This window comes from Peromyscus leucopus, chromosome 8b, assembly GCF_004664715.2.
Source record: "Peromyscus leucopus breed LL Stock chromosome 8b, UCI_PerLeu_2.1, whole genome shotgun sequence".
NCBI classification, from domain to species: domain Eukaryota; kingdom Metazoa; phylum Chordata; class Mammalia; order Rodentia; family Cricetidae; genus Peromyscus; species Peromyscus leucopus.
The window spans coordinates 19,981,987-20,054,075 of record NC_051086.1 but is presented as its reverse complement, the minus strand read 5'-3'; the positions used below and the strand labels follow the sequence as shown (position 1 = coordinate 20,054,075).

At 41.4% G+C, this 72,089-nt stretch overlaps 1 protein-coding gene across 1 annotated transcript; it reads right to left on the bottom strand.

The window, feature by feature from the left end:
• Nucleotides 1–29,295: 29,295 nt before the first annotated feature.
• Sox30 (SRY-box transcription factor 30) lies at nucleotides 29,296–70,936 on the bottom strand. Its single transcript, XM_028864321.1, is given in 18 exon segments — nucleotides 29,296–29,486; nucleotides 29,489–29,546; nucleotides 29,548–29,719; nucleotides 50,046–50,538; nucleotides 66,463–66,498; nucleotides 66,501–66,641; nucleotides 67,827–67,857; nucleotides 67,859–68,037; nucleotides 68,040–68,066; nucleotides 69,901–69,930; nucleotides 69,933–69,977; nucleotides 69,980–70,000; nucleotides 70,003–70,037; nucleotides 70,039–70,084; nucleotides 70,087–70,155; nucleotides 70,158–70,182; nucleotides 70,185–70,786; nucleotides 70,789–70,936. Coding segments are annotated over 18 exon segments (2,307 nt in total). The 3' UTR covers nucleotides 29,296–29,337.
• Nucleotides 70,937–72,089: the final 1,153 nt, after the last annotated feature.

The following is a 72,089-nucleotide window of genomic DNA, read 5'->3' as shown; positions in this document are numbered from 1 at the left end:
GGAAGGACTAAAGTTCCAATCCAGCCAGAGGAGATGTCACACAGTTTTGACCACCTGTCAGACAAACAGGAAAGACTGAGTTTTAGACAGTGACGGGTCAGCAGTGGCCTTGCTGCCCCTGGACAAGGGCTGCTGAGCTGTGCACACCTCTTGCCCTCCATTTAAACCTAAACCTCTCATCAGTGCGGACTTGTGGGTCCCCGGGCCTCTTTATTTGTTCCTTTTCCCAATGTGAAAACATTTTTTAAGAATTTCCTCTCTCCACTTCTCGCCGTTGCTTGTCTCTTTAAATGGTTGGTTGTTGACAGGTGGCAGAGCCTAATTTTTTAGAGCCGTCAGGGCCCATCTTGTACCCTAAACTCCCCCCCCCGCCCCCCGCCAGAAAAATTGTCTATGGGCAACAAATTTGCTTCAACCTTCTTTGAGGAAGTTCTGGTGCCGACTGCCGGGATTACAGGTGTGTAACCACTGGGCCACCACACCAGCCCGCAGCCCATTTGCTCTTCACGTCTGAAGAATAATTTTAGAACTTGAGAGTTTTCTCTCCACGCTTTAAATAGTACACTCGACTATTATGTAACTTGGCTGGTTTCTGAAGAGGAGTCACCTGCTGTTCTTTGCATTTCTCGAGATAAAGTGATTTTCCACCCTGCTCCCTACCTCCCCCACCCCACCCCACCCCACCCCCAAATCTGGCTTTTTTAAAGAGGTTTTTGTTTTTGTTTTTTTTTTTTTTTGCTGCGTGTGGTAGCACATGCTTTTAATCCCAACAGATGAATTTGTGAATTCAAAGCCAGCCTGGTTTACAGGACAGTCAGGGCTACACAGAGAAACCCTGGAAAACTAAAAACAACAACAACAAATTTAGTTTTCTTTGCCCGACTTAACAAAACTCGAATGTCATTAACATAGGTATAGTTTTTAGCTTGAATTGAAATGTTCTGTAACCCGAAAGCGACTTGCGGGCCTTTATTCCATGTGGTGGATCAGACCCAGGGCCTTGGGCATGCTGGCCAGGAGCTCTACCACCGAGCCCTGCAGACAGTCCCTGTGGTTTGGACTTTCGTTTCTGCGTTCATCATTCTTGGTATTTGCTGAACTTCCTGGATCTGTAGTTTAGTGTCTGACGTTATTTGGGGATATTCTCCATCATTGTGGCTTTAAATAGTTCCTTAGTCCCCTCCTTTCTTCCAACCTTCCTCAGTCATTTACTTATCCCTTTTATCTCTGTCCCACGGTTCTATCACCACCTGCCACTGGTCTCAGCCATTTGAGGATGACTTTGATCTTATCCTCCTGCCTCTGTTTCCTGAGTGCTAGGGTTACAGGTGTGAGGCACCACACCCAGTTTCCGTGGCGCATACTAGGCAATCACATCAACTGGGCCACGTCCCTTGCTCAATCTGGAACTTTCTGTTGTTAACATCGTGGGGCTCAGAGAATCTTTCCACAACTGCGTCTAGTCTGTTAACAAGCTCTTCCCTGTGGATGTTTTCTTATCTCTAGCATTTCTTCTTGATTCTTTGGATTTCTAGCTGTACATTTATATCATCTATCTGTTTCTGTATGTTATGTACTTTCCCCTTTAAATCCATTAACATGGTAATAGATTTTTGTAATTCTGATATGAAAAACCCAAGTCCCTATCCTATTTGATTTTTAGTCTCTTCAGACTGTTTTCTGTCTTAGTATATTTTATTTATTTGTTTATTTATTTATTTATTTGAGGTGGATCTCATGTAGTTCGTGCTGGCCTCAAACCTGATGATCTTGAACTCCTGATCTTCATCCCAGCTATGTGAGCATCGTATATGTGCAAAAACACATCTGGCCTTATCTTGTAGCTTATTGAAAGGGGGACATGGTGTGTTAAGTAGAGGGAACTGCAGTGACTAGACTCTTAGTCATACTTAGTCATATCACACTAAGATGCCAGGCAAAGGATGTCACACGAAGTCATATCACGCTAAGATGCCCTCTGTTGTTCCCGGTCTCCGTCTCATGGATGCCTGTGCCCTTGGGTTGTGAACCTTGTTAGTGCTTTCTTGCATGGTCCACCTGTAGGTAGGACAGGATGGCTGCAGGGGGCCGGGGCTGTGTATTTCCTGTCCCCTGTGTGGAAGGCTAGAGGGAACAGGAGCTGGCGTCTCCCTTTTTCAGGTCGGCTAGGCTTTGCTAACACCCTGGCAGGTTAGTCCCTGGTAATTTCTCCTGGAGACAGCCCTCATTACAAAATATTTGGGCCTGTTCCAAAATAGTTCTTTTTCTCTCCTCCTTCCAAGGTATGAGAGGATTTTCTCTGACATTCACTGTGGAGATGTAGGAGGGAAGGGTCACAGGTGGAGTGGGACTTCCTATGACCTGGGCCCTCATCCACTTTTCAGCTCTCAGAGGTGTCCCACAGAGCCTCAGAACTCATCAGTTAGAGTCCACATTCTCTAAGGCCAGCACTAGCTCTAGGAGGTTTCTGTTCCAGTACATTGGGACCCTGTGTATCAGATCTGCCTCTCTGTGGAGCCATGGTTTGTCACCTTGAGGTCACTGCCCTCCAGGACAGAAGAATTACTGAGTAAGCTGGCCACTTATTAGGCTGGGGTGGCCACTCTTAAACCTGCCAGCCTGGAAGCAGGAAGTCAAATATTGTTAGCAGATAGTGATGTACAATGGATGTGGGGAGCCGGCTTCCGGCAGCTGTTTCCCTCTCCAGCCAGCAGTTGCCCCCCCTCAGGCATTTCCCCCATCCTCCACCCCACCCCACCCCCGTCCTGGTAAAAAATCTTCAGATGACCTCAACCTTTTACATAGACATTTCTTTATGGTATTTTATTTGATCTTTCTGAAAAGCCATGCTGAGGTGGATATTAGGATCCCATTTCATTAAAGAGGGGCTTGGCTTTCCAAGAGAGTAATTCCCTAAAGTCTCATGACTGTGATACAATCCCAAGGAGGTCATAGGCAGAACTCTCTCTGGGGTTCCTGCACAGGCTGAGGTAGATTCAGGTCTCAGAGACAAAAACTTTTACACCTATGGCCACATCGAAGGGAACCTCTGAAGCCCTAAATTGTTCATTGGTCTATAACAAATTTATAGATCAAGGTTATTCTCCATATTGCAAGTGGAATTTTATATGTTAGTGTTACATGATCTGTGGACCAAAGTTAACTAATGCAATCTTTGAAAACAAAACATACTTTTGTGTGTGTGTGTGATGCCTCCTAGGCAGTATGAAGTTGAATATCTCCTTTGCAGACACTCATTGAAGTGGACAATGAACACAAGCTTCTTACTTTCTGTGAGAAGTGCGTGGCTACAGAAGTAGCCGCTGATGCTGTGGGTGAAGAGTGAAGGTCATGTGGTCCATTTCAGTGATGGGAATGACAAACAAGGTTTGCCCATGAAACAAGGTGTCTTGATCCATGCAGGGTGCACCAGCTGTTGAGTCAGGGGCATTCTTATTTTTGGGTTTTTTTTTTGTTTGTTTGTTTCAGGATAGGGTTTCTCTGTGTAGCCTTGGCTGTCCTTGAACTTAGAGATTCTTGTGTCTCTGCCTCCTGAGTACTAGGATTAAAGACATGTGCCAGCCCACCCCCAACCCCAACCCCAGGCTCAGAGGCGTTCTTGATATAGACCAGTGGTTCTCAGCCTTCCTAATGCTGTGACCTTTTAATACAGTCCCTCATGTTGTGGTGACCCCCAACTATAAAATTGTTTTTGTTGCTACTTCATAACTGTAATTTTGCTACTGTTATGAAGTAATGTAAATATTTTTGGAGATAGAGGTTTGCCAAAGGGGTCATGACCCATAGATTGAGAACTGCTGATATAGACTAAGGAGAACTGGAGAGAGGAAGCACAAGTCTGTTCAGCATGCAATGTGGTTGCCAATCCGGGTGTTCTCAATTTGGTTAGTGTGTGTGTGTGTGTGTGTGTGTGTGTGTGTGAGAGAGAGAGAGAGAGAGAGAGAGAGAGAGAGAGAGAGAGAGAGAGAGAGGTGGGGGGGGAATGTTCCTGGATTGACAGATACTACTGGGCTTTCGTGGTTAGGATCCAAAAGAGCTAGCAGGATCCAAAGGCTTCACAGTTTCTCTGAAGTAGATGATGTCCACCAACATGTTAGCAGAAAGCCCTTAAACAAGAAGGTTTTAAATCTCAGGACCAAAGCACCCAAGATTCAGCTTCTTGTGACCCCATGTGTCCTGCAACACAAACAACAATCAGCTACTGAGCTTAATAAACAAGGCACTAAGTAAACCAAGGAGGAGGTGCAGGGCATGGGGGTAGGCAGGAGAGAGAAATGGTTGGAATCACAAGGGTCTAGTGCTTCATTCAACAAGGGGTGTCCATAACTCCATTTCCTATACGCTGCTACCTCCATACCATCCTGCTCAGTTTGTTGTCATGGCTACGGAGTATGACATCTCTCCTCCAAACCAGAGATGAGATGATCATGTTATGATGAGACAAAGGATGCACTGCAACATCGCCCCCAAACCCTGTCCTTCCTGTCCAGAGTCTTGTCTGGCTCCAGGGACTACAGGGTTGCTTAACTTACCTTTATTACTGATTGTTGTGGTTTTGGGAGATGCTAGAGTATGTAGTGAGGAGGAGGTTAACTGAGATGGGGATTTATTAATAAAACTTCCATGAAGCTGTCCTCCATGATGAGGTGGGATTTGGGGGTGATGCAGCTGTTTGGGGGCCACCTACTCTTACCCATATTCTGGAAGGAAGCACAATAAACTCATTGGTCCTCACATTTGGACTTCAGGGGAATCTTATTTTGTTCTCTCATCAGTGTCCTATGTGGGGGAAGTGGACGTTAGTGCACATCTCTCTGGGAAAAGTTAATGTAACAGATGGTTGTTCTCAAACTTGAGCTTAAATCAGAATCACTTGGAAGGCTTTCTCATGCACTGTTAGACTTCTTCTGCTAGGAAGAGATGCTAACAATGCACTGTCAGGCGGTGCTGATGAGATTTCTTGGGGTGGGGGGGTGGATACTTGGAGAACCCCTTTTCTTTGATTGGATGCCACTGAGAGGGACTGAATGCATCCTTTTGCTTTATGCCCAATTTTTCGATCATTTATTAATCGTCACCAAGAGTTAGAAGTCAAAAAAAAAAAAAAAAGATGTGAATGCTGGGCAGTGGTGGGGCACGCCTTTAATCTCAGCACTCGGGAGGCAGAGGCAGGCAGATCTTTGTGAGTTCGAGGCCAGCCTGGTCTACAGAGCAAGATCCAGGAAAGGTGCAAAGCTACACAGAGAAATCCTGTCTCTAAAACAACAACAACAGCAAAGGAGTTAGAAGTCAGAGTTCTTTTTAAAAGCCTGACTTCAGCCTCTCTTAAAAATTAATAGATCCAGTAATGGTAGGCCTGAGCTCTCACTCATGATAACTGGTGGCCCAGTTCCAGCTTTTCCTTTTAGGTGTGACACTTGCTTCCCATTGTGTCACAGACACCATCACCCTCACCCCCTGTCACTCATTGCTTTTGTGGGCATTTGATTCTTATGTCTCTGCCAAAGATGATGGAGACATAATGTAAAACTCGGGGTAGAAATGTGAGCGTGGCTGGTTAATTCCCATTTCCATATCCTACATGATTAATTCAGTCTCCCAGAAGTATAACCTAGGCAGTTAGACAGGACCCCGTTCTCAGTGACACTTGGTTTTATACTTTTTTGTTATCATACTGTTTTCTAAACAAATATTTTTATTAATCCTTTGAGAATGTCATATATTCATACAATGTATTTTGATTACATTCACCCCATCTTCAATTTCTTGGTAGTTTTTATTCTTTCTTACATTCATCTATCTGGTTCTTTAAAATGCCATGTGAGTATGTAGGGGGAGTCCTGCACCTACATGCCTGTGCATGGAGATCAGGGCACAGCCTCAGGGAGTTGGCTCTTTTCTTCCACCACGTGGGCTCAGGGAGATTGGACACAGGTCCTTGGGCTCAGCAGCAAGAGCCCTTATCCCACACACACCCAACATGCCATCTCACTAGCTCCAGTTCCTAAAAATCCTTGAACAACAGGTCCTGCGTTTTTCACTTTGTTTCCAGACTCACACCCCGGACCTGGTCTCACAGGCACACCATCTGTGTCTGAAGGTGACCTTCTTACAAGCAAGATGGAGGGGGGTGTGCAATTCCAGGATCAGACTTAAGAAGTACTCTGAAACTGTCGTTTTCTGCAGACAGGATAATTATTTCATTTTATTACTATGTCCACCAAAGTCCAGAAAGAGGAAATTAACTTCCCCCGGGGTCATGGACAAATGCTGAGACGGAAGCCAAATTGGAAGTCCAAAGTGATGAGTCTGCAAGGCAGTCACTGCCGAGGCTTCCAGGGAGATGAGTCTGAAGTGCCCTGCATACCAAAGTGGAGACTCCTGATTGGAACTTAGCTCCACTAACTCTGGTTCATCTGGCTGCAGCGGAGGAAGCAGATAAAATGGGAAGACTGTGTGGGTGGGTTGGGGTAGGAAGTGATCTTTAAACAAATCTGGAGAACTGCTGAAGGGGACCTGTTTTAGGACAATGATGGGGGAAAGGGAAACATGATACATGAACTCTACCCATTTATCAGACTCGCATCTAATGCCCACATAAACTGCAAAGGGCAAAGTTGTGTGTGCAGGGAAAGCCCACCCGTGATGGCATTAAAAATGGCAGTTAAGGTTGGGGAAAGCACTGGATTTCAGAAGGCTCTGCTGGGAAAGAGCTCAGTTGTTGGTCCGTTTTCAGTTGCCTGGTTTTCAGTCTATGACTGCACACACCCAGAGAGAGAGAGAGAGAGAGCCGCGGCCATGCAGCTAGCTGGGCAGATACTGAGGATAAAAGCTGGAAAAGGAGTCAGCCCCACATGGCATTGCACCTATTCACGTCTTCTCCCACAATTTGGGTTCAGTGGATCCTTCTCCCCCACCCAGGTTTCTGCTCAAAGATAGTGAAGGAATCAAGGCCTGGAGTTGTATCCTACACTCAGTGTGCTTGCCTTGGTGATGGGAATGCTACCCAAAGCTGGATCGGTGAGGATCTTGTCTCCTGGGATGTTGGCAATCTTGAATGTGAGTGTATTTGTGTGTATTTGTATGTGGCTATTTGTGTGTGGATGTGTGTGTGTGTGTTAAATGTATGGATGTAGATATACACGTGTATGTATGTATGAATGCCAGGGGGAAAAGTTGAGTGTCCTGGCTGTGTTTACTCTCCACCTTCTTCCCTCAAAGCAGGGTTTCTTACTGAACCTGGAGTTAGGCTGGTAGCTAACAGGTCCCACAACATCCCGTCTCTGCCTTGGCCTTTACTCACATAGTGCTGTGGTTATAGGTGCCTATGCAACCACACCCAGATTTTTATGTGGGTTCTGGGGATTTGACAGCAGGTTCTCAGGTGCTGAAGCAAGCGTTCTCACCCACTGAGCCATGTCCCAACCTCAAATGTTAGGTTTTTAAGTTTGTGGCTAGCAGTGTTCTTTTTTTTCTTGCCTCCACATCAGAAGAGAATCTGTCTAAAACTAAGCCGAACAATAGCAAAAGACAGTCTGAGTTCCCATAATGTTTTTAAACCTGTGAATCTTGCCAAGACTGAAGTGGATCTACTCCTTAAACTTCTTTGCTATATAAGTCAAACATTTTCTTTTCTTGTTTACACTAGTCTGAGACAGGGATCTGCCACTGTGGTTGAAATGGGTCACTAATATAAAGGATTCCTTCATCCTCAACATGCTACTAGATGCTACAATTACAAGAGTGGACAAGAGACATGCTATTCCTGTCTTCATGGCAACCACTTCCCAATGAGATGGCAAATGTATTGAAAGGCATAAAATATTAAAGATCTTGATTCGGCAATCCTATTTCTAGGAATTTGTCAAAAGGAAAAAAATGACTCTTCAAAGATAGAGCTACAAGAATATTCATTATGGAATAACTTCTCTTCTTCAACTTTATAGTGAAGTATCAGAATGTGCATGGCATGCTGCCCCAGGCCAGTCTCTTTCCCAACCTGAACACACTTGCATGGGTACCCTGATCAGGAAAGAGATCATGACCTGCACTCCAGAGCTGCCCCGTCTCTCTCCTTGTTGTATAGCAGTTTCCTCTTACAATGTCATCCATCCTTTGGAGAAGCTCCTTAAAACAGAAGATAAACAACTCGAAATAGCTTCAGGAAGTTCCTGAAACCCACTAGATTCACTAGGCCCCTCCCTCCCAAGAGTAAACACTAAAGACTTCTGAGGGTCACCAAGCTGCAAAGACTCTCAGACAAGTCAAGCTGCCTGGAAGACGCAGAGCATCCCCATAAGCAGAAAGCAGTGGAGCTGCTTAGAGAAGCCTCTGGTCAACTAAGCTAGCTAGAAAGGACACTCTCCAATCTTTTGAGTTGCCTGCAAGCTCTGCAGTGTGCTTCAGGTTTCCAGCTTTTATGAGCTGTTACCCATGATGGGGCCGGCTTTGGTGCTGTGGCTGTCTTTAAGTCATCTCTGCTTCCATAAGTAATCCCTCACCCATATTCTTCTAAGTGTCCCAGTAAAACTCACTGGTTGACCAACTTGGACTTTGGTGGTATTTGTACTTCCCATGAGTGAGTAGACATGTGTTATGTCTCCCAGGTCTTATCATCCACCACTCCTACTCACAGGCCTCCCTCTAGCAAAGGGTAACTATTAGCCTTCTATTTACATGAGTAAATTTTGCCTCTTTTTACTGCATATACATGGGGTCACAGTGTCTGGATTTGGGCATTTGGGAAGAGGAGGGTACAGGGAACATCTTTTTGCTTAATTTTGTCTCCATAAGTATTCACTATATTGTTTTGAAAGTTCTAGGTCCATTCTGTATAGTATTGTATCATTAGAGTGTGTCACCACTTATTTACCTGTTCATAAACATTTGAGTAGTTTCCAGATCAGTGATATTGAAAGCAGTGTTGGGCAAGCATACTTCTGGCTAACCTATATCTACATTTGGGGGATGTAAACCTAGACATGGAATGACTGGGACATACAATACCCTCCTGTCAATGACATCATATTTTTGCAAAGCTGGGTGGTTTTTCTTGGGTAGTTTCTGTTTTTTGCTTTTTTAAAAAGTAGGAAATGAAAATGGTGGTGTTGAATCCGAAAATAAGAAGTAAAGACATGTTTGGGGCCCAACAAGAGCACAAATCTATTAGTAAGTGTGTGGTTCTTTAAAAATAAAGTAAAATATTATTTTTTCCATTTATGTACATTATTTTCCAAATAATTGCTAAGCTATTAGGATATAAATATTAACCAAGGTTTAGAGGGCCTGATTGCTTAATAAATGAGTATTCCTTTTGAATAGGGGTGCCATAAAAATTATTTGCATATTAAAGGGTAATAAAGTTTGGGAATCTGATAAATCACACAAACTCTTGGGTCACTCTCATGATTCCTGCCCTGGTGTTCATGTTCTTCTATGGTCCCCTTTCTCAAGTACAGCTGGGGTATCAGGCGGGATGTATGTGATCATATATATATATATATATATTATATACTACATATTTCATTTATCGTATTACACATATAATATATATGTGTATGTGACTATATATGTTATATATTATGTAAAAGCAACTCATACATAACATGTATTATATAATATATAACATAATATGTGATATATATATGCTGCCTTTCTTATGTCTATGACAAAATACCTAGCCAAAGTGACTTAGGGAAGACTTTTGACTCACACCCTGAGGGTTGGCTCCATCATGGCAGGCCAAGAGCGTTGACAAGAGCAGCTGCAGCATCAAGAACATGAATGAGGCAGCTGGTCCTCAGGAAATGAAGAGAGACAAAGGCTGGTGCTCATGTGTTAACCTTTGTATCCAGTCTGGGACCCCAGCTCATGGCCAGAAGCCATTCACATCCAGGAAAGGTCTTCCCACCTCAGTCCAACCTCAGACTATCCTAGACATGTGCCTCAGGGTAGTTCCAAATCCCATCCAGTTAACAATCAAGATCAGCCTCATGATGTATGTGATTGTGCTGCTGATGGCTGTAGCCCTGGATTACAAAGAGGTTCTCCATTCCTTACTGAGTCTGCAGAAGCCAGATGCTGCAGTGAGTCACTCCATGGTGCTGGGCCAGTGACTACAGAGGTGATGGTAGCCCCTGCCCAACAGAAAAAACTCAAAGTTTTGGCAGCCAGAAAGGAATGTAATTCTTTTGATAACCATAGGAGTTGGAAAGCTGACCCTATCCTAACTGAGTGTCAGGTGAAACTGCAGGCCAGGCCAGCAGTCAGTGAAGCTCAGGAGGCCAGAGGCAAAGGCTTAGTTCAGCCACACTCAAACTCTTACCTACAGGAACTGTCTGTTGTGGTAAGGGACACATAGATGCTAATATTTTGTACAACAACGTATTACTGATGTACTTGTCAAATGAAATTCTTATTGGTCCAGCATCCTTTAGTGCAAAGACAATTCTTCTATATTAATAAAAAGTAGAGCAGGGCATTGGTGGTGGCATACTCCGTTAATCACAGCACTCACCTGATCTACAGAGTCCCAGGACATGCAAGGCTACACAGAGGAACCCTGTCTCGAAAAACAAACAACAACAACAAAAAGTAGAAACTACTGACATTTCTAGCAGGGTTTTGATGAGGGAGGAAGATTATCCATGTGATAGAATAATAACTGACAAAAAAAAAACACATGGAAAATATCTAATAACATGGAGAAAATTTGATACTATGGCTAAGTGAAAAAATTATAGAATTATGTATCAAATGTATCATGTAAAGACAGTTTAAAATTCTTCTGGGGAGTGTAAGGGTACATGTTTAAAAACTTTTTCCAAATAAATTATCTTTGTGTTTTGTCAACAACCTAAAAGAGAACATACTCACTTCAAATACACACAAATTCTTATTTTAAAATCAAAAAACAGTCTGAGCTTTGAAGAACTTTACAGTGTGTGAGAAACAAGCTGTATAAATTATAGTGCCAGAAGCACGGAGGCCCATCTCCAGACCCAGGTCAGGCTACCTTACCAGGAAAGAGGGGCCGTTGGCTCACCACGCTCTTTGTTGAGTTGGATCAACTGTAATAGAATGGCAAGCCCTAGGCTATGACCATGAGCCCACTCCTGGAACTCTGCTCGTTCTCAGCACCACGTGGGTACACAGCTAAGAGGCAGGGGGCTCCTCCCAAAGAGAGGAGGAGGGTCTGCCCAGAAGTTGGAGACAGAGATGAGAATAGTGGTTGCTGGAGACCAAGAGATAAGCAGTTTTATGGGGGTGGGGATGGGGTGGGAGGGCAGTTTTCCTGGGGGGGGGGGAGATAACCCAGAGTTACAGGGGAAGTGGTATGGAGCAGAGTGCTCAATGGTGCTTCCAGGTAAGTAAAGTCAATTTGTGTGTGTGTGTGTGTGTGTGTGTGTGTGTGTGTATACATATACATATACATATACATATACATATACATATACATATACATACATACATACATATATATAAAGACAGGGTCTCACTGTATAGCTCTGGCTGGCCTGCAACTCACAGAAACCTCCTGCCTCTGCCTGCTGAGTGCTGGGATTAAAGGCATGTATCACCACCAGCTCATCAAGGAGAGGAGGTTTCTGTGTCAACATGGGTTTTCATTCTGAGAGTAATGAGGAATCCAAACAGGAATAAAGAGGACACCTGGTTACCTATGCTGCTTCAGAAAATGACGGTGCTTGACCAGGAGCATCACAGGACTAGTGACATTTGCTCTCTTGTTTCATGACACCTTAGGAACCGTAAAGAGAATGGATCTGGGGATCTAACCTTCACCTCCACTAAACCAGTAGTTTAAGTTTCAACTGTTCTTTATCATGCTGCTCAGTAGAGCTAGGAAGGCAGCTCAAGCAATTTTTCTGAATTGCTTTAAAGCCCGTGTCGCTCCCCTGGCCTCAACTACCAACCCTGTGAATGAGGCAGCCATGACCACGTGACTTCACTATCACCATGGCCTTTGCGTCTGGCACACTGCTTTTCCCATAATGGGCCCCAGATATGACTACCATTAGGGTTATAAAATGTATGTTTACTGAAAAAACAGATGGAGCTATCCAGCAAGGATTCAGATGGTTGCAATTTCTATTAGCAGCTAATTCTCACCCATATTTATGAGCCCTGCAAGTTGGACAGACAGACAAGCAGAAGTGGCAGCAGATGCTGGGGACAGAGGAAGAGAAGTTCAAGTTGTCATCTAATGGGACAGTAGGTGCTGCCTGATGCATGGCATTTCAATGAGTCATGCCACTTCCTGGGGGCCAGGGCCACTTTCCACAGCCCCACAGCCCTTTACAGGCTGAGTAATTTCAGTGCCCCATAGGGACCATGATTCAGAGACTAGAAATCAGAGGACTTTCCTGGATGCACCAAGAAAAAAATTCCAACTCAAGAGACTGAGCAAATGCATGAGATGAAGTAGTGCTTTCCCCTTAGTGGAGGCGGGGCTTTAAAGCTAGGAATAGTAGGGCGCACAGAGAGAAAAGCCGGCACTGCGATCATCCTGACATGGCCGAAGGAGGAGCCCCAGGAATCACTTTAGCACATCATTACCTTTTCAGTCCTGAAGCGTATTAATCAGCATCTAGCCCACGGCCCTTCCTCTGCATTCTCCATAACCAAAGATCTCTAAGTCAGAGTTTGGATCCCTTTGGTTGATTCGTATTTGAATTTGATTTGTATAGACGACATGGGTTGCTCCCATGGTACTGGCGTGAGGCTGGCATCTTCCTTTTTGGTTTTGTCTCCAGGTACCAGGAGAGCTGTTTGTTGTCCTGTGTTATAAAAAGTTTTGTTTGCCTTTCTGTTGGAATGTCCTACCTATACGAATGTGTGACTGTATGAGAGAGTGGCCACAGGTATGCATGTTTTATGCCTGAGCTTGTGTGTACATCGTGACTCCTGATGGAAGCTGTGCATGGACAGCCTTTGGGACCAGATGGCCAGCGGAAGGGACGTACGGGCCCTTTTGTTGAACTGGGACAGACTCAGAGTACCCTTCCATTGCTTCCTTGCTCTCTGACAAAGCACACAGCAGCGGGGGTAGGTGGTGGTGGGTGGGTGGGGTGGGTGGGTGGTACTGATGTGATGCACAAGTCGGGTGAGCAGCAGCCGGACCTAGCAGTTGGGTGCTGGTGTGGGTCATGAGCACTTCAGGGCTGGACACAACAGGCTTGAGGTCAGGCCCTGTGCAGGAGCCCCAGGAAGGAGACTTTGTGGTGCAGAGCTGGTGGGTGCTAACGGGGGTGGGGGTGGGGGTGGGGGTGGTGGGGGTGGGAGAGAGGGTGGGAAGGGCTTGAGAAACTCAGAGCATGCCTGAGCAGGGCAGGGGCTGATGGGGAACAGCCCCTCCAGAGTCACAGCTGAGGAGTGGCCTACAGGTCCAGGCGCCCAGCTGGGGCATGGAGTCACTTTCAGTCTGCTGCTCTCGTGGACTTGAGAATCTGGGGTTAATAGCAATCTTTTGTCCCCATGCTGTGTGCTGTCCCCTTCCTGTCCCATCACAATGGGTGGGGCTCCCACGACCTGCCCTAGGGGGTGCCCGCCAAACCTGAGGGAGGATTGGCTCCTAGGGCAGAGTGGAGCATCACTGTCTATGGTTGTTAAGCTATGGTGGCTGTGTCATGGCTATAACGCTGTAGTCAGGGCTGCTTTGATCATTCAGATTCCACAGATTATAAATATTTGTCATCATTTAGAAGGGTTAGTTATAAATTATTATCGGTTTAAAAAAAACTGCTGCTGGTTTCAGATGTTTCACGTTGGTACAATGTTGATGCAAAATTAGAATTATTCTTGTTATGGTATATGCATGTTTTTCTGTTCTTGTTTAAAATATTGTAGCTTTACAATATATTCTAGACTACTAAGGGAAATCACAAGAAAGACTTTGGGAAGAGTTTCTATGTTTAAAAAAGAAAGAGAGAAATTTGTCTGAAGTAAATGTCTGAATGGACTGAGGGTACATGGGAGGTTATAGAAGGTCAGAGAGGGTATGATGTGAACTATGTTTGTTATGGTTTCTTATATGGAAGGTTGTAGAAGGTCAGAGGTAATGTGAACTATGGTTGTTATGCTTTCTTATAACTGCAAATACTGAATTTAAAAGTTAATTCTGGTTGATTTTCATTTTGAAATTAGCTGATGATTTTTTTTTTAAAGATTTATTTATTTATTATGTATATAGTGTTCTGCCTACATGCATGCTTGCAGGCCAGAAGAGGGCACCAGATCTCATTACGGATGGTTGTGAGCCACCATGTGGTTGCTGGGAATTGAACTCAGGACCTCTGGAAGAGCAGTCAGTGCTCTTAACTGCTGAGCCATCTCTCCAGCCCTAGCTGATGGTTCTTTACTGCAAACTGTTTATGTTAAAATATAGAGATTATATATTGCTGTGGGATGTCTTTCTGTATGCTGTGAATATGCTCTGATTGGCTGATAAATAAAGTCGTTTGGCCTATGGCAAGTCAGGTTATACCTAGGAAGGAAACTGCAGAGAGAGACAGGAAGAAGAAAGTCAGAGGGGAGAGAGAGATGCCAGCACAGCCAGGAGAAGCAAGATGTGAAAATACCAGTTAGTCATAGTCACGTGGCAACTTACAGATAAATAGAAATGGATTAAGTTATAAGAGCTAGCTAGCAAGAAGCCTGAGCCATAGATCATACAGTTTGTAAGTAATATAAGTCTCTGAGTGATTATTTTAAAAGTGGCTGCAGGGCCAGGCAGACCGGAAAAAAACTTCCAGCTACATTTGGCGCTCACCTTTGGGCGTTGATCCACCTAGAACTAAAAAAAAAAAAAGCTTAAAGATTCTGAACACACAGAAACAGAGCCACACTAGGCTTCTTCCTAGTCTGGAAGTCTCATGCCAGTGGCAGCATAGAGACTCGTCTCCTGACAGCTGCCTGTGAGATGAACTGGCCGCCAGCCACCATAAGCTAAGCAGTATGGCAGATTCCCACCACAGTACACAGGGGTACTTGGGAAGGGGGGAATGTGGGGGGCCCAAAACAGCTTGACCACACAGCTGCCATGACAGGCTTAGAGGCCCAGGCACAGCTTCTGTGACAGGCTTACTGGCAGGCAACACCCAGATTCAGGAAAAGCCTTGAGCTGATCCCACCCAGGGAGGGCCTACATCTAAGGGGAAGTACCTGACATCCCAAACTTCCAACCTTTAGATAAGGTTAGATAAGATGGCGAGAAGTCCCTGAGTGTAGCACACATCTATTTCTATTTTACAGATATTCCCAAACTTCCAACCTTTAGATAAGGTTAGATAAGATGGCAAGAAGTCCCTGAGTGTAGCACACATCTATTTCTATTTTACAGATACTCATAGACAAATGTCAGCCAATCAGGGTCTGAACCCTGGAAATCCCCTCTACTATGACAAAACTCTACCCTGCCTGAGCTCAGAGCTCTCTGCTCTCACTGCCATGTCAGACAGACAGAGAGACCAAGCCCCGGAGCTGGAAAATAAAGGTTCTTTGCTTTTACATACGGGATTCAGTCTCTGTTGTGGTCTTTTAGGGGCCCCTGCAATCTGGACATAATAGTAAGCAAAGCCCTCATACATATTTAGAGAAACATAAACTGTAAGAGAGAAAACTGATGCTATCCTTCATCAAAATAAAAAGAATTTCTTCATTTTGCAAGATGTTATTAAACCCCATGACCGTGAGCCACAGTTGAATGAAATGTTTGCTATGGAAAAGCAGAGTCTGGCACCAAACACATGTAAGGGGTAACTGGAACTGGATGAAAAGGAGGCAGCTCAAAAAACAGTCAGAAGATTCAAACACTACAGGAAAAGGTGTTCAGCATGAATAGTTACCAGGGAAACGTCATTAGACTGCCATGACAAGCAATTCAGTGCCTAGGAATGTGCCCCAAAGATATGAATGCTTATGTCCCCCACCCCAATTTATGACTCAATGCACATAATAACTATATTTGCAGTAATAAAATGAAACTCCCTCTACCATGGCTGGACAGATGGTAGGCAGCTCACCACACCATAGCACAGGACTCAGCAGGAAGAATCAACTGTCCACATTTCCATCATTGGTGATGTCTTCCTTCACACTGAGTGAAAGGAGGCTAGAAACAAGGCATCACACACTGTGTGATCATCTGTGAGCTTTGGAAAAGGCACACCCAGCTGTACTGACAGAGAAAGATCCAGAAAAAGGAAATCGTGACATTAGGGGGAAAATGGATGGGGCTTGAAATCATATTACATAAAAACAGCCAGATTCAGAAGGCAAGCATTTATTATTTTCTTTTATATGTGAAATCTAGACTTTAAATTCTCTCTCTCTCTCTCTCTCTCTCTCTCTCTCTCTCTCTCTCTCTCTCTCTCTCTCTCTCTCTGTGTGTGTGTGTGTGTGTGTGTGTGTGTGTGTGTGTGTGTGTGTGTGTATACGTGCACACATGTGTGTGGGTCATGAAACTAGACAGGATCGTGAGAGAGAAGAAGCCTGGTTAGAAAAACAGGTACTTCCAGAACACACTTGATATGAAAGCAGGAGTTGGGGGACTATCTTAGGGTTTCTATTGCTGTGAAGAGATACCATGACCACAGCAACTCTTATAAGGAAAACATTTAATGGGGTGGCTTATATTTTCAGAGGTTTAGTCTATGATCATCATGGTGGGACATGGCAGCATGCAGGCAGACATGATTCTGGAGAAGTAGCTGTAAACAGAGGCTTTTCTCTATCCTGCCCTGTCCCAAAGCCACTTCCCAAATTCCTACTCGGAGGCTTCTATTAATTATAAATGCTTGGCAGATGGCTCAGGCTTATTACTAGCTAGCTCTTACATTTAAATTAACCTATTTCTATTGATCTATGTATTACCATGTGGTCTGTGGCTTACCAGTCATTTGGCATCTTGCTCCTTGGGCAGCTTGCAGTGTCTGCCCTGACTCCACCCTTCTTCTTCATCTCCATCTTTAGTTTATTTATTTATTTATTTATTTATTTATTTATTTATTTATTTATTTATTTTTGGTTTTTCGAGACAGGGGCTGAGCCAGGCAGATCTCTGTGAGTCCGAGTCCATCTTCAGTTTGATTGTACTGCCTAACCTTATTCTACTTCACCATTGGCCAAACAGCTTTATTATCAACCAATGAGATTAACACATATTCACAGTGTACAGAAGGACCATCCCACTGCAGCAACTGAGAGTCCTACATCTTGCAGGCAACAGGAAGTGAACTGAGATATTGGGAGCTATCTTGAGCATATATGAGACCTCAAAGCCCGCCTCCATAGTGACACACTTCCTCCAACAAGGCCACACCTCCTAATAGTGTCACTCCCTTTGGGGGCTATTTTCTTTCAAACTACCACAGGAACTAACTGGGGGAAGAAGTGACCCAGAGGGGTGGAATAGGGGAGGGGAGAAGGGAACAACTGAGAATAAAGTATAGTGACATGAATAAGATACCATGTTGAAATCTATTACTTTGTATGCCAACATAAAAAAATTAATAGGGTCAGAAAGCCTTCCACAATCCAAGAGAGCAGGCAACCCTCCTCCTCAATTTTTATCTCGCCACATACCCACAGAAGACCACACCTTCCTAACCCCACAGCTGGGTGACCTGGTCCGGACCTTTCTCCATCCCCCGCCCCTCTGTTTTAGTGTGTTATATCCATTCATCCTTTAATAAATAAGTCCTGGCCCCCAAAAAAATTCATAGAGAAAAAGTTAATAAACATAAAGACGCCCCTTGGAATGTGGTAATAGGATCTCCTGGCGCCACAGTGTAGGGGGAAGTGAAAGCAGACACGCCATGGAAGAAACTTGGAAGTTAGAAATGATAGGGCTAGGAACATATCAGTAAAATCACAAAACAGTGCCAAATTTGATCTCTTCAAGTTTGGCATTCCATGGGCCCTGTTAGAAACAGAGGGCTGGACTGGGTGTCTGGAGGAGGAGCCAGGATGGAGAGAGTAGCCTGGACCTAAGGTGGCTGATCTTCTGGAGCACAGCTAACCACGCCACCTCTCCCCTCCTCCTCACAGCCTCTCCTCCCCTCCTCCTCACATTCCCTCCCTTCCCTTAGGAATCTGTCCTCTCAGCCTAGTGACTATGGTGGGATGAGGGGTCAGGCCTGAGCCTTTCACACCCCACTTCAGGCAAGCCACAGGAAACAGCCTAGAATGACCACCCCAGCCTCCAGACATTCTCATAAGTACTGTTCTTTTAAAAATCTGGAAGGTTGGTTGAGGAGTTCAGAGCTATTCTTAGCATCAAATTCTATAAAAAGGAAATGCCAATGATAATCTTAGATGGTTGTATTTTTACAAGGGATAATTCAAGCTTCCCTCTGAGAGTTCCCAGTCTGCAGAAATCCTCCATAAAAAACACTACCTCAGGGCAGACCCCCTCCCCCCTTCACATTGCTGAGATTCTTTGGAGACTATTTGAGTTGGGGACTGACTGGAAGAACTCGATTGCATCCACTTTTACGGACGCCGCTTCCCAAGCTGCCCCTATATGTTCTGTCAGAGGAAAATAATCAATGAGTGAGCGTGCGTGCAGATATTCCTCTGTACCGGCCATACCGAGACAGCTTGGCAAAGGAATTTAGTAAGCAGCAAGCTCTTGTCACACCTACCCGTGCCCCAGCCCTGTGTGGCTCTGTTTGGAAGTCTCTCAGTTTCTCTGAGCTTCCGGTACAGAATGGACAGTTGTGGGTCCCGGGAGCTCCTGCCTGGTGTCAGCACTTAGCAGATTTCCAGCAGAGCTTAACTCATCATTGTTGTTGTATGTCCAATGCACAGGAATTAGGAAAACTGCGTTCTTGCCTTTGCTAACTTCATGTCCATTGTTACAGGTAGCATACAAACAGGATGAGAGAACAGAAACGGTGATGGCCTGTGTGAAAACATGCCTTCTGGGAACTGGAGAGCTGGCTCAGTGGCTAAAAGTGTATACTGCTCTTGCAGAGGACCCAAGTTTTGTTCCTAGAATCCATGGCAGGCAGCTCACAACCACCTGCGACTCCAGCGCCAGGTGACCCGACGCCCTCTTCTGGCCTTATTAAAGGACACTTGCATTCCTGTGCACATTCCACACAGATAGAAACACATATATGTAATTAAAAAATGAAACGAAATATTTTTGAAAAGAACATGCCTTTTGGTTTTCATGCAACACTAGTGCCCTGCTTTGAGCTTTGTTAGGGAGCAATTTGTTTAAAAAAAGATAGATATCAGATATAGATATACATTTTTTTTATTTATATAGATAAAAGACAAAAAAAGACCTTGTGTATGTGCATGCGTGCATTCGTGCGTGCGTGCGTGCGTGCGTGCGTGTGTGTGTGTGTGTGTGTGTGTGTTTGTGTGTGCTGTGACTTGAACTCATGCCTTTGACCATACTAAGTGTGCAGTCTCCTACAAGGGTTTTCAAAATGTCTTTTCCTTTTGACCTAGATTCCGTCTTGAAAATTTCTTAAGAAAACAAACTCGTGATGGAAGATTCAGCCTGGATGTTTTATTCAGAGTAGCAAAAAAAATTGGAAAGAATCTAAATGTCTACCAATAGTTGTAGATATTACAACTAATGTGTATCTCCACAAAGCAGATCACAAAACCATAGCTACCTTGTGGGTTCATTCTGAGTCTATGGCCTGAAGTATTGTTTTTATTAAGGATTTATGTAACCAGAAACTCTAAGAAGGAAGCCTGAATTTTTGCCATATAAAAACACAGACACTGAGATATTTATGTACACACATATAGAAAATGTCTATAGACTTTGGCTTAACAATGGTTTTATGGGTAACTTTTGAGAGAACTTTTTGGTTTCATTTATTTTTATTTCTGTAAAGACTATTCCTTTTATATGAAAAAACAGAGGCAAAAAAAGTGAGTATGTAGTGCCTTGGTTTGTCTTCACTTGGCATTTCTTTTCTAAGAACTCCACACCCTTCATTTAACATTCCTCCAATACACTGGACTGAGTGTATGACACAGAGCAAGTTCTTCCCATCTCGGACTCTGAGTTTTCCACCTATTAATGCATGTTAGGCTAGGTCAGAGATAGCAAATTACTCTCACCCTGTGAGCACTTCCACATTTCAGGAACTGTCGGGGTCACCTCTGCGAAAAGAAAGGATGTCTGCTAGAAGGTGGGAACTAGTACTGAGTAGGAACGTCTGCAGTGGACGTAAGACTGAGAAGCGTCACAGGAAAACTATGCAGTTCCCATAAGAAGAACAAAAAACTAAGTTTCCTTACATCTTTATGGGTCTGGGGCATTTTTTTAAGCAAAAGCATTAGCCTCTACTTTGAAAATCATTGGCCTCAGAGATGCCCAACTTCATACATTCAGTTTTGGCCAAGTTGTACTAGATCACCCAGTTTCTACTATATACCCCAGATTCCAAGACATAATTTAAAGTTTACTAATCGAGGACTAAGGATGACTCAAAGGTTAACAGCACTTGATGCTCTTGCAGAGGACCTGAGTTCAGTTCCCAGCACTCACATGACGGCTCTCAACCATCTGTAATTCCAGTTCCCCTTCAGACCTCTACAGGCACCAGACATTGTATATGATACTCAGACATACATGCAGGTAAAACACTCATGTACATAAAATAAAATAAATCTTTAAAAAAAAAAATTTTTTTTTTAAACCGAAGGAGAAAAATCACCACAGCACTGTGTCTGAGTTGTATTTACACCCATCGCCTCTCATGCCAAGACCAAGAAAAAAGCCCACAGCTGTTAATTCAGCTTCAACCTGAAACCGTTTGAAAGCTACAGCTGTTGGAGGCATAAACCTGATCTTGGCTTTGTCCTTGATCCGTGTGTCAAGTTTCATGGAATTCTCTAAAAAGCCACACTTCCGGGGGTTGGTTCAGAGAAGTGTGTGCTTCTAAGTATTGACTCCCCACCCCCACCCACCAAAGCAGACTATTGGGATTTCCAGCAGGACAGAGAGCCAACTTCCATCTTAAGTCAGTGGTCCCAGGTCTACATAAGGCTGACACTATTTCCAAAGTCGTATGTTCAATTCAATCAATACCCAACCTTACTCACTGGCAAGCAAACACGGATTCTTCGGCAAAAGTCAGCAATGGGCTCTAGAGGCTATTTGGAGGAAGGGACAGACTAGAGGGCTTGACTGCATCTCAAATTAACTATGCTAATCTGTCATAGCTTCCACAGAGAACAGCAGACTGTATCAGGGTCTGGGCAACAGCTGCGCCTTCCAAACCAAGACACTGTTCAGAAAGATGATCCAAATGTGGGTTGTGTGTTTCGGCTGGATTTAGTGGGGCTTTCCCACTTCAATGGCCCTTTGTGCTTTTAAAAGATGGGACACTGACCTCACGAGTGGCTAACGCATGATGTCTCGGAGGTCTCGATTTACATTTGGCTGGTGGCCAGGACTGAACTGTCAAAATGCCTAGATGACTGATGGACAGTGCTGGACTTGTTCAGACTTGTTTGTAGTGGAGTGGGTGAATTCTAGGACACTTGCTCTTGTCCAGGTTTGATAAACTAAACAAAGCTGGACCGTTGAAAAGGGCTGACTCCGGGGTTCCTCTCTGGATGCCAGGATTGAGGGTCTTTAATCAGTCATGTCTTTTATTGCCTTTATTTACATTCAGCATCCTTATCTACTTCAGGGTCTATTTGAGCATGGCCTACTCCTTGCAGGGAATGATTCTGCCCAAGACTGGAGATCAATCTTGTATCTGTATTCGTTGCTTCTACTCATATCGTAGTCATCTGCTTGGTCCTATTTTCTTAGGAAGACACTTTGCAGTTGAGATTCATTAGCACTCTGGACAATCACACTAGATGTGTTAGGCAATTGACCAGCTGCACCCAGCCAGTAAGTTGTGTCATTAGTGAGAGTGTTCAAGACCTCTGGGGAGGAGCTGGCAATGTTTACCCCTCTGCCTTCTCCTTCAAACCCGAGAGGAGTATTGGTCTCTGGGGAGGAGCTGAGGTTTTATGGATCCTGGAATAGTTCAGAAGTTTTAATTCCTACAAAGCTGCGGTAGAAACATCAGGCAGCTTGAGCCTATCAGTGGACTCGATGACCAGAAAGATGTCAAGAGAGGATAGCTAAGTGATACACCTGCCATGAGGAGTGCATTGACCCAAATAAGAAGTACAGCTGAATGCTTTCACAGATTTCATTAAGCAGAAGAGAAAACAAAATAAAACAACAAACAACAACACACACACACAACTCAACTTGAAGATTGATCTGAAATAATCCAATGAAAGGAAAAGGTGAGCTGGGCATGGTGGTGCACACCTTTAACACCAGCACTCAGGAGGCAGAGGCAGGCAGATCTCTGAGTTCAAGGCCAGCCTGATCTACAGTTCCAGGTCAGCCAGGGATAACACAGAGAAACCCTGTCTCTAAAAAAAGGAAGGAAGAGAAAAAAAATGAATGAATGAATACCAAATGCCTTGACAGCAATACAGTTTTCTAATCTTGCAAAGATTACAGGCCTCCATGTAGCCTCTCTACACTACAATAATAAATACGTTGACAAAGAAACTAAGAAAACCACCTGTTTACAACAGCTATAAAAGTACCTGGAAACAGAGGGAGAGGGTAAAAGCAGTGATGTGAGAAACTGAAGAAGGCAGGAAAAGGTAGAAGGACTACCTCCCACATTCATGGATTAGAGCTATTGTCAATGACCCAAGAGGGGCACACAGTACTAAAAATACAGCAATCTTCATGAGTCACCCAACACCAAGTAGTCACCACGCCCAACAATCCCATGGGGAGGTACAAGTCTCATACAGAGAATACCTTCATCTAGAGAAGTGAAGTATGTCACCTGCAGAGTGTCACACATCTCCAGAAGGGATGGAGCCAGGAGTCTTTCCCAGATGTGCCTGATTGATCCCAGAGCTGAAATTCTTCAACACAGTTTCACTGATGGTGAAAAGCCTTCACTGGGATGAAAAATGCCATCTAGCTCCTAGCATCACATGAAGGAATGTGTTTAGGTTCAAACTGTGTTTGTCTAGGCTAACTTACAAGCAAGAGAACCCGTGGACCAGAGAGATGGCTGAGTGGGTAAAGGTGCCTACTGTAGAGACTGAATTTGATCCTAGAACTCACCCCCCTCTCCCCCCCATGGAACGAGAGAACCAACTCCCGTGAGTTGTTCTCTGACCTCCACATGTGCACTGTGGCACATGCACGCCTACACATGCACACGCAACAGACAATATAAATAAATAAATGTAAAATGAGTAATAATTTAAAAAAAATAGAAAACCATCACAACAAAAATCCTTGAACTAGTTAGCTGGCTCAAGGACCAAGGCAGGTGTAAAGCTGAGCCCTTAGGGAATGGATGCAAAGGCTGTCATGAGTGTCTGTTTTCTGCTTCCGCTGTGCTGGCAACACTGCTCCACTACAGAGGGGGTTAACCAAAGCAGAGGGGTAGGGCCACCAGGTGTTCAGCACCCTTGACAACCATTCCCCGTGAGGAAAGCAGCATTGCCTCAAGGAAGTCCTTGTGTGGAGGCGCATGCCTACAGTCCCAGGCATGAGATTGAAGAGTTCAAGGACAGTCTGGGTAGCAAGACCTGCACCCTAGGAAGGAAAAAGTGGCCTTGAACTCCTGATCTTCCTGCTTCTTCCTCCCAAGTGCTGGGATCAAAGTGTGTGTGCCACACTGCCCGGCTGTATGGTCAACTAGAGGCTTAGCTCCACCCTCTGATCTCCAGGCAAGCTTTATTTGCCGGAGCACACGGACAAAATATACTACATAATTGCCAGTGTGCAAAGCATGCTGAGGATTTTGAACCTTCCTGTTCACCTTAGGTGTCAGAAACAAATCTCAGGTGAGCAATTGCCTTTAGCTTAAGTGTGGAAAGGCAACTGAACTGTTAAAAGTGATGTAGACGAGGAGGGAGAAGGGCAATTTTGCTGATGTTATCAGGTAGCTCTCTAGCACATTTGTGAACCTTTTCAGTGGACTTTACAATCAGCTGGGGAGCCTTGCAAAGACATAGCTTTTCAGGACCCAGCCTTTAATATTCAGACTTTGGAGAAGCAGGGTGTTATTCTTTTAAAGACACTTAGTAACACGAAATGTAGCCGTGGGGAGCACAGCTTACCAGCTGGCCAATGAAATTCATTGGCCTGTGAGGCTCAGAATGCATCGTTGTTCTGTTCATCCACATACATGTCTCTCTAGTCTGTAGAATAATGCATTATTCCTGCTTGATCACAAAAGTGCTTAGATGCTAGTGGGAGATGTACACCCAGGCCTCTCGGGAACATAAAGCAGGAACCTGGCTCAGGTTGTGAGGGCTTTTGCATGCTTTCTGGAGGGTAAAAGCCTACATTAGGAAGAATCTGGTTCATGTGACAGAGAAAACCAAATGATTGTGAATTGGTTTGGCTACATGTTTCTTTTGCTCTCATACAGTGTTAACAATCCAGCCGGGTATGGTGCTAACTTTGTCTTTCTACCATTTTCCGACAGAGGCCTATGCAGTCCACGATGATTGCTGAGATTCGCAGCATCACTACTATATTCCTGCTAGTAGTAGTAAGGTCACAGGGGCAAGAATGGCATGGTATCTCTCCTTTAAAGATATGTTTGGGAACAATCCCTTGGTATCTTAGAGTCCAGGACTTGGGTACTTGACCACACCCAGCTACAGGAGGTGAAATAAAGTATTTTTCAGAATGGCCACATACAATAGAATTTTAGGGTTCTAGTACCAAAGTGGAAAAGGGTTGTTGTCACTGGTGACAGCTGGGATATGTATAAACTGAGACCTGAGAATGAGCTGGGATTAGGCAGGACAAGGGCAATGTACCCTGGGTGCTCTTCCACATGGTCTGCCTTCATGCAATGATACAAACTGCACCTGGGGTGACTCCATCTGCCCCAGCCACTCAGTTCTCATGTCAACAGTAGCTTCTACTCAGCTCCAACTTCACACCCCAGCACAGAGAAAATCCTCTTTTGGGTTTGTTAGCATGACAGATAGCATGGGCATGTCACAATGAAATTAGGAAAATGTTATAAAATAAGAATAATCATAAGATAGACTGAAGCCTTCTTTCTCTCTTGTGAAGATGACTTTTAATATGGCTAGATCATTTTGAAAACAAACTTGATGCAGTGTCAATGGTAGGCACAAGAGTAAACTGCTAAATAAGCTTGTCAAAAATGCAGATTACCATGACAAAATGCATGTTTCCATGCTCAGATGGAGAGAGACCACTTCTACATAAGGAACAGCAGCACTTTTACCAGGCACTGGAGTCATTGTGTGCTCTCAGAGGTGCCAGAGACAGGGTCAGGGTTTATAGCTGAGTCCAAGAAGTGAGGTACAGATTCTGCCAGGTATCCACTCACACATGGACCTGGGGCTGGAACTCAGATCTTTAGGCTCTGAGGCAAGGGATCTGATCGCAGAGATGCTCAGTAGCCCCAAAAAAGTTTTATTCAGAAGCAAAAGAAGAATAAAGGTATATCATCCGCAGAAAGATGAATGAAATGGATGAATGGGAAAGCATCATATTAAGCAAATAAGGTAGATTTAGGGACAAATGTCACATTTTCCAATTATATGTGGAAACCTAGATTCACACACAACACACACACACAGAGGAGAGACAGAGAAGAGGAGGGAGGGAGAGGAGAGGGAGGGAGGGAGAGAGAGAGGAGGGAGGGAGGGAGGGAGGGAGGGAGGGAGGAGGGAAGGGAGGGGAGATGAGGAGAGAGAATGGAAAGGAGGGCTTTGGTAGAAGAGATTGGGAGAGGAGGTGGGGTAGAAAAGGGTAGAAGAGTGTGAGTATGCTCAAAGTACATGAAAATGTCCTTAAGAAACCCTTCACTATGTACAGTGAATTTACCCTGGTACATTTTTCTGAAACATGAACTATGCAGCTCTGACCTTTAGCTCTGGCAAGACTCTCCTGACAGCTGGTTGATAGTAAAAGCATGCTGTGTCTATGGGCACATTTGCCTCCATGAATTCTTTGATACAGTCATCATTCATTAAAAAGCCAGTTTAATGGCTAGCAGTGAATTACAACAATTACAAGTTTCAGTTCTTTAATCTTTTAAGACTGTTAGACACAATTTTAAAAAGTTTATTCAGAAACTGCTTTTGTTTAGCAAAGCACTTAAGGTAACCAATGTGGAAAACCACGTGTGAAGTTCACAACCCAAAAACCCCAGCTGTCATTTGCCAGCCATTTCCCAAAGTGTGCACTGGGTGACGTCAACAGGTACCGTTAAAACCAAAAAGGAGTCTCAAGCAAGCAGGGTAAGTGTGTTACCCTGAGATAGACTTTTGTGACATTATGACGATAATAAACATTGCTCACTTCAAAGTGGGGCCCAGCACCAGCTTCCAAAGGTGTCTGACCCAATTCAGTCAGAACATCTGGACCACTTGGGTTTGATCGGCACACTCAGAGAAACGCTGCTCTCTCCTTTCTAACTCGGTTTCTCAGGAAGGCACCCTTTCCATCTCGTGCAATAAAACTAGTTTTTAATTTGCAAATGCTTCCAGCAGTCATGTCTAGAGTATGGAACACTTTGACATTTGAAGCATACTGACATTATTACAATACACTCTGAAAAGGAGACAATTTGTGTAACAAATTCCATGCAGTCCAACTTAATATAGGAAAAAGAAGACAAGGAGACTGTTGGAGACCACTTGTGGCTTGGAGCATTGAGATTTTCCCCACTGATGAGACGCGGATGCCCTTGGGGTGGGGTGGGGTGGGGGTGAGGGGGGGGGGGTGGGGGGGGTGGGGGTAGGGGTGTTAGTCTGTAGATCTTCAGTCGGTGGTTTAAAAGCTGGTAAGTGAACAGGTATGGGTACTTTGTGGGCACACGACTATCTGATTTGTCTTCGCTAAGTAAGAAACAAGTAGGTTTCTGGTCCAACTTACACTGTGGGTCTACAAACAACTGAACTGGACTTCTGATGCCAGCATGAGGAAGAGGTGACTAAGAGAATGCCTAGTCCAGCTACGGAACAACTGTAGAAGGGGCTGGAGACATGGCTCCGGGTCAAGAGCACCTGCTGCTCCTCCAGAGGACCCAAGTTTGATGCCCAGCCCCCAGGTTGGACGACTCCCAATCTCTTCTAACTCCAGCTCTGTGAGATCCTACCCTCTTCTGGCCTCCACTGATATAGCACACAGATGGCACACACACAGACATACACACACTAAATAATACTTTTTTTTTTTTTTTAAAGAAAACCGTGGAAGAAGTCAGAGGTGAAAGGCAACCCTGGAAACAGGTAATTAGGAAATGGTGAGCTGTGACCTTCCCCTTTCTGCTGTTTCACACAGTGATTTCCTTAACTAATCTGTCTGTAGGGTAAGGCTATGACGAAAGCCTTTTAAATGAGATGGGATAAAAAAAAAAGGTCAAATTGTTGCATACATTTCTCCTAGACATTAACTGAATTAACAGACATTAAATATGTAATGTTCCTTTAGTTCACACATAAATATGACATGATATTTAATCATCCAATAAATTTCAGGATTTTATCTTTACATCAAAATTATCTGTGCTGAGCAATTAAAAGAGTATCAGACTTGGAGGCTTTGGGAAGGAACTCAGGACTCAGGGGGATGAGTTCTGATCCTCAGCATCCATGTACAAGCTTGGCACAGCGGTGCATATCTGTAAGCCAGAAGTGGGTGAGGTGGAAACAGGTGGAGCTATCACAACAGTGTGCTCTAGGCTCAGTGAGAGCATGATTAAAGAAGAACACCATGCATCCTCTGGCCTCCATGTCTGCATGCATGGGTGCACACACAAAAGAATATCAAACCTGAAAATAAAAATTACAGAAGAGCAATTTCCCAATAATTCAATTTTTTCCTTGTAGACAGATACCTTTTAAAATGATATTGACTCTGGTGGTCCTTACTCTATCCTTTATTCACAAATGGATGCTTGCCAAGCTGTGACATCACAAACATTGGTGTTCACTGTGAGTTAAGTTTACAAATTGTAAGTAAATCCCATTGCCTTCAAGCCAGGTGAACACAATATCCCCTTTGGGGAGGGTTTAAATCATATGTAGACTTTCAAAACATCATTAGAATACACACACATCATTGGCGGTACAATTTCAAATCATGCAAACGGTGATATTTACATTTATTATTAACCTGGCAGGAACTGGAATCACCTAGGAGACAAATTTCTTGGCATGTCTGAGGAAGTTTCTAGATCAGGTTAACTGACATGGGACAATGCACTCTAAATGTGGATGGCATCGTCCCATGGGCTGGGGTCTTTGATAAAGAGGAAACAAGCTCAGTACCAGCACAGATGGAATGCGACCAGCCACCTCATGTTCTGCCATGCTCCCCCATGATGGACCGTAACATCAAACCATGAGACAAAACAAACCCTTCCTTCCCTAAGTTGCTTTTCTCAGGTATTTTATCGCAGCAATGACACGCATAATTAACACACAGACGAACAGGACTCTGTGCCACTCTATCGGCTGCTAAGCAGAAAGACCTGCACGGAGCATAAAAGCTAACCACACCTGACCAGCACTTACAGTGCCCATGTCCCTCCTCTCAACAGAAAACATTTAACAAGAGTGTTTTCATCTGTTTATTCAGTTACACAACAACAATACAACAATGCATACCAAATGGGAAAGATAGTTAAAATGATGATAAAATGTTCAGTAACAGAAATGACTGTATCTGAAGGAACTGCCCAGGTGTCATTAAAATACATTTTCAACTTATAAATGGTTATTAGTGTAAATTAAATTTAGCAACTGAGCTCTAGTTCATTTCTACAATTTATCAAAATATTTTCAAAATGTTACATAAAAACTGACAACATCATAAATATATAAACAGCAAATTTTCAGAAAAAATAAAATAAATGTACCCTGAGATAAAATTCTAATCACACTTGCCATGCCAGATATATACTTCACATGTGTGTCCTCACACGCCACTGGGAGCTTTCTGTATTTCAAAATGTTCCAAGATAAAGTAATGCTATCACATGTTGGTGCAAATTTCAGCCATGAAAGTAACTACTCTAGATTTTAACATCCCTATGCTGAGGCATTGGGAATCCAGGGTCACTAATGAGAATTTAGGAAGACACGAATGGCATTTGGTTCTGACTCCTCAGATCATGGCTGAAAACTCTCAGCAAAGCATTCTAGGCTTTTTCTCACACAAACTGACCCAGAATATATTTTAAGAAATGTTTATTTTCTGTGCATATTTGTTTTAAATTATAAATTCCTGAGCACTTTTTCTTCTTCCTCCTCGTCGCTGTCAGTGACATTGACTTGCTGGACGCCAGAGGGAGCTGATGTTGGGGCTGTGAAGACATTCTCCAAGGCTCCAATGTCCAATGGAGGCATGGGATTCAAGTACTCTCCCCACTGTGGCCATGGCTGTTGTAGTAAGGAGGCCCGTCCATGCTCTCACAGCTTCGAGAAATCTTCACTGTGTGTGTGCTCATCTGGGTAGTCTCTGAAAGGATAGTCTCTATTTAAAGCTGAAAATATAGCCTCGTGCTTTTGGTACCTGTCTTCATAGTAACCAAGACATTCTGGCATTGAACTTGGAAAATTTCCATAGCCAAAAGGAGGCCGACTATAAGGGCATGTGCTGTGGGTAGAAAGACAAAAAATTAGATTAGATCTTGCCCACATATGCCTGACTATGATTAACTGAATGTTCTTTAAGGCTTGGAAAGCATTCCTCTGTCTTCCCACTGCCTCTCACCTCCCATCCAAAACTCAGAGCAAAGGCAGTTTGGATGGAAGCCATCCCAGCATTATCCCCTCTTTCTAGTTTCTAGCTTCTTACCTTTGATGAGCGTGATAGAGAAAATCCATCCTGGCCTCTAGCTACATAAAGTGCTGGAAATGTAAGTACATGTGTGACACTGAAAACGTCAGGTAACAACAGCAAAGTGGTCCCTGCTCTTCCTGGAATGGGCTGAAAGGAAGAGCTGCTAAATTTCAAAGCCCTGGAACAGAAGACTCCAGCTTTATTAATACAAATGACACACAGTAAAAAATAAACAGAATACTCTCAGTACTATAAAGATTTAGTACTGATACTACACTATGCTTCAAAGGGATTGCAAAACAAAACAAAACAAAATAAAAATAAGGGCAAGGTGTGGAATAAAAAAACTTTTGCAGTTTTACAACTGACTTTTTAAAGGCAAAGCTAATAATCCTGTCACTCAAAACCAGTTGCCAATTCTCTTTCAGTATTGATCCCCTCTCCGGAGAGGAACAGGGATTACACACAAACTGGGCTCATGAGCTCCATCTAGTGACAGTCAACAATAATGATCACATTCATGTGCAAACCTCATGGAATGCCAGGTGACTTAGTGGCAGCTTCTGAACTAGGAAGGAGAAAGGGAGAGGAGCAGGAAGGGGAGAAGAGAAGAAAAAGGGAAGGGAGATAGGAAGGAAAACCAACTCTCTCCTTTCAATTGTATGGCAGAAGTACTAGACCACTGCCTCAAACCTCTGAAGATGTTCCATTCCCAAACCCTGCAATAAGAGTTCTTGCTAACATTACATACCACACAATGTAAGTCAGTGTTTGCATTTTTCAGGCTTACAACCAGACTGCCACACTCTAGTTCAGTATTTAGAATTGAAAACACGTGCTCGGATATACCATCATTCTAGCTGCCATGGCTGTTCACACAGCTTTCCACCTTCAGGTTCCTCCACTGAACTCCATGGGTATGGCAGAGAGAATAGCCAATCTACTTCCCATATAAAGCTACTTCCCATTCATTGAATGTAGACATACTCAATCAGTAACTGTCTGTCACAAGATTCAATTTTAAGACTTGGTGGGACACTGAAATGGAGATTAGAATAATAATATTAGTCAACACACAGTTAAGACTAGTCTATGCTTTCCAGGTACTGGCTGAGGATTTCATACAGAGCAAATGGACCTTACAGACATTTACTTTTCATCTAAAAGAACAGAACATGTTCTCATCAGCACATAGGAACATTCTCTAGGTAGCTCATATATTAGTTAGGCCCTAAATCAAGTCTTGATAATTTCTTAAAAACTGAAATAATATCTCACATTTTCTCAGGTCACAACAGGATAAAACTGCAAGTCAACAGCAACAAGAAGAATGGAAAGCATAAAAAAAATAATGTACAATGAGCAACAAAAACCAATGGGTAACTGGAGAAATTAAAAGGAAAAAAATTCTGATAGTTAAGTGAAAACCACCTCGCAAAATCTGCGTAACATAACAAAAGCAGTTCTTAGAGAGAGATGTATACGCAATATCCCCACACATCAGAAAGAAAACAACCCCAAAGCAACGTTCAGCAGTGCACTCAAGGACTCAGCAAGCAACAACAGACCAGCGACCAGAAATTGGTAGAAAGAAAGAAATATGAAGATATAAATCAAAACTAAAGGAAAAACAAGATTGACAAACTTCTAGGTGGAAGAGAGAGAGAGAGAGAGAGAGAGAGAGAGAGAGAGAGAGAGAGAGATCTCAAACAAACAAAACCAAAGATGAAAAAGATAATGCAACAGACAGCACAGAAACACAAAGGCTCACTAAAATCTGTTAGGACAAATCCCACGGTGAAATAACTAGAAAGCCTAGAAGAAACGGGTAAGTCTATGAGCACACAGAAGCCACCCGAACTGAGTCAAGAGTAAACAGGAGTAGGCACGGTGGTTTGTTTGTAACTCCAGGACACAGGACGAAGAGGCAGGAGGATCCAGGTTTGAGGTCAACTAGGATTCTATATGGAGTTCAAGGGCAGCCTGGGCAGCACGGAGAAACACAATCAACAAATAAAAGGAGGGGAGAGGAAAGAAGGGATGGAGGAAGGAAGAGGAGGGAGAACCTAAATGGGACAGACTAGTACTGAGCAGTGAGACTGAAACCTTAAGTGTCTTGTTTAAAAGACCTTCCAGGACCTAAAGAGTTGACTAGTCAATTGTACTATTTACTTAAAGAAAAACTAATTCCAATTCTGTGGAAACTAGTCAAAAATTGAAATGGAAGGAACTCTGCAAACTCTTTGTATGTCCAGCTTTCCCCATTACCCTGGTATGAAAGCAAAGAAAACTATAGACTCACATTCTGCATAAACATAGTGGCAAAAATTCTCAATAAATTTACTGGAATATGGGAAAGATCACACTCCATGATAAAGTGGGATTCAAGGATGGTTCAACATACACATACCAATAAGCGTATAACACATCACCAGAATTCAGGACTGTAGTATATATCATATCCATGGACAAAGTATACAGTAAAATACAGTATTTTTTATGGCAAAACATTCTTACCAAGTCATATATAGAAGGAAATCCTTAAAATACAAAAGGCTAAGTGTACAAAACCCATAGCTAATATGACCCTGAGCAATGAAACTGCAAATGTTTCCTCTAAGATTGCAAAGCACAAAGGTACCTGTTTTCACCATTCTTACTTAATATAGTACTGGAAGGAAAGAGAAACTAGAATATCTAAATGGGAAAAGAAAAAGATACATTATCCCTATTTGCATATGACATGATTTTCTATAGAGAAAAATCTAAATTTCCCCATCAAAAAGCTGTTAGAGCGGATACATAATTCTAGTAAAGCTGCAGACTATGAATTAAGTATCAAAAATCAGGCTTTCTCTGTGCATCCACAGCTGACCTTGAGTTCAGTATATAACCATGGTTGGCTTCAAACTTTCATTCTCCCGCCTCATTCTGATGTGCTCTGGGATTTCAAACACAAGCCATACAATGAAATTGATGGAAAGAAAATGAGGAGTTCAATCCATTCACAAAAGCCACAAAATAAAATATTTAGAGTAAATTTAATCAAGGAAGTGAGAAATGTCTACAATGAAAACTATGATATATTGATGAAAGAGCCAGTTTAAGGCCAACCTAGGTGACATAAGACCCTATTCTTCACACAAACAAAATCCATATGTATACTATGTATACTATACTGCCACTGTAACCCAAACATCATGAAAGCAGACACACAGACAAGCCCCCAACAGAAGCAAAATCCAGAAGTTAATTCATGTCAATACTCTAACTGATTAGGTACAAATATACTAAGAATACACAAATGGTGGACAAAGAAAATACAGTCTTTTTAATAAACAGTGCCAGAAAAACATGGACATATACACAGACAGCAGAATAACACTACATTTGATTCTCTCACTGACAACAGATCAAAGGCCTATACGCAAAACATGGAACTATAAAGTCACTGCAAGGAAGCAAGGGGAAGGCTCCTGTATACTGGTGTGATGGAGGTGATGACTTAGTTTTAATGACAGGACCCAAAGGCACAGGCAATAAAAACAGACAAAAGGGATGATGAACTAAAAATTCTCACACAGTAAGGGAATGAGAGCATACTGAGTGGGAAAAATACAAATTATCCATCAATAATTCTGGATCAATATCCAGAATACATAGAGCACTGAACACCAAAAAGGGAAATAACAAATTATCATGTGATCCAGCAAGTCCCCTACTGGATATAATACATTCAAAGCTGAGGTCATTATACCAGAAGATATTTATATTCCCATGTTTATTATCACACTATTCACAAATATTGAATCTGTCCCAATGCCCTTCAGTGGATGAACAGATAACATGCTATAGTATCTTTACAGACTAGAATACTATTGAGTCATAAAAAGAATAGAATACTAAAAAAAACATTTGCAGCAACATGAGTAGAAATGGGAATCATTGTGCTAAGTGAAATAAGCCAGTCAGAAAGATAAACACAACACTATTATTCATTTGTGGAAACTAGTAAGAACAGACCGGAGACTGGAAAGGGCAGAGAATGTGGCACCAAAACAGAGTTAAGGAATACTGGTTCTGCTCCAGCACAGCAGGTAACTACTGGTTAAAACAACCTGTGCTGCATTTCAAAATGACCAGAAGAGTAGAATTTCCCACACATGAAATGATTAGTATTTAAAGAGATGGAAATGTTTTATTATCCTTTATTACACACTGTATAGATGCATCAAGTTCCATAAAGATGCACAAATATTACATCTCAAATACAAAGGAATGCTATTGCCAAGGCTCCTGATATCCTCCACCTAGGGCAGGGCCTACACTACACACTGGAATTTTTCATGTTCTTCTAGTGCAGCCAGCATGAAACCAGGAGCTGACTGTGTACTGCTTCAGCAGGAAGGGTGATGGAGACACAACCATGTCAACACCACATGGAACCCTTGGGCATTCTTCCCATCACTGGAGAGAAAATCAGTTTTATGTACTCCTTCATGTAATACACTACTACCTATGAGGTACCATTGCAAAAATAAATAAATAAATGAAATAAAAAGGAAAGAAAAGAAACAAAGAACTGGGTCTCACTGAATTTTAACATCTGTCATTTTATACCAAAAAAAATAAATAAATAAATAAGGAATAGAGAACATGTCAGTACCCTAGGATGTAAGAAGCCACATCCAGGATGTGGATAAGTTTTTGTTTCTTGGTCACTACACAGCCCTGGAGAAGGTAGAGAGCCACTGGCAAAAGCTTAGCAAACAGTCAAACCAATGTGTATATTAGCTAGTTCTTGACTTACACACACCTGATGTGAAAAGAAAGGTTTGAGACACTAAAGAAAAGCAAAGATGGATGAATTGTTGGTTAATAAGGCACATGAAATTTTCAGCTATGAGAGGCTAGGTGGTCATTTCATAAATCTGTAACTAGTAAGCATGTGTGTGTAGTGTATTCTATTCAACACGTTTAGAACCAGAGTGTCCTGATTTCAGGATGTTGTTGTTCATATTTATTTACTCTGGGGGGAGGGGCACCTGTACTACTGTGCATGTGAGGAAGTCAGAAGAAAACTTTTGGGAGTTGGTTCTCTCTTTCCATGTAGGTCCTGTGTATGGAACCCAAGTCATCAAGCTCGGCAGAAGAGCCTGTACACAACCCACTGAGCATCTCCCCATCCCTGAGTCTTGTTTTGCTTTCGAGCTTAAAGGATTTGCATAAGCTTTCTACATAAATATTTCTACTCTCCACAGTTGAAATCAGAAGTGCCCTGAAATCTGAAACTTTTTGAACACCAACAGTAATAAAATGGATTTTATTTGGATTTTGGATGAAGAGTATGAAAGTGTACTGTACTTCTGTACATGAAATATGAGATCTGTGATTTTCTTTAAAATACATCCTTGCTATCAAAGTAAGGGGAAACCAGAGAAACAAGAGCAGTAAAATGTCAACTTCCGAAGCTAGGTGCCAGCATGTGGGGTACATCATGCTACACTGTTACCTTTTCAGTGTGTGACATTTTCTGTAACAAAACTATAATACATTATTCACAAAAGATTCTCCATGGTGAAGGAGATAAATCATTCTCTCTCCTCACATTCTCTTAAGCTGGACCTCAGTACTCACTGTGCTGGTCATAGCAGCTCCCCAGGGGCTACTGTTGCTGTAAATGACTCTAGCCGAACCGAGGGTATGAGAACTCTGTTCTTTGAGAATGCTCAGGAGCTGGGGAAATGAAGCCTGCACATTCCTTCCCCTTCCATTGACTGCTCTGGCCTATAGAGCACAATCTTCATGTATTTTCTGCTCCAAAATATAGTGCATCTCAAGTCATGAAAACAAAGCCACTGGCTTTGAAAATGACTCAGAGGAGCAAGGCAACCACCCTCCCATCTTAGTTTTAAACCCAATCAGTGGGTTGAAGAGTGCCCCTCAATATTCATGTTCACCTGGAACCTTAAAATATGACTACTTGGAAACAGGGTCTTAACAGGTGTGACTGTATCAAGGTGACATTGTATTGGATTGAGCAGAACATGATTCCAATGACTTGTGTCCTTATAAAAACAAGGTGTATACAGGTATGAAATTTTCATGTGTCATAAAAAATGAGAAAGAATGCTGGGTGGTGGCGGCACACACCTTTGATCCCTGTACTTGGGAGGCAGAAGTAGGCGGACCTCTGTGAGTTCGAAGTCAGCCTGGTCTATAGAGCTAGTTCCAGAGCAGCCAGGGCTATGGAGAAAAATCCTGTCTCAAAAAACCAATCCCTTACCCTCCCCCCCCCAAAAAAAAAAATAAAGAGGAAGAAAGAAAAGAAAAAGAGAGGCAGGGTGGGGCTGAGGAGATGGTTCAGTGGCTAAACCACTTACCTACAAGCATGTGGGCAGTTCAAGCCCCTGGAATGCACATAAAGACCAGTGTAGCAGCACAAGGGAACCTAAAACAAGCTGAAGGTAGAGACCGGAGAATCTCTAAAAGCTTGTGGGCCAGTTGGCCCAGCCTAAGCAGTGGGAAGCAAAAAAAGAGACTTTGTCTCAAATAGGTAGAAGCCAAGATCTATAAAACCTGAGGTTGTCCTCTGACCTCCACATGTATGTACACACACTACACAGACACAGATACACACACACACACACACACACACACACACACACACACACACACACACGACACAGAGAGACATACACAGGCATGCAGAAAGAAGATGGTGATAGCAGGAGATGGTGGTAGCGATAAGCCAAGGGCAGCTGAGGACTGCCGGGAAGCTAGGAAGAAGGGTTCTTTGCCAGAATCTTCAGAAGACAGCAGGAAGCTAGGAAGGGTTCTTTGCCAGAATCTTCAGAAGACAGCACAGGCATGTCAGTAGTTTATTTTCAGACTTCTAGACTCCAGAACTACAAAAGGAATTGTCACTGCTGATTTAAGGTACTATGTGTCTGATGTATTGTTCTATCGGCCCTAGAAAACTAACCTATACCTAAAAGCGTATTTCAGCTCCCGACCTCAACAACTGTAAGACAGTAATTAGTTTATAGTGTTTAAGCCACTAAGTTTAGCATCATTTGTTACAATGGCAATGGTGAGTTATCTGTTTACTATCCAAACTTCAGCTGTCAACCTCACAGTTAACTATCTATAATCTAGCTGATTATCTACATTGTCTTTAAATTCCTTTCTTTAGACTCTTAAGAACTCTACTGACTACTTACATCTGTTTTTGCAGCTGTCTTCCCTAATGGCAAATTTCTAGCTTGCATATATTCGTAACTCTACTAATACCTAGGAAAGAAGTCACTACTCAGTGTTTATTTACTATTCTAAGGAATTGGAAGGTTTCAGAAAAGCCTGTATCACTTTCATTTCTACCAGTAATAAACGTTCGTTCTAACCTCTCCAACCCTCTCATTTCAAAGCACTACTTTAGCAAATCTAGCCAGGGGATTTGGAGTGCTTTTGGTGTGCTTTCCTGTAATGACCACTGAATCTTGCCATGTGCTTACTGCCCACATGTTCATGTTCTCTGAAGCAATCTAATTGAATTTGTGCCCACTTATAAACTGAGCTGCCTTTCATTGCATTGAGAGTGTTCTTTGTATATCTGATACAGACTATGCACACATGATCTGCATACTCACTCATTCTGTGGATTCTTGTCTCTTTTTTTTTTTTTGATACCTCTTGACGCAAAAGCTGTTTTAATTATGAAGAAGTCTAGTCTATTTTTGATGGTGGTTGTGTTTCTAATGTAGTCCATAAGCATCACCCAAACGAAGCCATAAAAGTTGACCCTTACAAGAAACCTTACAGTTTCTCCTAAGAGAATGTTTGTAGGGAGAGCTAACATGCAATTTCATTGTGCGTATGTGAATATTCAGTTGTTACTGAACCATTTTTTAAACAGACTCTTCTTTCCCTTCATTAAAGGGACTTGGCAACATCCCTGTTGACAATGAAGTAATCATAGATTGCTTTTTTGTAACTGAATTCTACCATAATACTACCATTGTCCATCTTCATGTTGGTGCCACATTATTTTCTAAGTTACTTAAAAACAAACAAACAAACGTTTTACCTTTTACAGAAACAGGATCTCAATCACACATCCCACAACAGAATGGCAGATGTGTTAAAACCACTGACCTATAGAGACCCATCATTACTACTGAGGGTGTTAACGAATGTGTAAAACACCCTCTGACCACAGTCTTTTACCCAACAGTAATTTCACCGCTCAGAACATTCATCCCTCCCTTCCCTGCCGATGTCTGGAAACTTCAGCTTATGACTTTGGAAATAGAATCCCTGTATTGGTAGTTGCATTAAGATTAGGTTAATGGAGTAAGACCTAATCTAGTGACTGGTGTCCTGGTAAGATAAGAACACTCAGAGACAACTACACACAGAAGGGAAACTGGCCACTTTTATCTTTTCCAAGAGACTATATATTGGAGGCACAGGGTCTGCTATTTTCAGAAGGGCCCCTCACTTAGTAATATATGCTCATGGTTCTTTATGTCTCATGGTTTACTAGTTCCTTTTTTTTCACCCTAGCAGTAAGTGATATTCCACTGGCTGGATATATCAATTCATCCATTCATCTACTGAAGGAGTTCTTGTTTCCTTTAAAGGTAACTATGAAAAAAGTGTCCATAAACATCTTTATGCCGATCTTTATATGGACAAAAATTCATTTGGGTAAATACCAAGCAACACAATTACTGATGTTTAGTTTTGTAAGAATCTGACAACCTGTCTTCCAACCAGCTGTGAATTATTTTCTCATTCTCTTGAAATTGCACTGAATTTATCTATTTATTGGTGTGTATGATGTATGTGTGTGCCATATATAATTGTGTGTGCACGTGTGTGAGTTTGGACATGTGCATGTCATTGCACACATGTGAAGGTCAGAAGACAACCTTAGTTTCCACCATGTTTGACACAGGGTCTCTTGTTCACTGCTGCACACCAGGCCAGCTGGTCCACGTGTTTCTGGGGATTTTTGTCCCTCTTGCTTTAGGTATGCTGCTATTATAGATGTGTGCCTGGCTTTCCATGGCACTTTGGCCACTGAGTTTTGTATAATCATTTAATACCATGAAACCATGTAGTTTATCAGGGACAGTATACATTTTGTGATTTTTTTTTAGTGTTGTTATTTATAATTGTGAGTTTTTCACCTTTATTTATTTATGTACACATAAATAATTTATTTATGTACACATATACAAGCGGGTGCCTATTGAGGCCAGAAAAGGGCATTGGACCCCCTAGAATTGGAGTTACAGATGGTTGTGAGCTGTCACATGCATGCTGGGAACCAAATCTGGGTCCTCTGGAAGACTAGTAAGTGTTCTTAACCACTAAGCAACCTCTCCAGCCCTTATTTTTATGTAGTGTGCACGTGTGTGTATGTGTGTGGGCACATGCATACATTGCCGCACATGTGGAGGTCAAAAGATGGTCTTTGGAAGTCCGTTGTGACTTCCACCTTGTGGGTCCCAGGGATCAGACTCAGGTCTTGCCAGCACGTGTTTTCACCCACTAAGCCATCTCATTGGCCCCTTTTGTTGTGGATTTAAAAATACTGTTTTTCACATAGGATGATGACATCAAGTGAGAACAGTTTTCATTTTGGAATTTTTTTGTTTTTCTTTCTTGCCTAATTGATCCAACTTGGATTTTCTGGTACAATATGTAACAGAAGTAGTAAAAAAGAAACATTCTATTTTTTATTCCTGACCTTGGGTGGGGGGCAGGATTTTCTACCTGTTAATTAATGAATATGATGTTATCCATGGGATTTTGATACATTTCTTTATAATATTGAGAAAGTCCTTCCTATTCCTAGTCTAAAAAATAACTTGAACTAAGGCATTTAATTTTCTCGCTAAGATACTGGGTTTTAGCAAATGTTTTTTTATATATCAGCAGATACTATCTTGTGGCTTTATTTCCAATCAATTTTCAGACTGTAAACCATACATTCGTTTCTGGGGCAAATCCAACTTGGTCCTGGTTTTCAATTCTTTTACTGTTGCTGCTGGATTTAGTTTGCTAGCATAATTTTGCACCTATATTCATACAAGGTATGCGATTTTGATGATTCACTCTGGCTTTGGTAACAGGGTAATGTTAGCACTACAAGTATTTCTAAATTTTTTTTTTGAGGGGGAAGAGTTTGAGAAAGGACTGATATGAATTCCTCTTTCAAAATTTCATAAAATTTACCAGTGATGTCACCTGGTCCATGGTTTTTTCTTTGTTGGGAGATTTTACATTGTTGATTCATCTCTTAAGGTCTGTTTACATTTTTTATGTCTTCTTGTAATTGTCAACTTGACAGTACCTAAAAACACTTGAGGGAGATGGGTCTCTGGGCATGGGCATATGTGATTATCTTGATTACATTAATCAAGGTAGGAAGACCTGGATACTGTGGGTGGCATCATTCCCTAGGGAGGATGTTGGATTGTACATAGGGAGAAAGGGGACTGAGCAGCAGCATGCATTAGTTGTTCTGTTTCCTAATTGGGGTAAATGTCCTCAGCTGTTTCAAATGTTTGCTGCTTTTGTTACTTGACATGGTGGACTGCATCCTTGAGCTGTGACCAAGAATAAGCCCATTCTTCCTTGCATTGCTGTTTCCAGACTATTTTATCACATAACAGGAAAAGAGGCTAAGATATTTGTTAAGCTTGTTACAGCACAAACATCTACAGCATTCGTATTAACTGCTTTTCTCACTGCTGTGACCAAATATTTGACAAGAAAGGGATTTGACAAGAAAGGAAGGAGGGTTTATTTTAGCCTTTAGCTTGAAAGGATACAGGATATCACAACAGGTAAAGCCTGGTAACAAGAGTGTGAGGTGACTGGCCATACTGTGCCTGTAGTTAGGAAGCAGACAGATGGTAGCAATAAGAAGCAGACTTTTTATGTATCTTACACACCTTAGCAGTTTTCGTGCTTTTCCAGTTTTCTCAATTTTTGTTTTTCTACTATTTAAGTCCTATCTACTTTAATCTATATTTTCTTTCTTCTGTTTTGACTTTTGTTTGTTCTTTTTCTAATTTCTCAAAGCATAAAGTCAAGTTGTTGACTTGATTGCTGTGGAACAATCCTTTTCTACACTATGAATATGTATTACTCTCATTGGTTAATAAAAAGCTGACAGGCCAGTAGCTGGGCGGGAAGTTAGGTGGGAAAGCCAAACTGAGAATGATGGGAACAAGGAGGGAGAAATCAGGAGAGATGCCATCAGCCACCAAAGAGCAACATGCCAGAGGATCACTGGTAAGCCATGGGCCATGTGGCAATACACAGATTAATAGAAATGGGTTAATGTAAATGTAAGAGCTAGCTGGCAATAAGCCTGAGCCATCAGCCAAGCAATTATTTTAAGTCTCTGAATGATTATTTGGGAAGCAGCTGATGGGTATTCAGGAAATGGTGGGTGGGAGAGAAACTTCTATCTACATGTGGTGCCCAAAATGGGGCGCATGTGTACACTGTAAAGATTTTGAATTAGTTTAATAAAACACTGATTGGCCAGTAGCCAGGCAAAAAGTGTAGGCAGCGTGACCAGATTAGAATTCTGGGAAGAGGAAGGGCAGAGTCTGGAGTCGCCAGCCAGCTACAGAGGAAGCAAGCAAGATGAGAATGCTGCACTAAGAAAAGGAACCAAGGATTGTGGCTACACATAGACAGAATTATGGGTTAATTTAAGCGTAAGAGCTAGTTAGTTATAAGCCTGAGCAACAGGCCAAACAGTTTATAATTAACATAAGCCTCTGTATGTTTATTTGGAACTGAATAGCAGAGGGACTGGGCAGGATAGAAACATCCATCTACAATTGGCGCTGACCATCAGGCACTGATCCACATAGACCTGGTAAAGCTTAAGAAGGATTCTCAATGCACAGAAATGGAGCAGCACTGGGCTTCCTGGTCTCACAGTCTCATGCCAGCAGAAGTGCAGAGACACGTCTCCTGACAGCTGCCTGTGAGATGGAGCTGGCCGCCAGTCGCCATGAGCTCAGTGGCATGGTGGACTCCTGCAGTCTCTCCCACAGGCTGTGGTACAGAGAGGCTTCTCCCAGCCCCTGCTGCTGCCTGTGGGCACAGCCACGAGCTTAAGAACACAGCTCCATGCTATTTAATACTGCTTCCCAGAATTGGGGAGGTAACTGTGACTCATTGGTACCTTTGGCCATATTGAAAGGCTGAGTGGGTGAAGCCAGCAGCCAGGGCTTTAGTCCTTAAAAAGGAAATAAAGTAATAAAAAATAAAACAAGCCACATAAAGATGGAAAATATACAGAGAATCTGGATACTGTCTATTATTATGTTGTCTTTGGGATTTTTAACTACAGAGAGACATTTGATTGAAGGGACTACTAAGTTAAACTAACATACATATTTTAAAGATATCTTGACTTTGAAATTTGGGTCTAAGGATATGTTGCTTTGGAAAAGAGGTTCTGCTTTTGTTTTCACAGAAGATGAGAACCTCTGGATTGCTTCCAAGTTAATATGGTTTGATCAAGTAAGACCCCCTGAAAAACTCCAATGGGAACAGATAACTGAGATGATTCAACATTTCAGAGCACCTCTGTTGCAGTTTCCTCTGAGTTCTGCATCCAGAAAGGCTTCAAGGCTGCTGGCTGAGATGATCCAGCCTCACAGAGTACTCCAATCAGGACGTGAGCATAATCCTAAATTTTCTCTGGGTCCCCATAAGATTACCAGAACCCCTAATCAGCAGGAAGTAGCCTAGAAAACTCTGCCTACACTCCCAAAAATGGATTATGGATGTTGTCTTTGTTTAGAATGTTGGTTACAAATTGTTATGGATACTGGTCAAGGAAAAAGCTAAACAAAGAAGATCAGATTCAAGGGGTTTATTTTGAAAAGAAAAAAAGGGGAAATGCTGTGGGATAATGCTCTTGTACACTATAAAGATTTGTCACTCCTATTACTTTAATAAAACACTGACTGACCAGTAGCCAGGTAGAAAGTATTGGCAGGGTGACCAGACTAGGAGAAGGTGGAGAAGATTATTTGGAAAGTGGCTGATGGGTATTAGAGAACTAGCGGGTGGGAGAGAAATTTCCATCTGTAGTCGATTTCATTTAGCACACACTGACCTTGAACTTCCTATGTAGATGAGGATGACCTTGAACCTGTGATCCTCCTGCTTCAACCTCCTAAGTGTCAGCATCACAGACATGTGGCAGTGCTGTGGATTGAATCTAGGGCCTTGTGCACATCAGGCAAATATCGTACTAACTTAGCTATAACTTCAGCCCTGAGGATCTTTATTTTTAAATACAGGCCATTACAGATATGAACTAAAAGCTGAACAGTGCTTTCAATAGCATATGCAACAGGCTTTGGGATGTTGTGTTTTCATTTTCATTGATTCCCCCCAAATATTATATTCCTTATCATGTCTTCGATATATTAATTTCTACTTTTTTATTTTTCTTTTATCACTACTTTATAATTACATTCCATTGTAGTCATAGAAGAAATTTTATATGATTTCATTCTTTTAAAGCTGAGGTTTTATTGTAATATAAAACACGATCTTACCTAGAAAGTCGTACAGTACTTGAGAAGAGTGTGTATTCTACTGTTAAAAGGAGTCTGTGTATGTGTATTTATTAGTTTTACAGTGTTTTTAGTTTCTTTATCTCTTCATTGATCCCATCATTGATTTTGCTCACTATTATTATAGCTACCTAGCCTCTAGGAGGGTGATCATTATTTAGAAGGTTTGGAAAGGATGAAAACAGGACCTGCACCTGTAAAGTTTTTAGTGCTGTAGTTATTTCCAACAAATATAAATACTGGAAGTTAGAAAACTCAATAAATCAAATGAAAAAGTAGAAACAATACTAACAGAATCCAACAAGCAGAAGAAAGAATATTAAGAATGAAGGACAGGTAGAGGAAATGGTACAAATATCTGCAAAGACAATAATAAATGAGTATGACCACAAAATCATGAGAATCAAGAGACCAACCAAACCCAAGATCAAAGGATAGGGGGAGTTGATGTAAAAACTAAAACAGAGGATCTATTCAATGAAATTGTAGCAGAAAATTCCCCAAATCTCGAGGAATGGACATACAACTACAAGAAACATTTACAACCTTAAATACACACGAACAAAGAACGAACCTCTCTATGACACATGACAGTCAAGATGTCAAAAACACGAAGAGAGCTTTAAGAGAAAACTGTCAGCTCACCTACAAAGTCAAACACATCAGCATAATATCAGATCTCTTGCAAGTAACACTAAAAACTAGATAAGCACAGAATGATGTATTTCAACCCCTGAAAATAAATGCAATCAAAACCGTTCTATCCAAGGGCTGAAGAGATAGCTCATTGGTTAAGATCACCACCCACTCTTCCAGAGGACTAGGGTTCAGTTCCCAGCACCAACATGGCAGCCCACAATGCTTGGCAACTCCAGTCCCAGGGCATGTGATGCCCTCTTGTGACTTCTGTGAATACTGCACACATCTGGTACACAATCAAGTCAAACACCTATACACATAACAGTAACAGATACTTTATTTTCTTTTAAAAAGATTGCTATATTCATGCGATATTCAGCAAAGTTATGGCGTAAAAATATGGTATACAGGAAAATCAGAATGTTTCAAGACAAGCACACACTAGGGCAGTTCATGACCATCACATCAGTATTGCAGGAAATACAGGAATACTGTACTCAGAAGAAAGATAGCCACAATGACAACACAGGAAAGAACAATTTTTATGAGGACTAGATAAACAAAGGAAAGCTAATGTATCCATGTCTTTAAGCATAATTTTCTTTAGTTATTAAAAACATTGGTAATAGTGTTGTGGTCTTTGTCAAACTCAATTCTGGAATAAAGTTTCTACTGATTTTATTTTCATCCATTTGCTAATTCATTCATTCATTTTGAGGTAGCTCAGGCAGGTTTAATATTTGCTATGAAACCCAGGCTGGCCTTGAACTTAAGATCCTCCTGCTTCAGCCTCCTGAATACAAGGATTACAGGCATGCGCCACCACACTCAGCTTTGTTTTACCTTTGAATGGATTGCAATTTTCTGTTTTTGAGTTATTTTGTTGAAAACTATATGTTTGGGTAATACATTGTTACAGCTCAATAGTGATTCTCCCTTTTTCTTTTCTAGGTTTCTGCCTCTCATAGACCATTGTTCTTCATTACCTGAGGTCCAGTATCTTGCAATACATATATTTTGTACAATTTTACTGTTTTACCTAAAAGTAAATCCAGTCCTTATTACTATATTCAGTTGAAATACAAGCCCTTTTTAATGATTTAAAATACATATTTTTAGTTTATTCCTAATTTTCAATTATCTCAAATTCTTAGGATGTTAATCCTATTTGTAAGTTCTACGAACTCTTATTCTTCTGTGGTGTGTGTGTGTGTGTCTGTCTGTCTGTCTGTATCTGTGTGTGTATGCACAGGTACACATTAGAGGGCACAAAGCATTTGTGCATGAGTACATGTAGAGGTGAAATATCAACCTTGATTGTCATTCCGCAGCAGCCATCCACCTTAATTATTGAGGCATGGTCCCTCATTGTGACCTGGGATTTACCAATTAGGCTAGGCTGGCTGGTCAGCGAGCCCCAGGCATCCACTTATCTCTGCCTCCCCAGAGCTAGGATTACAAGAGTGTAACCCCCAGCCCCGCCCCCACCCCCAACACACACACATGCTGAGGATTTCATTTACGTCTTCATGCTTTACTGACTGAACCATCTCCCCAGCACCAAACTCAGATTCTTCTTTTTGAATATTTTATGTATATATGAGACTGAATGTATACATGTCTCTGCATCACATGCCTGCAGTACCCAGGCAGCCTAGAAGGTGGGTCTAGAAGGTGGCAGATCCCTTGGAACTGAAGTTAGAGATGGCTGTCCATCACTGTGGGTACTGAGAATTGAACCTGGGTCCTCTGCAAGAGCAGCCTGTGCTCTTAACCTCTGAGCCATCTCTCCAGGCCCAAACTCACATTCTTTTTTAATTAATTAATTAATTAATTTTCCTGTTATCAGCTTGATACAGTATAAATTCTTACCCTAATGGTGAAATGTTTCATTGAGGCTTGCCCAGTAATTGAGTAAAACCAAAACTTAATATAAGCCACAGTCATCCTAGGGTCCCACATGCTATATATATAGCCTCCGTGGTTCTATGGGTTGTGGTCTGATTGTTCTTTGCTTTATATCTAGAATCCACTTATGAGTGAGTACATACCATGTTTGTCCTTCTGGGTTTGGGTTACCTCACTCAGTATGATCTTTTCTAGCTCCATCCATTTGCCTGCAAATTTCATGCTGTCATTGTTTTTCTCTGCTGAGTAGTACTCCACTGTATATATGTACCACATTTTCTTAATCCATTCTTCAGTTGACGGGCATCTAGGTTGTTTCCAGGTTCTGGCTATTACAAATAGTGCTGCTATAAACATAGTTAAGCATGTATCTTTGTGGTATGATTGAGCATTCCTTGGGTATATACCCAAGAGTGGTATGGCTGGGTCTTGAGGTAGATCGATTCCTAATTTTCTGAGAAACCTCCATACTAATTTCCACAATGGTTGTACAAGTTTGCACTCCCACCACCAGTGGAGGAGTGTTCCCCTTGCTCTGCATCCTCTCCAACACTGACTGTCATTAGTGTTTTTGATCATGGCCATTCTGACAGGTGTAAGGTGGTAGGGTTGTTTTGATTGCATTTCTCTGATGATTAAGGATGTTGAGTATTTCTTTAAATGTCTTTCAGCCATTTGTGATTCTTCTTTTGTGACTTCTCTGTTTAGCTCTAATGACTCCTTTCCTCATGCTATAACCACATCTCTGCCTCCTTGGAAGTTCCAGCTGGCTTGGGTAGTGGAAGTGTTCCTCTAAAACAGTTGCCCAGGTAACATCCAACCAATTACAAAGGAATTTATCAACTTTAAAATGTCTTCAACAAGTGGATGGCGTGATTTTAGATTCTAAATTAGTGTGCAATGAATGCACTTTAGAAATCACACAGAACTCCAGGCAAAACCATATTTCTCATTATACTTCATCTGAGCTGGTTATGTAAGTTTTTCTATTTTCTTTACTATGGTTGAAAAAGCCTTCTGCAATTCTGGTTTATGGAGATAATTTAGTTTGAGATCATGCATAAACCCAAGACTGGATGTCTCCTCAAGCAGGCATTTAAAACTGACTTTACAGCCACTGAGACTATTTCTGAGTCTGAAAACCAACTCCAGGACAACTGTAAATAGTTTTCATCTTGTTGGCCATTCCAAAATAAGGCCTTATTCTCTTATTCTCTTTTCTGATGAGTTTACTTACATCTTAAATTATTCATATTTAAATTCAATGTTTCGGGGCTGAAGAGATGGCTCAGCAGTTAAGAGTACTGGCTGCTCTTCCAGAGGCTCTGAGTTCAATTCCCAGTAACCACATGGTGGCTTACAACCATCTCTAATAGGATCTGATGCCCTGTTCTGGTATAAAGTCATAAATGCAGACAGAGCACTCATACACATAAAATAAAACAATAAATATTTTTTAAAAAATTCAATGCTTCTAGGTAGCTACAGCAGAAGGTATTCTATAGTAACTAATCCATCAATATGTGGGAACTATAAATGTCCCTCATAAAAGTTCAGACAAAAGAATGCATGCCATGATTTCAATCAAACTTTTTTCTTCTCTTTTTTTGTTTGTTTTTCGAGATAGGGTTTCTCTGTGTAGCCCTGGCTGTCCTGGAACTCCCTTTTGTAGACCAGGCTGACCTTGAACTCAAAGAGATCCACCTGCCTCTGCCTCTGCCTCTGGAGTGTTGGGATTAAAGGTGTGTGCCACCACCACTGGGCCTCAATCACATTCTTAAATAAGTCGACAACCAAATACTTGTTCAGAAGACTTTTAATCTGTTTTTTTTTTTTTTGTGTGTGTGTGTGTGTCTAAAATTTACAACTAGATTGCCATGTTTCTATAAATCAGGAATTCTGTAGACTGCCTTCTCTATTATATTTACACATTTGAGTATGTTTTCTCTTTATTTGAGCGTACTAAGTCTCCATTTGTCTTTCATATCATCTTAATATTTTTCATTGCAACATTCAATGTTTATTGAATGTATAAATTGAAGATTTTATACATCTCTCTTGAGTATGAAAATAAAAATATGCTACAGTGGGCTGAAGAAATGGCTCAGCATCAGGCAGCTCACAACCACCTGTATTTCCAGTTCTGAGGGATCCAACACTCTCTCCTGGTCTCCACACACATGTGGCAAACACATATATATATACATAAATAAAAATAAATCTTTAAAAAACATGCTACAAGGAGGGGAAAAGGAAGGATGAGAGAGAAGAGAACTAACTGGAAGAATGAATGTTACCTGAGAAAAAGAGTGTCACAAAAACAAAATGAAATGGCTAATACTCAAAGGCAGGAAGACAATATCTCAGAGAAGCATGAGACATCTGAGTGTCTTTGTTTTATAAAATGACTCCATTAAAATGCCTAACCAATTTAATTTTTGTTAAAATATGTAAAATATAATAAACACACAAAATATGTGTATCTTGACTTTAAATACCCATTACAATCACTGTATTGAAGCAATTAGGGAAAAAAATCCTTATAAAATTCCATTATCAATTTATAGACAAGGAAATCAGTTAATTTTGCTATTTACCCATACTAGATTTTTCTATTTAAGAAAGCATAACTAGATAACTCATTTCCTGGGAAAACCTATCATCAGATATATATGGACAAAAGTCAGAGAACAATTACAAAGTATTTTAAGAATGAAATTATAAATCTCACTTTCCTTTTTGAAAAAAAGTGCATTATCTTCATATTTACACTTGATATACTGTTTTGGCTTTCTTAAATCCAATCAAATTCAAGCTTATTAAGTACAATATTATTATTTACCTACTTCATTTACTATTGCTAATTAGAGGTATAGTTCTGCATTTTAAGTGTTTGTTTTCAAAAGCCTTCTTATAAAATGGTATCAGAGAATTTGTACGTTAAAGTCCCATCCTATAAACTTGTCATGGTAAGAAAACCTAACTTCCTTTAGTTGATCTACATAACAGTAGAAGATTGGTATCAAACATTTGAATATTCCAATCACAACATTAACTGTGTGTGTATACTTAACAGCAACACAGAAGTAGAAGATATTTGCAAAGCGAAGTTTCAATTTGCTTCCCCAAGACATTTCCCTATGAAAATCAATTTCATTACTGGTAATTTACACGGGAAATTCCCTGGTTTGGTAAAATGGGCACAGAGAGGAAGTGTAACTTTTAAAAGTCATTCTACCTCTCTTGGCTTGTCAACCTTCCCTTTTCCACCTTTATTACTCAAAATGTGGTCCATAAGCAAACAGAACTGCCATTACCTGGGAGCTTTTAGAAATGTAGCCTCGCAAGCATGCTACAACTATTCTTGTACCCGAGACCTAACAGTCAGGGTCTGCATTTTAACAAGACACTACACAATTTGCGTCCGTGAAACACAGCTCCAGTAAAGGGATCATGTGGCTACTCCGAACTGTTTCCTATGAAACCCCACTTGACAATACTGAAACCATATTCTCACATGGAGAGCTGGCTGGAGCGGAGAAACAGCGGCCCCTGTAGATGGCGATGCATTCTCTCTGGCTCTAGCTCCCCGGGTCCACGTGCCCCCTTCATCTCTTTATGTAGACTGCTTGGTTTTTTAGCCTCCATGCTGAATGGAAGCCTGATTGGGGATGCCACGTTTTCAGAGGAAAAGAAATGCCCAGGCCAGGCGGTGGCGCATGATTTTAATCCCAGCACTCGGAAGGCAGAGGCAGGTGGATCTCTCGAGTTCATGGCCAGCCTGGTCTACAAAGCAAGTTCCAGGATAGTCAGCTACTCTCTGAGCTACACAGAGAGAAACTCTGTCTTGAAAAACCAAGGGGGATGGGGGGGGGGGGGCGGGAAAAATAAAGAAATGCGTCCCCAAATTCCCCTAACTTCATTAGAAGTATTTGTAGGTAAGAGGTAGAAAACGGTTTGTTTACCTTGACGGGAAGTAATGAGGTCCAGGAAGGAAGTAAGGGTGATGAAAGGAGAATCGTGGTGGCGTCCCAAACAGTGTAGCTGGATGGCCAAGGGGCGGGGGCTGATAGACGTGTGAGTGTGGAATGGGAGTAGCTGGGGGAATTGGAGTGCTTCGGGGACAACTGGAAACGCCGGCATATTCCTTGGGAGGCTGGATAGGCGAGGTTGCAAATCTGGCATGGGCAGTACTTGCACCAGCTGGAATCCTGCTGGTGCTCTCCAGGGAGACTGGAGTGGGTCTCTTCACAGAGCGACTGGTTCCGGAAGGAAGCCTATGAACGTCAGTTTGGGAAGGCCCAGTAAAGCGCTGAGGTGGGAGTGATGGGCGGGGCGTCAGACTTGGAGGCGGAACGGCCACCGGGCCAGTGCTGGAGACGCTGGGCTGGAAAAGTGTGATGGGGCTTGGGCGCTGGACTGCAGGTGTGGGCAGCTGGATAGCAGGTGGGGCTTCACCTTCAGAAATAAAAATAGCATAAGTTAACCATTGCCAAGGTCACCACTGGGATCCACCACACTGCGAACTGGTACTTTGAAGGAGTTCACTACCCACCTCTACCTCGTAGTGGTCTCATAGCAAATCACTCTCCCCTTTATTTACAGTATTCTGACAATACTGAAGTCACTGTAATTTCTTGTGAATTTACATTTTCCTCTTTCCCAGCTAGCCTCTGAGTGTCATAAGCAGAGAGACCTGTTGAGTTCACTACTGTATCCCCAAACTCGGCTTCTGCGTAGCACAAGGTAGGGAGAGTCCTCAACTTAGGTAGGTAAATAAATGAATAACATTACTATTGATAACTTAGAAGAATGTATACATGAAAATGTTGATATAACATAAAACTACTGGCAAGGGACAAGATACATAGATAGTAGGAAAATCTACATGTTCAATTCATAGTATTTGGGTTTTGATCAGCCTGAAATGTATTTATTTTATTTTCATATAAATAGAAGTTTCATAGCACTGTGGGTCATGTTTCTTTCATTTTGCATACTTTTATACATTAAAAATTATGATACTTTTTAGCTGAAAAAATTAAGAAATTGTTTCACTTTACTGCACTCAAAGTGACTATAGCTGGAAATCTCCAAAAAGAATATGATTTATCATGGGTTAGCCATTTGTGACAGACCTGAAAAAAAAATACTGGCAGGACATGATTTGCTAAGGACTGAATTCTTAAAGGTAAGTAAAACAGTCACGTGACTTATCCTTCCACTCCCCAAAAAGACAGTACTGCTGCTTGAGATGCTGTTATCCGGGCTGGAGAGATGGCTCAGCTGTTAAAGGCTAGGCTCACAACCAAAAAATATAAGAGATGCTGTTATCCAAACACCACACTTAGACTAAACTGAACTAAGCTTCCATGTCAAAATACAAATAGAAGCCTTTGGAATAATCATATCCAGCGTAGTCCGATGCAGCTAGATATCTGTTAACAAAATCACAGTCCACGTAGAGACACTGCAGTCAGAAATGGCTCTCAGAGGCCCAAAACACAGATCTTTCAACTTTATCCAGGTAAGACCTCCCTCTGTTTCCTTCTCTCAGTAGTGGAAGGTAATGCCCTTCTAAACCTCCTAGTAGGAATGAAGAGTCTCTCCTGCCCCCCATCCATTTCAAGATGGTTCTTGACCCAGTGAAGTACAGGAGGAGGATATAAATGAAGCTGCCAAGATCTTGTTAGCCCAGACTGGCCTCAGGCTCCTGAGTGCTGGGATCACAGACATGTATCATCATGCCAAGTTTTTTATTCCTGTTTGTTTTACCAGTATCTAGCCAAGAACCTGATTTAAAAATAGTTAGAGGCATTAGAGAGATGGCTCAGTGATTAAGAGCACTTGCTTTGCAATCATGAGGACCAGAGTTCAGATATCAACATTCTCATAATAATCTGGGGGTCCCACAAGCACCTCTAACTCTAGTTTCAAAGATTCAACAGCTTCTTCTGGCCTCTGTACACAGGCATGCAAAGGCACACATTCATACATACATGTAAGTGCACATACACTCATGCAGATATATGCACTCCCACACAAATCCTTAAAGAAAGAGTTAATATTGGATTGAAGGAAAAACAATTAATCCTAAGCTGATAGTACTTCTACACTGATCTGCTCTAAGGAGACTTAAAGCACCTTATAACAATCACATGGCCAGGAAAACTTGTAAAATCTCTCAAATTTTTATTTCTTGAATTATTACCATACTCAAGAAATTAACCTGACAATCTACTTCTGTTGAGTTCTTTTTCCTATACCAAGTGTACACATTTAGTTATCAGGAAAAAATGTTACAAGAACTCTACAGAACTGCTGATCAAGTTTCAGTCATTGAAAGGGGGATATATCTTTTCCAATGCTTTCTCCCTAAGACAGTTCTAAGAAGAAATGGAAACGAGGCCTGTAGAAGAAAAAAGCCTTCATCCATTAACTGTCTTTTGAAAGAGCTATATTTACCACCAGAAACATCCAGATGTGAGTAAAACATAAACTTGCTGTTAAAATAGCCAGAACTGTCCAATCATTACATGAAGTGGAAAGCAGCTTAGATACATAAAGACAAAAGAGTAAAAATCCAAAACCCAAAAACAAATTCAAATATAAGAATCAAGCAGTACAACTGTAAACAATTCCTGCATGTCTCCTATCACCCAGTCCCAAAGAGGAAGAATCCGCTGAAGGTGCTGAGTGACTGGAAGTTGTCACCAGGCTTCCTCTGTTGCATGATTGGAATGAACAATGAGGCATCAAGGCATGGCAGAGACTGAGGACAGACTATTTTTTTATACAAAAAAAGTAGCTTTATAGAGTTCATAAGGAGGAGCAGTATGTAGCTTGAGATAAAGAGAAGAGGGGGAGACTGAGAACTGGAAAGGCTATTTAGGACATTGTTAGCAAGTGGAGTCCTGGGAAGACAAAGTGACAATAAAGAGCCCAGGAAGATGAGATGGAACTGAAGAGGCCTAAGTTAGCATTAGCCATGACAGGCTGCAGACCAACAATACTAGAATTAGGCCTCATCATTACAATAACCAGGAAAAGCCACAAACTGTGCCCTGGGAGACCAATCAGAATTGAGACAAACAAGTACTAGATGCTCCAAGACATAAAGGATAGGTTACATAACCTGTATATAGGTTGCCAATTTCCTTGCAGCAAAGCCAGTACCAATCCCTGTTTGACAAGGTTTCTGTTACCTGACTCTTGTCTAATTAAGAATTTAATCCCCATCTGAATCTGGAATTCCCCTATCGGCCATCCTTTACTCCTTAAAAACCCTGCCATAGCTGAGCTCAAGGCTCTCCCTGATCCAACGCTGTGTCAGAATGGACAGGAAACACAAGCTCGATCTTGCAATAAAGGCTCCTTTGCTTTTGCATACAAGCTTGGACTCCTGGTGATCTCTGGGGGGCTCATGATACAGGCATATGACATTTGGGGGCTCTTCTGGGATCTCTCAGACCCACCAGGGTCCCAACCCATGGAGCCTTTGACTGCCAGTAAGTTTCTTTCTGTTTGTCTGTCTTGTTTGGTCTCACTTTGTCTCTGTCCTGCATTGTACTTTGACTGGGCCAATTTCCAAGTTGCCTGCAAAAGGTATGGGTGGACATGTTTGAAAGACTGCAGGTTGGGGAACTGGGAGACATTCCAGGACCCTTCTATATAGGATTGGATCTTGGATCCCCCTAGTGTTTTTGAATAGACAGGCAGAGTCAGTCCCTGCTGGCAACAAGCCATTGTCTCAGTTTCTGTTTTCCTCAAGTGGCCAGGGGGAATCAGCTTTTCCTCAGGTGGCCAGGGGGAATCAGCTTTCCTCAGGTGGCCAGGGGGAATCAGCTTTTCTCAGGTGGCCAGAAGGAGATCAGTTTTTCCTCAGGTGGCCAGGGAAAATCAGCTTTTCCTCAGGTGGCCAGGAGAAATCAGCTTTCCTCAGGTGGCCAGAGGGGAATCAGTTTTTCCTCAGGTGGCCAGAGGGGAAAGAGCTTTTCCTTAGGTGGCCAGGAGGAATCAGCTTTTTCTAGGCAGCCAGGAGAAATCAGCTTCTCATCAGGTGGCCAAGGAGAATCAGTTTTTCCTCGGGTGGCTAAGGGAAATCAGCTTTTCTTCAGGTGGCCAAGAGGAATCTGCATTGTTTGTATGTTATGTTTGTTTTTGGACTGTTTGTTTTGTGTCTGACACTTTAGACTGATGTTATGGGACAAAAGCCATATATATATATATATATATATATATATATATATATATTATATATATATATATATACACATATATATATATATATTCCGTTTATGTGAAAGCATTAATTCAGTCACTACATGTCTGAATAGTCTTAAATGTATGAGTTTACTATGTTCTGTATGTTTGTTACTGTTACAACCAGCCACCTGGGCTCAGATTTATCTCTGGGCATTCTAGCCATTAGAACTACACCCTGTATAATAATTGTTTTCTACTGTTCTGTTTTATTAAAAAGCTGCCTCTGAAGTTGGGTTATGGCCCACCATTTTTCAGACCCAGACTTGCTTTTGAAGTCTCTATGTCTGAGATCAAAAATAGGCAGAAAGAACAAGAACAGGGCAACCACAAAATTATTGGTTTATAAATTTATAAAAACATAATTAAAAATCTAATATTTTATAACAAAAATGTTAACTCAAAACTATAAGCACAGGGTTAATAATCAGAAGGCTACATAGGTAGCCTTAAATGATCTAATCTATCAGTGTCTATAGTTCTGGGCAAATATTCAAATGTGCTAACCTTGGTTTTTAACCCCTTTAGTTCTACTTCTGTTTTTATCAATATGTTCTCAAGGTATCAACTAAACCAAATAACTAAAAACAAACAGGAATTGCTTGGTTCAAGACCTCAGACTGTCAGAGATTTGTTGAAGATGACATTTAAGACAAACAGAGACTCTCATATCCTAGCAATGATTCCAAGGTCTCCAAGAAGACAATGGATACAGCAATGGACAACTCCACTTGGACTTTGGTAATGCTAACCAGCTGACCACTGAGCAAGAGTGCCCCCAATGCCTCACCTTCTGCCAAGGCTCAGCCCAAACTGTGGACAAGCAGGGCACTGGAGAGTTGATGCCCCACTTTGCCTAGACAAGGTAAGGCTAATCTCCCCATATTCCTCTTCCATAGGAAAGCCTCTCATCCTCTGTGCCTGGCAGCCAAGACTTCTGTCATGATGACTCTGCCCTCATGACCATAGAGTCCAAAGGAACATGGGATATCTGTCTCGGTAAAGACTATAAACTAGCCTCTGTCATTTTTGGTTAATCCTTTTCAGATCTCTGACACTGACAGCTAAGCTAACTATAGCTTTGTCAGCTAGACAACAGCAGGCAATCAGCTCCTTCCCTCAAGGCTGCAGCTATATTGTTTGTTCATTCTCAGTTTATAAGGTTTTCTTTTAAGCTCCAAAATTTTAACTTTTGTCCTTAGTCTATATTTGTCTCAGCAGCTTTAACAGACACCATCCAGGGAGCACCTATGGACTTCCAACTGCTGAGCTCTGGACTTGCTGAAAGCTAATGAGATCCAGTCCAGCCGATGTGATAGCTCCCTGTCCCTTCACCTGGAACAGCTAATCGGATGCTGCGATGAATGCCCAATTGTCCAGCCTTTGACTAGCCTTTTAGCCTTCCTGGACCCTGACAACCAACACCCCAATAAGAGCTGGAAGCAGCTACAGAATAGAGTACATTGTTCCTGGGAGCCTCTGGGGAGCTCATGACACAGTCACATCAGAACCACATGAGTCTCTTCCCTGCCTCTTCATGAGAACTTAAATGAAGAACCACACTACTTTTTATTTATTGCTGTTTTTAATAAAGTAGATTTTTATTAACTGTTATTTGACAATTTCACACATTTTTAATGCATTTATGTGTACTCTAATGTTCCACTCTTTCTTATGTCCTTTCCACACCTATGAACCTTCCCCAACAAATCTCTTCCCCATATTCATGTCTTTTTGTTTTGTTTTGTGGCCTACTGAGTTTAACCAGGGTCACCTTTGTGTCCATGGGTTTGGAACCATCCATTTGAGCCTCACAAATTCATCAGTAGGGATACAGAATCCTTATGAGTATGGAGTACCTCCCATCCATGCCTGTTGACAACCACAGCTGCTATAGGTTCAAAGTCAAAATGGTTTGTCCTGCATCAAACTATACAACATTTAAAGGGGATTTTTGACTAGATCTGAGTTTCTAATGGACATAACATCTTCTATGAATGGATCTTAAGGCCAAGATAGATAGACCTGCTGTCTTTTGGATTAGAACAGTACTAGAGTCATGAACATTTTTTTCTTCCAGTTTTATTTAAATAAGAAGTATAAGCTGGGTATGGTGGTACATGCCTTTAATCCCAGCAGAGGCAGGCAGATCTCTATGAGTTTGAGGCCAGTCTGAGCTACAAAGCAAGTTCTAGGGCAGCCGGGGATACACAGAGAAACCCTGTGAACCAAAACAAAACAAAACAAAACAAAACATAAATAAGAAGTATATAAACACAAATGGCACACAGATGCAAAAATTTGTCACAAATATACCTAAAACATTTAGAAAAAATGTATGAATTCTGGAGAGTAAAAGACTGTCAACTAAGTGATGACATAATCAACAAAACTGATCTTAGGCTGGACAAATAAAATATAGAGAACTCAATAATGAAAAATGCATCTATGTGTCAAGTAGACATTTAGCAGTAGGTAAAACAAATGTATTTTCCACAAAAGTTTCAAAACCTGTATATAAATGTGAATGCTGATATAAAATGAGGATGCTGGCATAAGTGGCACCTAAGACATTTGATAATATACCTGAAGAAGATTCTAGACAGTCATGCCATATATACTTTCAAGACTAGAAGGAGAAGAGCTTAGAGTGATGATGATGAACATGAGACAGAGCAAAAAATGCAGTGTATATAAGAAAAAAAAAACAGACAAGAAGCTGCTGTAGTCTGATCAAGGGAACAGAAAGCTTAGTTTTGTCTGTAGCTATCTTTTCTACAACTACAATATGAAATCTTTGACAAGAGGGTCTATGGAAACATTCACATTTGTCCCTAACACAACCTGGCCCATAGCAGGTGCCTGATAAGTATTAAGCAGTAGAAGGGTCAGAGAGGCAGGTCTGCAACTATGGCATTTAATTCACTAAGAAGATAGTGGAGATAGGAAGATTTCATGGTAATAAAGCCCTGAGTACACTTTTAGTTTTCACGTATATTTAATATCTTTATGAGATATTCTGAAAATACTGTATGTGGTGTGTGGTGCAGTGCAAATGCTTGCCAGTTAGAACAAGTGGGCTTGGTAGACTACACAGGAACATGAAGCAAGCTTGACTGAGCATCAAATAAAAGGAAAGATTACTAGAAAATCCATGAATTTGGTATGAAGTATTTAATAATTCATTTCTAAATCACTAATTGAATAATGAGGTTTTATTTTTCTTTTTGGCATCACAAATGTTGGCTTAGGGAAGAAGACCGAAAAGGATAACTAAAGCAAAGCATTCATATAAAAGTGGTTGTTTACACAATAATGCTAAAAGCAAAGAAGAAGAAAAAACATACTTCTAAATCACAAAGCTGTTAAGCTAATTGGCCAAATTAAGAGAAACCTATTAAAATCTTGTGTGAAAAAAATTACTCTACATGTTTTAAGTCAGTAAAATGAGGCAGTTGGAGGATGGAGAGATGGCTCAGCAAATTAAACACTTAACTACTCTTGTAGAGGACCCAAGTGTGACTCCCAGCACTCATATCAAGGGCCTCACAACCATAACTTAAGAATCAGAACCAGAAGTATCTGACCCCTCTGGCCTACTAAGGCACCAGCAGCTTTGTGCACACATGCATACACACACACACACACACACACACACACACACACACACACACACACACGCCTTTTTTAAAATCAGGCATTTAGAAGGAAACTGAATTAACAAAAACCAAATGACTGTAATGCAATACTACCTTACTTGATAAATTCTTCACCTGAAAGAACAAAATCATTGAAAGTGCTTAGACCAGTGGTTCTCAACCTTCCTAATGCTTGGATCCTTTGATAGATTTCCTCATGTTGTGGTGATTCTCAACCATAAAACTATTTTGTTGTGCCGGGCGGTGGTGGCGCACGCCTTTAATCCCAGCACTCGGGAGGCAGAGGCAGGCGGATCTCTGTGAGTTCGAGGCCAGCCTGGGCTACCAAGTGAGTCCCAGGGAAGGCGCAAAGCTACACAGAGAAACCCTGTCTCGAAAAACCAAAAAAAAAAAAAAAAAAAAAAAAAAAAAAAAAAACTATTTTGTTGCTACTTCATAACTGCAATTTTGCTACTCTTATAAATCATAATGTAAATATCTGATATACAGGATATCTGATATGCAACCCCTGTGAAATTGTTGTTTGACTCCCAAAGAGTCACAACCCACAGACTGAGAACTGCTGGCTTAGACAATGACAGTTTCAAGAGGCAACTGAAGTGGAGACAACACAATCCTTCCTACTAAAGATCTTATGATTCTTGAACCCTAATTTTCACAGAAGGAAGTTTGAGAAATCTATATCAATACAGTACAATAGTAAGTTTACAAACTGACAAATAAAAAAAGATCTCAGGTACCAATAGCATAATTATTGTAGTGAAACTCAAAGGTAAAGCATAATGTATTGGATAATGTAGATAGAAATAGTTTCTGCCAGAACAATTTTGTTAAATGTACATCACTTTTGTGATGGTTAGCTTTAAATGTCAACTTCATATAGCTTAGGATCACTTGGGAAGAGTCTCAATGACAGATTGATTGTATATGTTGAATTGGCCTGTGGGTGTGTCTTTAGGAGATTGTATTAATTGATATGGGAAGATACAGCTTACTATGGGTAAGCTAGTACCTCCCTAGGCAAAAGGTCCTGTAAAGAGTAGAGTTGAATAACAACTTCTAGTTATTCAAATGGTGATTTCAAGCAAACTACCTTAGTGAGTCTACTTACTGTACCTAAAAAGTTGGTCACCTATACAGTATCATAAATGCACCAAAATTACTAAAAAAAAGAATTACTTCTGTAAAAAGAAAAATCATGCCTCACTATCTTCATATCTTTCCTTCATAAGAATACATGTTTAAAAAACAAAATTACGAGCTGGGCAGTGGTGGCGTATGCCTTTAATCCCAGCACTTGGAGCAGAGCCAGGGATCTCAGTGAGTTCAAGCCAGCCTGGTCTACAGAGCGAGATCCAGGACAGGCAACAAAACTACACAGAGAAATCCTGTCTCAAAAATCCAAAACAAAAACAAAAACAAAAAATCAAAAACAAAAACAAAAAAATTACCATGACTTTAAAGAGCATAAAACTAGTTGAAAGAAACAACGCAGGAAGTATTAAAATCAGTGCTGCAAAGATTAAAACTACAGCATTTTTGTTTCGTTTTTCAAGACAGGCTTCTCTGTGTAGCCCTGGCTGTCTTAAAACTGCTTTGTAGATCAGCTGGCCTCAAAATAACAGGAATCTACCTGTCACTGCCTCCCAAGTGTTGGGACTAAAGCATGCACTACTGTGGTGATATATTGTGTACTTTAATAAAATTTGCCTGAAGATCAGAAAATAGAACAAGCACTAGATTAAACATAGGGCCAGCAGTGTGGCACACACTTTTAATCCTAGCATTTGGAAAGCAGAGATCCATCTGAATCTCTGTGAGTTCAAAGCCACCTGGACTACATGAGATTGACTCAGTCTAGGAGAGAAACAGAGCCAGGCAGTGGTGGCACATATATTTAATCCCAGTATTTGGGAAGCACACATGCCATTAATCCCAACACTAGGAAGGAAGTGATGGTTGGAAGGAGAAAAGTATAAAAAGCATGAGGAGACAATAACTGAGGCTTTTTCAGGCTGAGGAGGCCTAGAGGTAAGATGTCCTTATTCCTTTGTCTCTCTGATCTTTCATCATTTACCCCAATATCTGGCACTGGATTTTTTTTTTATTAAAAGACCATTTGAAATCTGTATTACATCTGGCATCCAACTTGTGAGGCACGAATTCATGAAAAAGCCACAGCTCAGGCTGGAGCTACACCGGCTAGGCCAGACTCCCTAACCACTGGCTAAGGTTTTGTTGCAGCCTCTCTGCAGCAAACTCCATAGGCTTTTGGCCCCAAAACTGTAGGAATTAGCCACTTTTTGCACATCTTCCTGTGAGATGGCTAGATCTTTCACTTCTTTCCTTGAGTCCCCTCCTCAGGCTGCTGCCACACTTCATCTGAATTGTTACTATCAGCAATTTGGTGAGTCAATTGGGATTTCTTAAAGGGAGAATTAATTAAAAGAAAATTTTTTCCCACATTAAAAAAATGGGAACATTTTTACAATGGAAGCATTTGGTCTCTGTTTGACTGTACATTAAATGGTTTGAAAATGGATAATTTTCAATTTTCAATAATTTGAGAGATAATTAATGTTGATGGATAGATGCAATGTCAATTATAAATATTATTTATTTGATAATTTGTTTTATCATCAAAAAACTTGGTAATATGAGTGCCAAGATAAAAGTTTAGAAAAACCTGTTAAAACAGATCATAGAGATATTCAGACACAGACAGAAAATTAAAGGAAACCAATCTCACATTGCATTAAAAGGTTACAGAGAAACAGCCTACAGCTTTCAAAGCCAACCTTAATTTATCCAGTAACCTTACAGGAACTTCCAACTGATAGATATCTCAAGGCTAGTAAGAGCTGATTGATCCTGTGCAAATTTTAGATTTAAGGAGATTCAAAGAATCAATAGTCTCATACAACATCGACTCATCTTTCATTAAACAGATGTAAACTTGTGGTTAAGTTGTAATTGAATTATCCCTCAAGACTGAGAGGTTTGTTACATCAGTCTAGAGCTGTCCCCAATTACAATTGAGACCTGGTGGAAAATGAGGCTAAGACTATGAACAACTAAGTAGAGCTAGAGGTCTTGAAACATCCAAGATCAACTCTTGGAGAAGGCAATTATGCTGATAAACAAAGACAATCTTTATATGATGACAACACCTGGCTTATGCCCATGGCAGCCTTGAATGCTTGAGACAGAACTGAAGAAGTAGGAAAGGAAATTGAGTCAATTGAGTCAAAAGAAACCTTCACTCATTTCTTACAAAGATTGACTTGAGCAGTAAATAGAATGTGTAACATAAATCTTAAAAAGTCTTATTAATAAAAAAAAAAACTTGGGACCAGGTATTGGGGTAAATTCGAAAGGTCAAGAGACAGAATAAGCCACAGCAAACCTCACTGCAATTCTCAGCCAATCCTGTTTCCTCAACTGAAGCCTCTGAGTCCTCACCTGAATGGATCTCAGCTGAACTGCTGCTAAATACTAAAAGCTTAAAAGCCTCTAGTTCTGGTCCTCATGCCTTATATACCTTTCTGCTTCTTGCCATCACTTCTGGATTAAAGCATGGTTTTCTTAAGCAAGACATGAGATCTCAAGTGCTGATTAAAGGTGTGTCACTATGCCCGACTGTTCCAGGGTGGCATTGAACTCACAGATATCCGATGATCTCTGCCTCCCGAATGCTAGATTAAAGGTGTGTGCTACCCAATGCTAACCTCTAAGTTTAATAAAGTGGCTGTTCTATTTCTGATCCCAGATAATTTATTCGAGTGTACAATATAAACCACAAGAATGATACAAATTCAGAAGCTAGACAGATAATAATAACTAAATCGCTGGCTTTTGAAAATGCTAATGCACAACACAACAGGATAAGTAGGCCCTAAAGTCAAGATCAGCACCCTTAGAGAATGGATCCGATATACAATACATATTGAATCTCACAAACATGATTATTCTTGAGAAGAGAGGTGCATTTCAGAGGTTTGAAGAAAAATAGTAATGTCAAGTGTTCAATCATGGAAACAAGTCACCTAAAAGGGACTATAAACAGGCATGCCTAGGAACAATGTTTTTTAAGGAATAATCCCAACATAAACACCTCTCCCTTCTGATTGTGCAGAAGGTGTGGCAAAGGCAGACATTGGACTAACAAAGTAGATCAACAAGGGACAGACAAGGTAATCCCTACCTTTGCCATCAGGAGACTCCTGAGGGCTCTCAAAGCCCCCATGTCAAATTCTGTCAGTCTTTTCCTGTCACCGTGGAAGAAACCTCTTCCTAGAGCAATTAAAGAACCTAATGCTATTGTTAAAAAACAAACAAACAATCAAACAACAAACAAAAAACCATACTGCTTGGGTGATAGAATAGCTACAGAAGAGAAAAACAAAAAATTCAGGAGAAACCATAAATCAAAATTGATAAAGATTAGATTTGAAAACTCCCTAAAGTAAGGTTGGGGGAGGGTTTGTTTTTGTCTTTCAGGAGAATGAAGACTAAAGAATCTGAAGAACACTGGACAAATGAGAAGATCTGAAAAAAGGATAAATCATCCATAAAGACTGTCCCACAATAAAGATTTCTGCAGTGAACCATGACCACTCCTAACAGTGATTTTGGAGTCTTCAAAAATATGACAGGACCCCACAATGACAATTCCACATGGACAATGATAATGCCATTAAGCTGACAAACACCACCCAAAGATCGGCTTTGGATTATGAACTGCTCAGGACAATATTGAAATGGCTAGCTAAGATGATATAGCCTCACAGACTACACCAATCAGGACTTGACCATAATCCTAAATTAAATTCTCTTTGTGTCCCCAAAGACTACCAGTGCCCCCAGTCAGCAGAAGTATAGTCTAGAAAACAACATCCACATCCCAAAAATGGATTATGGATGTTTCTTTGTTTAGAGGTTGGTTAAAAATTGTTATTGGTCATATCAATCTCTTTCTAAAAGAAGAAAGGGGGATATGAAATAAAACTGTATTATAAAGAAATGATAAGATAAAAGGTAGATTATTGAATCTACTTTTACAAAGCAGCTACTAGTTTTAAATATTTTACACTGGATTGGATATTTATATATTGCATACAAATTGTGTATATTGGGATTAATAAAGTTGAGATTCATTTTGTTAGATTATACTGCACATATATTTCTATTCTTGATCAAGATGTTGTATCTAACAGCTCATTTAACAATGTAATGCAAATTGCTAGTCCTTGAAAGTTTATTATTATCAACTAATTAGGATATAAAGAAATGAAAGTTTAGTAGTTAGTCATTAAAATCAAACTCGTTAGTATGTTAGTATGTTTCAAGGTCAAAACAGATATATTTTAGAGGATCTTCAAACACACTTCAGAGATCCTCAGAATATGACATTTAAGATGTTTTAATAACATAGATTCTTTTATGACTATGAGACATGTCTTCTCCTGGCAGCATCAAATCTACTTCAGAGAAGATGATGGACATTGAAGAGACTCCATATGAAGTTTAATTTCTTGTGGCAAAAGTAAGCCACTTGGCAAGAAATACCCTTGCCTTGACTGATAACAGTATGCTGTCCAAATGGACAAGCAGGACACAAAATAAACGACTGTAGAACCTTTCCAAGACAAGGTAGGAAGCCTTTCAGAAAATCCTGCTTTACAGATAAGTCTGTCAGATATGCTAGGCCTATAGGCCAAAGATGGATGCCCACATTTGGAGAACCTGGGTAACTCTCCAGGAAGCCAGCTGTTTCTGTCATTTCTCACATTTTTTGGAAGTTGCTTGTCTGCACTTCTGCTTATTTAGGTAATATTATTTCCTTCTTGGATCTCTGAAGGAGGTGAAGATTAGTCATAGTTATAGTTTTCCTGTTATCAATTCAGAAAAGAAACTCACTAAAGAGGTGTAAAATGTGTAAGTTGAAAGACATCAAAAGGTAGTTTTTCAGTTGTAATACAAGTTAGAATAAAAAGTGAATGAATACAGAACTTTGGATTCACCAACATAGAATAAATAAGAGTATTTTCTCTGAATCTGTCAAATGTTAATGGACTAACATTGTTAATGTAATTTTTGACTATATACATTGTATATACTTATTGTACTTATTGTATATAGTTTTCTTCTATAGTTATAACTTTTATTATTTTGGACAAAGGGGGAAATGTGGTGATATATTGTGTACCCTAATTAAATCTGCCTGAAGATCAGAACAGAACAAGCCATTAGATTAAACATAGAGGCCAGGCAGTAGTGGCACACAATTTAATTCCAGTACTGAGAATCACATGCCTTTAATCCAGCACTAGAGAGGCTGAGAAAGGAAGTGATATGTTGGGTGGAGAAAGGTGTATGAGGCCTGAAAAAAAACAGGAACTAAAGACATTGGCTGAGGAAGTTCATTTGGCTAGAGGCCTATTGGCTAAGGCTTTTCAGGCTGAGGGTCCTAGAAGTAAGACATGCAGTAGCTTGTTCCTTTGTCTCTCTGATCTTTCAGCATTTACCCCAATATCTGGTTCCAGATTTTTTATTAAAAGACATTTAGAAATTTGTGTGCACACTACCATGCCTAGCCAACAACTTTGGTTCTTGAAAGGACTTATGATATAGTCTATTTAACTAACTTTAATAATTTTATGGATGCTTTAGAGTCTTAAATTTTCCAAACTTCCTAGTTATACTATTACCTCTAGGTAATATGATACCAAGCTGATGGAATAACTATAATAATATATATTATATATACTATATAATAATATATTTCAAAGTTGCACAACTGGACAGCATGGTAGCAAATAAATTTCACTATGAATGATACTTATCTAAAAACAATTTTCAAATTATTTATAGAATGCTTTTGCTTATCATTTGAAGTCCATGAAATCAATCTTTACTCTCTCTGGCCCTCACAAGAAATACATGGCATTGTAAACAATTTCTTAAAGTAGCTAACAAAGACTCATCATGTTTTGTTTACTGTTGTATATGTTTCCAAACTGCTTCCTATAATCCTGTTTACCACACTTAAATAACAAAATCATGATGCACTAATCCTCCCAATATCATAAAAAATCTTTAGTCTTCTTCCATCCCACATCTTTGCACAGAGGTGCAAATGTAATATACTGTATAAAGGCTCAACTGCTTCAGATAAGAACATTGATCCATCTGTTCTTGAGAAACATGAGCATTCAAAATGGACAAACAGATGCAAGTAAAGTCCTACAGGGGCAACAAGAAGCAGTGTGTACTAAAGTAAAAAATAATACTTAACAGTACAAAACCAAAACAGAGAAACAGTGAAGCCTAGTTTGAAATACAGAATTACAAGCAACACAAAGAGTGGTTGACTGTATCGCAAAATCGGGGCTACAGACCAACTTTCTGCATCTTTCACCTGAACAGAGATATCTTGAATGCAGCTTTATTACTTCCAATGGCTAAAATGACACAGTTGAAAAGACATTGAAAATGGGGGCTGGAGACACTGTATAGCAGTTAAGAGTACCTGCAGCTCTTGCAGAGGACCCAGGTTCAGTCCCCAGTGCCCAAACAGCAGCTTAAAACCAATTCCCAATGCCAAAAGGCAAAGTATAATTCCAGGCCCAGGGGATCTGGCACCTTCTGATTGCCACCAGCACCATGCAAGAGCGCACACCACACACACACACACACACACACACACACACACACACACACACACACACAAAGAAAACACTCGTATACATAAAATAAAAATCTTTAATTAAAAATACTGAAAATGCATAATATTAATAAGTTAATTTCCAAGATCTACCCATCTCTAACCCATAGGTCCAGCTTTATTTTTAGGAGACTCCAGACAGGCAGAAATTTGGGAAGAGCAGCTGAAGCCATAGCAAAAATGAGTAGATGGCAGTTTCCTTAAGAGACAATTACAAAAGTTCTGGGGGAACGAGCCACTGAGGTACCACATAGTTAAGATTTGAGAGTCTCAATTTAGCATTCCTACCTTCCATAGATCACACTGTGAGGAACATGAACCAAACAAGTATTTAGGGAAAATGGATAGTTTCCATTTTCTGGAACAGTATGAGAACAGTCTTCAATAGATCAGTATCCTTCCTAAGTTTCATGACAAAATATCTCATAGCCCATTAGCAAAGCATTATTTATTATGCAAGTGAAACACATCCCTATTTCCTATTGAATTATATCAGCCATTTCCTTCATTATCTGACTAAGATAGGGGCTAATCCTAACTTACTTAAAAATCAGAGTTGTCCACAGTGATCTGCTATTGCTCCTTCTCCCATTTAATGTTTTCATTTTCTCTCTTCTTAATTTTATTCCTTTATTATTGTTCTAAATTCTAAGTTTTAATAGAAACCAAATTTCATCTTAAGAGGTAAAATTATGATGTAGGTATTTACAACTAATCTACAACAGACCAACTCACCAACTGGATGAGTGATGGTGTTCTGAAGGCCGGGATTACCACAGAGTAGGTAGGTGAGCGATATGGATAAATTGTTGTAGGATTTGTAGAGATAATATTTTGTGTGGTACCAGAAAATACATTGGAAACACTTAGAGGGAAGCGTTTTCGCTTCCCTGGACGAGGCTGATAAACCCAACCTAAAGAAAAAGATAGAGTTTTTATTATGAATACACAGACTCTGGCTTTTTCTTATTAATAATATAGGACACTTTAAAGTTAAAAAAAAATGGGTTGTCTAAAAGCGTATTTTCCAGCTCCATGATGCTATTTTTGTGAACAAATCCTCTACTGTTCATTTTAACATCCACATAGCTTCTATTTTGTTAATTTTGTAATCCATAATAGAAAGGAAGGTCAAAATGCCTCATATTCAGAGTCACAGAGTGACTTCGTGGCACACTCTATACTGAAGTCATTGAGTTTGAATCCCAAACCCTTTCCTCTCCTAAAGAAAAATACCCCATAAGACATGATTTATTTCCTCCTCCTCCTCCTCACTCTATAAGATACAAATGTCAGTAGCTTACAATGTAATAGTCACTAATAGCCACTCACTATTTGTATGCCTGGTTTGGGAAGTCACTCTCGGAGACTGAGACTTGACAATTACTAAACCATAAACACGAATTTCCTTCAAAGTCAGAAGTTTGGTGCTATCACATAAACAAATCACTGGTTCCATCCAGTTGATACCTCAGAATCTTGCCTCCTAAAATATTTCTGCTTATATTTCAGAAAAAAATTCTTTTTGTGTTATGTACGGTTATATAACCCACAAAGAATGCATAGTTCCCAACCTTTATCTCAATGCCCTTACTGAGACGAATCACTCATTTCAAACTGTATCATAATAGGAATAAATCTATCAATCAAAACACCGACTATGTTCTGATAACCACTTAACATTAAAATGGAACAGGATATTAATTCTGCATTTTAATTATCTTTTAAGTGTGAACTATGTTTTTTTCTGATGCCATGATTATTTGATATTTCTAGTATACTACAAAATAGAATCATGGAGATTTACTGTTACCTATATAGCTACACCTGTGTATGTATGTTTGTATGTACCTATATGTATTTAATCAAAACTACAGTAAAAGCATATGTCTCCTGATTTGCATTAACTGGTAAATATGTGACCAGACAGTTCACACCTGTGTTCTACTTAAGAAAATATATGCTTAGTATTAAATCATTATTATAATGTTAGCCATTATTTCTTTCTCACACAAAGATTAGGAAATCTCAACCTAACTTAATCTTTACCTAAATAAATTTAAAAGAAATTGAAGAGCCTTGTTCATTTCATTGATTACCAGGAAATTCCTCTCTGTGCTTCTCTTTAATACTTTTGTGCTTCATCATAATAGGGTTTCTTTTGTTCTTCACTGAGTTTGTTCCACTCTAACCCGAGCTGGACACTGATTTCTGCATTGTTGGCGGCTGGGTTAGCTTTGGCTAGTGCTGGTCGGTGGATTCTTGCCCAAACCATAAATGCATTCATGGGTCGCTTCACATGACCATTCTGTCCTTACTGAAGGGAGTATCAGGTATTCCTACATGACAAAAATTAAGAGACTAAGTTAATGTGCCACGTATGCAATTTTTAAACTGAAGTGTACCTTCATCTATATTTGCATTTTGAGTACCTGAAAACATACACTACGATAGTCAAAATACTGCAGTATTCCAAAAATTCCCTATAGTTCCTGAACTCAGCATTCTAAATTGTAGCTTAGAGTAACTCCTAGAGAGTATTAGTATTGTTGAAGATACTGTTCAGTAACGTTAGAAACACACTGGATGGCTATTTATTTGAGTTTCATTATTACATTAGTTTATGTTCTACTAAAAATTAGGAGCCAGGAACTGGACTCATTCATAACTATGCACCTAGCACTATATATGTTAGTTACTTAAGTATTTAAAGGAAGTCATTTCCAAGAGCAGTAGTAGTGTCCTTCAAAGCAAACAATATTTATGCTAACACAAAATTTTCACTGTGAAGGTGAAATTCCTGCCACAGTGAATCATTAAAACTAGACTCGTGTCATCCAAAAAAAAAAAAAAAAAAAAAAAAAACTAGACTCGTGTCCTGGGAGAAAAATAAACAAGTGACCCTGAGGGTCACAGTACCAGTTAAAAATTCCTATAAAGGAAGTTCATTAGATTTATATCCCTATGCAGTTCGTAAAAGTAATATCTATGGCTAGGAGATGGTGTCATATGCCTTTAATCCAGCACTTGGAAGGCAGAGGCAGGTGGATCTCTGAGTCTGATGCCAACCTGGTCTATAGATTGAGTTCCAGGACAGCCAGGACTGTTAAACAGAGAAACCCTGTCTCAAAGGGGGGGAAAAAGTACTACCTATGAATGTTTCACATTAATTCATTTTAGGGTTACTTGATATATAAAACTGTTTTAGATGTGCAAAGATATTTAGAATAAAGAATGCTGATTGGGGATGTAGCTTAGTTGGTAGAATGCTTGCCTAATATGCATTTATATGGCAATTCCCAGTGCCATATAAGTCAGGTGTAGTAAGTGGTATGTGCATAGAAGGGCTTGGGAACATGTGTGTGCATGCACACACCAAAAAAGAAAAAAAAAGTTATTTAAATTGTAAAAGGTAAAAAGCAAAGGAGTGGGGTGGGAAGAATCAGCACTGAAAATTAAAAAAACAAAAAAAAATAAGCATAGAGGTTCATGAAAATATGAAGAAAGCTACGACTTATCAAGACATTCAGTGACTTGTGTTCTATAGGAACTAATCCTAAGGACTTGCTAGTTATATACTTGAAAAACATTGGAAAGTAGTATTTGGTTGTAGTCACTGCTATTTCAATTTATCACTTCTTTTAAAAACAAGTTAGCTTATTGAGTATTTTTATTAATATTTCTAGAAAACCTTAGCTTCTAGAATACTACAATGCAGTATTTAATGTTTTCTGCAAGAAAAGTTACTGTTCACTGTTAAAGATAACCTCTATACTCACTATAAACAATTATCATTTCCCCCAAAAAACATTTATTGTTCTACTTCTTGATAAGCATCAACCTATGAAGCTACTACATCAGGAAATTTGAAATGTTACTTATGTGTAAGCTGGGGAAATCTGCATTATCTAACAAGGTATTCTGTTGTGTCTATTACCTAAATCTGTTTACTAAGTCTTAAAATTTATTTTTAAAAAAATATTTGTGGAAATCCTTCACACTTCTGTGTATTTTTACCAATATGTAGAAAATCAGTCAGAAACCATCCCTGTGCAGGCTAAGAATCAGTACCATGATTCTATTTTCCGAGCTTTGGCTCCTGGGCTGCTAGTATGTCTGCTATGGGCAACACAGACCTAACTGTGAAAGCCAGATTCCCTTGCCTTCTAATACCTGCGTCTGAGGGAAGCACGGTGAGGGGACATCTTTGGTTTCAATTTTTACAGAAGGCTCCAGTAAGGACTGCATTTAATAGGCACTGGTGTCAGGGGACCTTGGACAACCGTATCAGCTCAGAAGGCGGAGGCCCTGAAATTGATACGGGCCCCAGGAGGGACCGTGTGGAGAGTCAAAGGAACCTTAGGTCTTGCTGGTGCGGACCGAAAGCACCGGGCGGCTGGGCCAGGATACCATCCTTGCTGCCGTGGCCAGGCCATTGGATGCGGCTTCCGTGCTGCCAGCCTGCAGTCCTCCCTGAGTCTGTCTGGCTCCTCGGTCTTAATGACTCCTTCTCCGATGGCCAGCAGGTTCCTGCCTTCCCCGCCTTTCAGCGCATCCCTCGAGGCTTCCTCGGCCTCCAGCTTGGCTTTCTTCTCATCCCCTCGGCGGCCATCGAGGGCCTTCCCGGGGCCATCCAACTTGGCGGCCCTGGAGGCTCTGGGGCCGGCCTCGGTGGTCCTCCGGGATCCCACCGACAGGTCCAAGCCCGCCCCCAGCTCCTGCTTCTCGGCCTTGACGAGCAGCGTCCGGGGCTGCATGGGGCGCAGCTCGGGCCTGCAAGGGCCTCCGTCGGCCGCGGACTGGGGCGGCAACAGCAGCAGCTCCGGCCTCAGCTGCAGCAGACGCGCCTGCGCGGACGAGGCGGAGGCGGAAGAGGAGGCGGCGGCGGCGACCGCACCCTCGTCGGGAGCTTGAGGTAACAGCGGCCCGGGCGGCGGCAGCAGCAGCACCTGCTCCGGCTTCACTTGCAGCAGGCGCCGCGTCCCGGCCTGCGCGCCCGCCGCCGCGGCCTCCCCGCACGATGAGGCCACTGCGGCGATGGCGGCCGCGGCCTGGCCGGCGGCGATTGGGGACGCTCGGCGGCCGCGGCCCGGAAGGTGGCGGCCTCGACGGGCTGCGCGGGCGGAGCGGGGCGCAACGGGCGCGGTGGGGTGGGCCGCGGCGGTTGGCGCGGCATCGGCGGCGGCGGCTCCGGCCTGGCTCTCTCCATGGGGGAGGGGCGGCCGGCTGGGGTCGCGGCCGGGATTGTGAGCTCAGCCGTTTGTTGGCGGCCTCCCCCTCCCCCTTTCGGTTAAGACGCTTCCAAGGCCTTGGCTACCCAGAACCCTACGCGCTCCACAGACTCGGGCCTCCAGCTCGCCTCGCCCAATCGTGAGCGGCCCGGGGCCCCCGGCCAGCCAATCACAGACCCGCTCCTCGGCTCCTCCCACCCACCGCTCTAGCCTTGTGCGACAACACTGGAATCATCCGCCATGGCCCAGCCGACGAAGCTCCTGTTTCCCATTTTCCCCCACCCCCGCCTCTTCACTCGCCCTCTCTTCCGGATTCTCTTCAGCCTTGTCCTTGGTTACCCGACCCCACCCCCGCCTGGAGCGCGACAATGGCGTTGCCCAGGAAACCCCGTGGTTCCACGCCATTACAAATGACCTCCAAGGGTGAAGGTGTGGGCCTTTCCTGCGGGCTGGGGGAGCCCTGCCTTGAGTCTTCTTTAGGCCCCAGTGTCGTAGGGTCTTCTAGCATTTCTCAAGGGATAGTGGGGACACCTTACAACTTATCACCAACCTCATTCAGCGTTCTTATTGGAACAGGTCTTTGGCTCGGTAGAACTATTTTGCTAGTTGAATTTTCAATCACCCTAACTGTCAAAATGCAACCCAAATTCCTCCACGTTCTGAGATTCTACCCGCCATTGTCCTTGGCCAAGGTTCCATCATCCTTCCCTGTTTCCACATGGATGATGCAGTCCTCCTATTGTCTTGCTGTTCATCTTTGTCCCACTAGTCCCCAACTGCCAGTAGTTATAAAAATTCAAATCTTAACCTAACATATTTCCCCCCAAATCTTTCTGCGGCCCTCATGCTCATGAGATGAGATAAAAATCCGAAATTCTTGGCAGAGCCTGATAAGTCTGGTAGTGGCTTGGGCTCTACCAACAATTCATCTATGTGAGTTTTGTGCGCTTCAACCACATTGTGCCCCATGCCATTCTTTTTCACTACAGGACGTTTTCAGCATGCCAAACTTTTATGTCTCTGAAACTCCTGCTTATTTTTCAAACAGATGCTGAACTGCACTTCAAAGAAAACAATGACTCAGCATCCGTTGGAATCTCTTTTATGCACTCATACCTGATCACATCCTTT